The sequence below is a fragment of the Molothrus ater genome, chromosome 1 (assembly GCF_012460135.2).
Source record: "Molothrus ater isolate BHLD 08-10-18 breed brown headed cowbird chromosome 1, BPBGC_Mater_1.1, whole genome shotgun sequence".
NCBI lineage: Eukaryota > Metazoa > Chordata > Aves > Passeriformes > Icteridae > Molothrus > Molothrus ater.
The window spans coordinates 64,689,743-64,759,739 of record NC_050478.2 but is presented as its reverse complement, the minus strand read 5'-3'; the positions used below and the strand labels follow the sequence as shown (position 1 = coordinate 64,759,739).

The window sequence follows — 69,997 nt, the reverse complement described above, 5'->3', positions numbered from 1 at the left end:
GGTAATGAGTGGAATGTGTATGTGGAGAAGGCGAGAGGGAGGAGAAAAGGTGCAGAGAAAGATGTTTGCTTGTGCTGTGCCTTCATCCTGCTTTTATTTCTCATATCCTTTAGTACATAGGAAGTGTACCACTGCCTGTTTTCAGCTGCATATTTTGTGGTACAAGTAAATTTAAATTTGGCTAAAAGGGGAAGAAACTGACGAGGTTATACAAAACATACTGAAACCCCCATCTTTTGCCTTGCTTTTAACTATTTTAGAATCTTCTGGATTATTGGGTTATTATATGTAGGTATTTCAGAATTAAGGGTAAGGTATAGGGGACTTAAACAATCTCTAGAATTTTCTAGTGCTTTGGACAGTGGGAAAACTTCGTGGTCTGTTACAGTGAAGTGAAGATTACATCTAATCATAATCCTGTTAGCCATATATCCTTTTTATCTCCAATGTTTAAGCAGTGGCAAGTTGGAACTTAATTTTTTAAGTTCTGAATTAACAACATTAAAACATATGGTGGGGTGAACATATTTGAAAGTAATTAATATTGAGGATAAAGTCCTTCATCTTCTTCTCCCCTACACTTTTTTCAGCTGAAGGAGTGTAATAAATTGAACCTGTGCAGTTTTACTGTTCGAGAAAGACAGAAGACAGTTTGAACCATGGCAAGCCAGGTAAGATCATTTAGTCAGAAATACAGGCATGCAATGCCTAAATGGATTCCAGAACCATACTCAGAATTGCTAATAAATGTAAAGCTGACATAGCTAGCTTGCTCTGAGTTGGATGTTCTCTTAGTCCTAAGATTTCTTCTGGCAACTGTCCTCAGGACACTTCATTGTGTCAACTCAAGCAGGTTGGGGGGCATTACATTAAGCTTTGCAGTTTACATTGTTTGAGTGCAAGTTCTTCTGAAGGAGCTTGCACATAACACTCTCTGTATAAGATACATGTGGAGATGTTATAGAGGAAGAACATTAAAGCCTGCGTAAGTAAATGCTATGGAACATCATTCTTATTTTTCGAAGTCCCTGTTCTTCACAATCTTCATTGAGGGAGGCAACCGGTGTTAACAAGGCTGTTTCCCCATCTCTTTTGTGTAGTTGCCCCACTCACTTCCTTTTTGAGCTGTGTTTTTTGGGGTTTTAGTGTTTTTTTTTTCTTATTTTTCCTTATTTTTCTTTTTTTTTTTTTTTTTTTAATTCCCTGAGGGGCACTTTTTATGCCTCTTTCCTCCTTGCCTTGCATCTGGGTTTGAGTTTTCCCTCAGCCGATCTAGTGCCTGATCCTGGTCTGCTTTCTCCTTAAATTCCATTAATCGGCCTCTTGTTGTTGTTGTTCCTGGCCTGGGAGAGTAACTCACTGCTGGGTAGTGAGGAGAGGCATCTCACTGAAGAATTCCTAGGTGAGGAGAGATAGGGACAGTGGAGATTCCTTCTAGGCAAGAGTGACAATTTCCCTGCCTCTTCATCATGCGGATTGTGCTGCGGCAGGGTTTTTTGCATCCTGGAGCTCAAGCGGAACACGGTCCAGTCCTGAAGCTAATTAACATTTAGGATTGGCCAGCATCAAAAGGCTATCTGGTTTGTCCCTAATTCCCAGAGGAAGCTGTCAATCCTTTAGCCAGCTTGACAAGTCAGGGGAATATGGCTGTTCATACAATCCTTTGGCTCTGTTATTTTTGCCAGGCGTTTTCCCCAGAGGCTGCTTTCCCTCATGGGAGGCGGAGGGAGAAATGGGACCCCAGGCTTCTTTCAAGGGCAAGGTGAATATGGGGAAATCACCTGTGGTGATGGGGAGTGGGAGGGAGGAATGTAAATGAGGCTAAATACTATAAAGGTCATTTTTTTCTCCCTACAGGACTTGATGGCAAAAAAAAGAGAATGTCTCCAGGCCTACAGCTGGTGGAGAACACCCCAGAAGAAACGGAAGAAAAAGAACAAAATAAAACCAGGAAGAATTGAGTTTGTCCCTAGTAGTACTAACACAACCAGGTAAAGACCTTTAGAAAGGAGCAGCTCTGACCCTTTATCTGTTTAAATTGCTAATGACTAGTGAATGTCATCAATTAATTTTAAAGTCCTGAAATGGCACACCTGGTGCCTATATACTGAGTATTGTTTATGGAATTGTATTGCTATTTGAATAATGAAGATTTTTTTTTTCCTGGTTTGTCTCATAATCACTTGAGATGCGGTGTCAAAATAGTCTTAGGTCTTTTTGAATTCTGGCTGTAACTTAATATTTTTTTCTTGGTGTTTTTGGGTGTCCTGCCCTTCGGGCAACAAATAAGTTTCTAAAACCCACTTCTCAAATTTATCAAAGAATCTTTAGTCTTTATTGAAATGCTTGCAGAAGTGGTAGAATGGACTCAGAGAAATTAAGAACTTGCTGGAGTGGATGGCATTGCAGTTCTGTACAGTGCTTAGCAGAGTTTTGCAGTTAATACTCTCTTCATATTTTGTCTCCTTATTTGTTCAGTGATAACTACTTGCTTGTATGTTAGGGACTTTATACTGACTTGAACTGTTATTCTCAAACTTAATGGTGGTTCTCTTACCTTTTTAAAGACCAGACTATTCAATATTTGTTGGGGAGCTGACTCCAGAAGTAGATGATTTTCAGCTCTATGACTATTTCCTAAAGAGGTACCCTTCATGTATTGACTGCAAAATAGCAACAGACCTGCTGGGATATTCCAGGTAATGCCTGTGAAAATGTGTTAATGCTGTCAGTATGTTTGTTGCTATAAGTAATGTATAAGAACTTACATTTGAACTGGTTTTGTATTTTCTTCAGAGGCAGGAAGAGAGATTATTCTCTGGCATTATTTTTTAACAACCTAGATCCTTGGGGTTCTGAAACTTTGTGGTTAGTTATAGCTAACTAATGGGTTAAGATTCAATTTAGCCAAATGCATATCTGCATGAAAGCGGTTAGATGGTGGGAGAAAGGAGAGCTCTGCATGGGCATCTGTGCTTACTTACAGCAGTGTGTCCACCTAGTCAATGCAGTACTCAGGACAAAATAATTCCCTTTTTACATGTGGAAGAAAAGTGTAAGGCCTAGCAAATCTTAGGGGGTTGGGAGATGGAAATACTAGTATTAGTAAATAAATCTTAGTAGAAGTTAGACTGGCAAGGCAGAGAGTGAAGCAGGGATAAGTGAATTTGCTGTTCAGAAAACACTGGCTGTAATGGACTAATTCAAGAAACTTAAAAAGAAATCTGAGAGAGCAAATTTAGAAAGAAGGTTAGAGCTGTAGAGCATAGGAACGGGTTAATACTGATATATTGAATATACTGAACTGCTGTAAGTGCAGAAATACATAATCTGGTTACTTACACAGATAGCAGTTAACATACATTGTTTTGCTGGCTTTCAGCAAGTTGCATCTTAATGCTATCAACAAAGCTTTTTGCTTCTGGCCCAAGTTCTTAATTTTGTGAAAGCATCTTCTGTGCATGCGCACATGCCAGAGAGGTTGCTTAGGTAATACAAGCTATAGTAGCTACTATTTTCATGAAGACAGAAATTGAATTAATTGGCTTTGTAACTGTTATGAATACTAGAATTTGTTTTCTCCCTTTTGAAAATTGTAGAGGGTATGCCTTTGTCAGATTTGGTGAGCAAGGTGATCAGATGAGGGCACTGCAAGACTGCCAGAATGCACCAGGTCTGGGGGGAAAACGAATCCGGCTGAGCATAGGAATTTCTAAAAGGTAACAAATGAGTTGTGCATTGATAAAGTAATTCTGAATAATTGGATTCTTTTAGCTCTGCCTTTGTAAAGACTGTGGCCCTTGCTATAATGGCTGTACAGGATGCAAAATCAAAATCAAGAAGCATTATGTTTTGACTGCCTGGATCCATCAACCTCTTTGAGGATTGCTGGGGAAATCCAACTCTTAAGTCTAGCCAGATTGTATAACTTGGGCTTAGCTGCTCTTGTGACCAGCCTTAATGCTTATGGTAGTGAAGCTGAATGTATTTGTAAGTGTGTCACGTTTGGGCTTGAAGAAGGTAGAAGGGACAACAAGTGTTTATTTTTATGCTAGGAGGCTCTTCTGGGCCTTTCCCCTTGGCTTAGACAAGTTAGCACATTGTTAGTTTTAAAGTAGGCTGGCAGAGGAAGGAACTTTTCAGTGGGAAAACACAGAATATAGAGGGGAAGAAGCCAAAGGAGATGTTGCTTGAGCAGTTTGTTTAGAAGACTGCTCTTTGCTCCTCAAGTGATTAGGGCAGTAGGAAATTGAAAGTTGATTTGGTTTCAGAGGTTTTCTTCTCCTACCAGCTCAGTTCTCTCAGTCAGTTATTTAAGGCAATCCAGTTAGAGACTTGATACCAAATTTGATAAACTGTGATCCAGAATACAGACAAAAATAGAAGTGTCTATGAAACAATTTCAGTATATATTCATGAGGTTAGCTTGTGTGTTCTGTTAGAAGGCTAAAAATAACAGCTCCTGCTTCTCTTCCCTGGATAATTTTGCCAATGTTGCATCATTGCTTTGGAACAGAAATGCCCTTACCCAAGAGAGCACTGTCCAGATTTGCTTTCACTAACTTGCTCTGAAAATGAAGTCCCAAAAAGAGTTTTCTTCACTTCTGCTATCCAGAAGAATGTCAGCAGTATTTTTAGATGTTTCTTTCCTATAGAGATGGATGTAGGAGAGAAGTTGGAAGCAGAAGACGGAAGCAGGAGACATTATGAAACATCATTTATTTGCTACAGTAGTAAGACAATAAAATACCTATTTATTAGAATGTATGTGTAGCTTGATGGTAATGAAGCAGAAATGCAGTGTGAGTATTGACATACACACCTCTAATCTACACCTGTTTCTGAATGGCTGAGTACTATGCTCTCACAGCATCCAAAAATCCAGCCATCAGAGTAGTTTGTCATTAAGTTACTTACACTGGATATTGTTTCTGAGCTCCTTCAGTTTGTGGTCTTGGCAAAAAGCTCCAATCTGAATTTTCTGTAGCAAAGTGGAGATAAACAGACATTGGACACTGCAAGCATAGGAGGTCTCCTTGTATGTAATCAGCAAGGAAATGTCTAAGCATAGGGGATTTCTTGGAATGTGTAGCTGATTTGTCCCAATGTTTTTCATGTGGTGTATCTCTGGTTTAGAACAGACTATTCTTGTTTGTTGATACTTGTTATTAGTCAACTTGAAGTTGCCCCTGGGAAAAAATCTGCTCAGGAGAGGGAAAGCAGTGAAAACTAATCACCTGGCCCTTTGGTCTTCATAACTAATAAGTTTTGTAATTTTCCTGCTGCTTTGGCTTCACTCTGGATAATGGCAGTGCTGACTTCACCTGACAGCTAAGCTTTGGCAACTGTTCATGGACCAAAACTTGAGAAGGTGAAGGTAGACATGGTAAATTGACAGGCAGTGTCAGATGCTTCTCTGAAATAGATAATCTGACTTTACCTCTTGTTTCTGGAAATAACAAGATTTCATGTTAACAAAACAAAAGATGGAAGGACTAATTAATCATTTAAAGTGTCATTTAAAAAGCAGTGCTTGGTGAAGGTCTCTGATCTTAATGAATCTTTTTTTTAATCAGTAATTTGCTTAAACAATACCAAAAGTATCCAAACCGAATACAGATAAATGTAACTCAAGTTAATCCAGAGAAATAATTATGTTTGGCATTGCTGAAGGCGAGCATTTGCTCTCCTCATAAACATGAGGTGTATTGTGCTGTGACATAAGACTTCCTGAAACTTTCTCAGGAGAGTTTCCTCATAAATTTGGAAGTATGTGAAATTCTTAACTTCAGCATTGGGTTTACAGTTGTTCTCCAACTCTTAACTGTATATACACCTTCTCATGTTTCAGACTGAAAGCAGAATTCCAGCGGTACCAGTCATACAACTATAATGATTATTATCAAGATTATCAGAACTACTATTCACAGTGGAATTACGATCCTTATGCTGACTACAACTACAGCTCCTATACTCCCTATGATAGCATGCAAGCTGTTGGAGACTGTTCTTTAGGAGATGCTGTTATGGCTCCAGCTGTTTTTGAGGTAAAGATACTACATAGTTAATTAAAAAACCCCCACAATTAACAAGTCATATGGATTGTGTAAATCAGAGCAAAAAAGTCCTAAAACTGAAATCATGCTGTCAGATAAGTGTGAAGGTTATGGTCAACATGACCTTTTGGATTTAAGTGCTTGAGTGCATTTGTAGAATTAGATATTTATGCAGTAATATTTGTTTTTGTATGTCAAATAACAGTTCTAACTGCAAGTTTTTGCAGTGTTTCTCTCATCCTGTGTTTGTGATGTACTTTGCTTAAAGCAAAGAATAGTTGTAATGATCAACTGGCTGACCTAGATATCATCTTACAACTTCCAAAGTGCATTTCAAGTGGAACTCTACTATGGTTTTCTCAAAAAACCCAACCAAAGCATTAAAAAGCAACCAACACCCCACAAGAAACCCTCTCTCAACAAACACTACCTGCTCCTGCTTATTTTATAGCTGTGGGAGGAAGGGAATGTTTGGGAGCATAAAATTATTTTGGATTTGTGATGCTTTCTGAAACTGATTATGAATACTTTCTCTTTTTTTTAGGAAGCTTCAGCTATGACTGAAATCAATGATGACCTAATAACTGAAGGTAATGATACTGCTTGAATTTAGCCATACTTCTGCCCTTTAACAATACAGGCCAGTGACTCTTGGGTAAAGAATGGGTTATAGCTGAGATGAGGTAGGATTTTTAAAGCTAATAGTGTACACTAGGTCAAGTAGAATGGGACATTGTCAACAATGCTTTGCAGTAGGTTTCTTGTAACTTTGCCTTCATTCTCTGTCCAGAATGGTCTGTTGGAGAAGGTACTAGATCTTTGTATTGATTCTGTTAAGATTATTGTATGTTAAGCTCTTTAGTAGAGATATCTTGTAATGGTGTCCAAAAATTTTAGTTATCCCAAAATCTCTGCTTGATGTGGAAATACCAGTACAGTCCTAGCATTTGACTACACTAATTCGAAAAGAAGCTGGACTTCTTAGCTTTGTTAAAATTCTAGGTGAAAAAACATCTCACTAGGTGTATTATTAAGTTTGTTACATCGTTAAATTTACCCAAAGTACACTTTCTTAGGCATTTACTTCAGGTTTTTGTGTGCAAGCCTCCCAAGTTCTGACACTTGTACTTACCAGACTTTTATTTTTAGATCCACAGCTGTACTTGGATGTTGATGAAATGAACAGACAATTTATGGAGACAAGTGAAGAACTCTATGATGCCCTCATGAATTGTCACTGGCAACCTCTGGATACGGTCACTTCTGACATCCCCTCTGCTATTTAAGTGTCTTATATAGCATGACCGTTATGACCAAGGTGCTAAAATTACATTTCTTCTACATTACTCTAGATCATAAGTTTTAAAGCACAATGATAGGTTGGGGTTTTTTTTTGCTATGCTTTTGGCAGTTTCTGTAATCTTCTTTGTTTTGTTTTGTTCATCACTTGGAGCATCTTGAAATCATGTAAATATTCTAGAAATGTAAAGAGTTCAATGGGGTCTAAAGATAGACTTGCCTGTGTAAATAAAATTTTGTTTCTGCAAACTGGCCAGCAAGGGATTTTACTTATATATGCGAAACACTTTCTCCTTCTGGCTTGTGGAGCTTAGCTGGAGGCAGTAGGGATATTTCACTTGTCATTGGTATGGGCATCAGCACTAGCAAGATACTCCCAAGATGCCTAGGCAATCTTACAAGCTCTTAATCTTAACGTGCTGTCCAGTTTTAACATACAGAAGGGTAAACTCAGAGCTGCTGTTGCTGCAAACATTCCAAAGACTAAGGATGATACCTACTGATAATTTTATTTCTGCCCTTCTTGTTAGTCTTCTCATCTGATCTTTTACAGCAAAGAAACTGGTGTAATATAATACCTGTTCTTACATGTAAAAATCCTTGGAGAAAACCCTGTGGTTTAAAGAGGGAAGAAAAACCCATCAGGAATTAGACTACCCCAGTACCCTCTTCAACTAAGTTGCACCCTATCCTAAACATCTGTTATTTGTTCAGTCTTCATGCTCAGATGTTTTATAGTGATGAGGTCTATAACATTTTAGGATGACAGTTCTCAGTATTGAAGTCAAAAGAGGTTAGGGGAGATGGCAATGAAGAAAGTTCTGCTTTAAGACAGCAACTTCTGAGTGGCTTAAAGGGTATAAAGTATTTTCCAGTCATAGGGTCTTAAGTTCCTGTTACTACTTAATGTACACAATGAAATAAATTCAGACTGGAAACAAAAGAATACTTTTTGAAGAGAAAAAGGTATAAATTATCATATAGCTAATACATGTGAAAGCTACTAAAGCTACTGAAGGCATTTTGGTACTGATGTGTGTTTTGGGGGCAGTCTAAACCATAATTGCTAGGATGGCAGGTTTTTTTTTCTTTAATGACTTAATTACATTGACGTGGTGGTCATAACCTATATGCTGTTCTTAAATGTGAAACTAGTACTGCATTGCAGAGTGATGACTTGGCACAGCAGGTCCCTTCTACCTGCTCACCAGAATCTCCCTCTTTTCACAGTTTACTTTCAGGCGGGATTTTTTTTTTAAGTCCCACCCGTGAAATCCAGATGCACTAAACTAGAAAGGTCTTCTGGTGTGATATAGGAACTTCATTCTTCCTGAATTTTGTGCATTGCGTATGTAGAAAGAGAGAAAACAAAAGCTGTTAATTTAGGCAGGGAGATTACTATCACAGTCTTAGAATGTTTTCCTGCTTTGGAGAGAACTAGTTGCAAAATGGCTGAAAACTGGGATTTTGTACATGAATGTTTCCCTGGTGTGAGCTGGGCAGTCTTTGGAGAGTCACAGGAGGGAGATTATTATTGGGAATGTGACAGAAAGTGGAATAAATGAAGCAAAGAGAATCTGGATGGTGAAGGGAATTGTGTGTCCGTATAGAATTGTTTCACTGGATTGCAGAAGGAGGAAACTCAAAATAGTAGATGCAGGCCCCTTGAATTTGGATGTGGGGGTGTTAAACTTTAAAAACCATGCTGGATTTGATGTCACTTCAGTTGTAGCGCACAGTTGTGGTGCCTGAGCCTGGTAGTACAAGCCAGTTGCTAGGCAAAGGATTTTGTATCTAGCAAGCACAGTCATCACAAGCTGGAAGATTACAACCCAGGCAGAGACCTGGAAGCTTCCTGCTTTGAAGTGCATATCCTGCTTTGCATAGCATTACCTAACACCATACTTCACTTGCAGCAAGTAATTTCTGGGAACCTTTCATTGTGTTATCAGATCCTAAGGGTGCACGTTCGCTTGGTAGAAATACTATAGAATATCCACTGATTTTTTAGCTTTTGGGAGGTTGATCCATGTGTGAATTATGTAATAAGGAGCCCATGTAGTTGTGTGATTTCACTTTGATCAGCACTGTATCAGCACAGCACATAAACCTCAGTCTGTAGTCACTATATTTATGCAGATTTTCCATCTCAGCAAGGTCTCCACACTCTGCATTAGAGAGTCTTTTTGGACATGCACCACCTGTTCTAGGCTGTAAAGTACCCATATAGTGAAAATACTGTTTATGCAATGTAGTGGAGGAGGTTGTTTGGGCCATTAGTTGTGCAAACCTGAGAGATGTTGCGGAATATATTTTCTTTAGTCAGCACAGAAGAAAAGTGAGGTGAAGGGGGAGTCTGCTGGTTGCAGCCTGTGTGATACTCTTTTAAATAGCTCTCTTTGTTTTCTGTCTCCTGAGCCTTTCTAGTCTATACTGCTTACCAGTTAGGAGAGTGCATATGTGGGATCAAGATACTGTGTGCAGCACAATTCTTTACTGTAAATGCACACTGAAAAAGATTCTGTGTTGGTATAAGCACAAATTTGGGAAAAAATGAGTGCATCATATCTGCTGGCATTCATTGCTGAGACTTTTAATTGAGGAAACTTCCAGCACTGGTCCAACTACTGCCTGAATTAGCAAGCTTAAACAAAAACCTGAACATGTCCATCATACAGATGCCCTTTCTCAGTTCTACAAAGAGCTGATTGCAGTAGAAACATAAAAAAAAAAGTATTGGGAGCAATGTTTTCAACACCACACTATTTCACTTTGGTTGTGTTCTGTCTTTTTTACCCAGATGAAATGTTGTGGGGTTTTTTAAGTCTGATGAAGGGGGTTTTTTTGAAGAATCTTAGTATTGGTTTTATAAACTCTTCATTGTACCTAGCTGTGATAGATAGTGCCTTTACCTAAAACCCACTTATTTCTTGAAGAAGAGTAATGTTTTTGTTTTCCACTTCTCTGAACAGAAGAGCTTTAGTACTATGGTTTGAGGGGCTAATGATCCTGCAGTCAGTGAACAGGGAGAAAAAAACAGGCTAAAAACCAGTGAAGACTGAAAAGTGTTCAAAAAGGTTAAATGGTACTTAAGCCGTGAATGTTTCTTTTTGCAGGGATGCTCTTGGACCAACAGCTTCTTTCTAGTGCTACCTCAAAGTAACTTGCAGATATAACTCACAGGGAAGATTGATCAAATGGTGATGATCACTATCATTCTGCTGGAGATATATATATATATTTGCCTTTGTTTGTCTCATTTTTAATGACATCTATTTAACTTCAATGACTCATGTCAATAGATGTTGTTTGACTACATCCACAAGTATTTCTGAGTCATGAGTTTCTTTAAAGGTATGTCACCATATGGAAATTGTTCTAAGTAGGTAAAATAAGTAAATAAAGCAGCACTTGAATTTACAGAGCAAATGTCTAGTGTAGCTGCATTTGACATGTATGTGGAAGGGAAAATTGTGTTTACAGCTTACCTTAATACTCTTAGCATGCACGAAGAGGGAGGCTTGTTTTAAATTTGTTCTGCTCCTACCTGACCAGCACAGGAATGATTTTAGTCAGTTCCACACACAGGTACCATTTTAGAAGCCAGCATTGTCACCAATGAATGTATGTTACCAATGAGCAGTTTCCATCCCCTCTGTAAATCTAGCTCTTCCCATCATGGAAACACATTATGCTAGCCTTCCTTCCCCTCCTCTTAAGCTGAAAGCTAGCATGGTAATTAGTTCTTGGACAAAATGAATTGCAAATCCAGGCAAAAATACTATTTTTTGTTTTGATAATTATATTGATGTAGATCTTGACATGCCCATTGTAGAAGCAGACCATCATCCTAAAATTAGTCAGCAGCTGTAGCACACCAGCCGTTTACACAAAATGAGGTGGTTCTTGCAGGTGACTTCAAACAGGCATGTTCCAGGATAGGGATTGTCTGTCACTGCAAGTCATCTCCTGCATGTAAAATTGTATTCCCAGTTGTGGGGCAGGAGAGTAAGAGTGCAGTTTATGAGGAGAAATATCTTGATAGTAATTCCACTCTGTGGGGTATTGGGTAATGGTTATTTCCTGTAGATAATGAAAAGGGGACAAAGAATTGAGGAGTTAAGTCGTGTAAGAGAACTGGGAGGACCCTGACGAAGTTCAAAAAAACCCAGTATGAAGCAGAGATGAGGCAGCACGAAATTCCCCAATACCATTTCTTGTTACAGCTGTTCCTCTGCAGCTGCTGCCTGTTTACATTTCTGCATGCTTTCAGAATCACCCTTGCTTGAGCTCCTCATAATTCCCCCCATACCTCTCCTAGTTCCACACACCCTTTCTTCAGGTGTGTGCTGGGATAAATGCATAAATGCTTGCTTTGTTTTTTTTTTTTTTGTGGAAGGGGTGGTGTGGTACATCAGGGCTCTGTCCTGACTAACAGTTTTATTGACTTGCACATAGGGAAGATGCTTGCAATTTTCTGCACTGGTCAGCTCCATCCTTCCCACAGCAAGTTGATACTAAAAATAAACTGTGAAACCATTGATTTTTCTCAACTTTCAGTAAGATAAAACTCCACATTTTTATGTATTTTAACTTGGTAATAGGAATGCACTCTTCCTCATGTTTTGAGGAAGTAAAAGTCATGGTGAAGCTTTTTCCTCCTACCTCCTTTCCACATGCCACCACTAAGCGATGAAAAACCTGCACCTGCTGTTTCTCTTGCTTACACAAACCCACTTGCTAGTGGCAGCACTGCAGACTTCCCGGTGCCGTTTTTCCTGCCGCGTTCTCCATGCTGTTCCTCATCAGGGGCAAGGGAAAACATCCCCCTCGTGCTGTCCCTTTGGGGAGGTTCAGCGTGGATAACTTGTGGATAACACGCCGGGGGCAGAGTGTCAGGAGGACAGACGCAGGCTCTGCTCGGTGGTGTCAAGCAGTAGTAGGTCAAGAGGCAAGGGGCAGAAACGATGCACAGGAAATTCCACTAAATACGAGGAAAAAAAAACTACTGCGTGAATGACTGCAGACTGGAACACGGTGCCCACAGAGGTTGTGGGGTTTCCCTCACTGAAGAAAGTCACGAAGTGTCCGGATGCAATCCTGTGCCGTGTGCTCTGGGACGACACTGTTTGAGCGGAAAGGTTGGACCAGATGACTCACTATGGTCTCTTTCAACCTGAGTCATTCTGTGAACCGCCGCGGGAAGAGGGGAGACGGCGGTGGAATCACCTGCGGCGAGACCCCGGCACAGACCTCCGCTCTTAGCGCTCAAGGCGTCCCTAAGCTGCGCCCGGGGGCAGCCGTTTCCCCCGCCACATCCCTTTGCGGGTCGCGGCAGATCCCAGCGAGCGCTTTTCCCGCGCAGCCGAGCCGGCCCGGCCCGGCCCGGCCCCTCCCCTCCCGCTTCCCTCGGGGCGGGGGCGGTGCGCGTGCGCGGCCGGGCCCTCGGCCCGGCGCCGCTTGTGTGACGCGCCCGCGCGGTCTGGTGACGCGCGCGCGGTCCGGGGCGGCCGCCGTGTGGTTGGTCGGCAGGGCAGGGGGGTGCGGCGGCGGCGGCTCGGGCCGCGGGCGGGCGGGCGGACAGCGCGCGGGGCGCCGCCGCCGGGCGGGAGAGCGCGAGCGAGGAGCGGCGGGCGGAGGGATCGCGGAGGGAACGCAGGGAAGGGAGAGACGCGCGAGAGGGAAAGACGCCCGAGCGCGCGCGCGCGCGGGTAGGGGCGGGGCGGAGGCCGCGGAGGAGCCCCCCCGCGCGCGCACCAGAGGCCGCGCGCGGCGCGTGGCGAGCGGGAGCGGCGCGGGGGGAGAGAGGCCCGGCCGGGCGCGTCCCCGCGGGGACGGTGACAGCGACAGCGCTGCTGGGCCGCGGCGGAGCACAGCGGCCGCACCAGGAGGAGGAGGACGAGGCCGCCGGCGGCGGCGGGCCGGATCGCATCATGGCCTCGGGCGGCGGCGGCGGCGGCGGCGGCGGCAAGATCCGGACCCGACGGCACCACTTGGGAGCCGCGAAGCCGCCCTACGCGAGGGGCAAGCAGCAGGTGAGGTCGTGGGTCAGCCCCGTGAAGCCCTTCCCCTCCTACCCCGCTTGTCCCCCGGCGCTCCCCTCAGCGGCGGCAGGAGGCGCCCCGGAGGCCCGACCTCTTCCCTCCGCCACCCTCCCCCCCTCCGCTCTCCACGCAGTCCCACGTGCGCGGCTTCGGGCTGGGGTTTCCCGGTGGAGCGGCCTGTGGGGAGGGACGAGGGAAGGGTTTCCCGCCGGGGCTATGGGGATTGTGGGATTTCCGGGCGCTCACCCCGCTCCGGCGCCGCCGGGCTGCGGGGGGATTTCGCCTCCTCTTTGTCTCCCGCCTGTCCCCCGCTAGGCAGGAGCAAAGGCGGGAGGAGGAGGAGAGGGCGGCTAGGAAGGGGTAGGTGCGCATTCCCTCTCCTCGCGGTTGGAGCGGGCTGGCTCCCGCTCCGTGGGATGCTTGTTTTGTCTCCGCGCTGCCCGGTTAAATCGTGATTAAATTGACCTTAACTGGGTTATCAAGTTAGAGTTACTCGTCAGATTTAGGTGCATAGCTTCCAATATTTGCTTTTCTGACGAATTCCAGGTTCCAAATGAGTCTCTGAGGGTGCTTGGTAGTTAGGCATCTTCCATTGTGGTTCTTTTTTTTTTCCTTTTTTTTTCCTTTTTTTTTTTTTTTTTTTTTTAGTAGGATGCTGCCTGCGGAACCCTTAGGTTTCTTCACCCCTTCCTTATGCCTAAACGTGCTGTGTGCAAATATGAGCAAAATTAATTCATGAGGCATTTGTTCTTCTTTGTATTGTAGAACAGAATAGATAGATAACATTTAAAAAACAGTTTTTAAATTGCAGTACATAGATCCTATGTCATTTAGAGTGGCTGCAGGGAGTAGAAGCAACGATCCTTCCCAACTCCTGTTTGTCAGAGAATTTCAAGATGCCTGGAGACAGTGCTCTGGAAATGCCTTTCACGTGTATTTATGAATCTGAAATTGACTGTAAAACCAAAGCGTTTACATTATTAAATCGGTAATATAAGTCAGAACATTAAATACTGTATGTAAAATTGAGGATGTGTTATGCATAAATTGTTGCTCAATTAGTTTTTATTATTTGAGAAGTACTATACTTAATACTTTGTATAGCACACTGATCAGCAGTGTTGTCCTTGTAAAGCAGGCAGGGTGACGCTTCATCCAAAGAATCACTGCACTTCACTTGCAGAGCAAATGTTGAAAGCTCATACGTGAACAACAGAGTAATGTTGAAATTGCAATATCCTGCACGTGGTGATACTGTGTAGATAACCGATAAAACAGTTGAATTTAAAAGAATTAGGTTAGATGATTTTCTGATTATTCTATTGTCTCTTACCTCTGTGTGTTTTCTAGTAGGTTTATTTAAACAATGGGGCAAAGCAAACACGTGCTTGGGGGGATATCTGTGGGATTCTGCCCAGAGCATGGATGCTGCAAGTCAAATACATCAATCAAATTAACAAGTAATATATTGGGGAAGAAGTGGTAGTCAAACAGATAGGTGTCAGATACGTGCATTTATTGTAAGGAATGACTTTTTAACCCTATGTATCTTGCTAACCTGCATTACATAAAAAGATGAGCTCTGGGTAGATAGCTTACTTGAATTGGAATTAATTGATAAGTGTTCTTATTTTCAATATAACATCCACTCTGCAGAAAGTATTCTGTGGTTTGGTGTTGTCCCTCAGTAATGAGTTTGGGAAGACATGGAAGTGCTCAATGCAGTCTGGACATGATCTCCTGCTCCCCAAACTATTATCAATAAGGAAGCTCATAGAAATACTGTATTAAAACTGTTCTAAGTGCTTGGGGTCAAGACTGCAGTCCTGAAAATTCAGTCTCTTATCACCAAGTTCCAAAGGTTAGCACTGAATGCCATGTTGCTAATACCTTTAAAATTCTTAGGATATTTGGTTCTTTTCCACTTGTATGAAAGATGAGTAGCATGATGCCAGGCTTACAATAGTAAGCCTGTTGTGTGTTTTTCTGAAGTTGTTATGCTTTCTTGATGTTGTTATTTTGCCATAGTCTCCTAGGGAGCTTGGTCAGGTGGGAATTCTCCAGTCAGCCCAGCATGCTGCAGAGTCAGTCTTCCATTAAGTGCAGCAACAGCTTTAGAAGACATTTGGAAGAGGAGATGCTGCTGCTTTTCAAAGATGATTAGCTAAAGCATTTGTTCAAAATGTGGTAGACCCTGCTTCAGATTTTTTTTTTGCTTAGAGACATCAACCTACATCTTCCACTTTCTGGGCAAATATCCCAGTTGCCAAGCTGTGTGCTGTCTTTGAGTTCTTCTGACTGAAACTGTGTTATTCAGAACAAGAATGTGTGATTCGTTGAGCCAGGAAGAGGATGTATAAGATGTTACCTTCCAAGAGTGGAGACATACAGCCTCTGATCCATGGTTTCAGAAGTTGTTTTATATATTCTTGGAATAAACATGGAAAATGCAGAATTTCCTGCCCTTTTCTCCCCAGGTGCCTGATAGAGCCACATTTCATTACGTTGGTGTGTGTGTTTTTTTAACTGTAGAGTCTTTTTTTAAACCAGTCTCAAATAGGAGAGATGAACAGATGCTGCTTGGAGGATGTGACTTGCAGTTTGTATTTTCTCTTGGAAGATGGAGCTATGAGTAGATTTCCCCCACTAGTGAAGGAACTAAACCACAGTATTTTCTTTTCTGGGCTACCATGCTGCTTTATAAAAAGTGCACTGTCAGCAGCTGTATTATTAAACCAAGAAACAAAAAGTAGTAGCACCACGAGGTAAGGACAGTATCCACTCCCTTACCATGAAGATTTGAGGTGGGAGAGTCACATATCAGAATGAAAAGAGCCTTTTTGTATCTCTTTGGTGGGTGTTCTTGGAGTAGGATGGTGGAGTTCTTCCCATTGACTATGCTTTCCTTGGGGTAGAGTGTTGACAGCTCCACACTGAATGCATCGAGTTTAGGTTATGCTGTGCTCAGCACAGTGTTCACTTGTCCATCCCGTGCTGAAGTACCCTGCCTCCTCATGCACTTCTTAAGGAGCTTAGGCACTTGGGTTAAAATTACAGCTTCTCTGAGAACTAAGCTCATGCCAAGTGAGGGAGCTGTTGTGTCCGGCATCTCGGTTTCATCTTCCAGATGTGGCCCCAGTGTTTCTAAGTGCTAGTTTGTCCTGGTCATTTAGGTAGACCGATGATGGGAATTACTGATGCGGATGTGTTAAATGGGAGGGATGTTTGCATTGCTGGCTTATTAAACTGCTTCTAGAAGAGTATTTGTATGTTCCTATTGTTAATTTTATGTTTAATTTTGTGCTTTCGTGTGTGTGCTGGTTTAACTTGGAACAGTGCCATTCTCATCCAGGTAACAGATTTCAGAGATTTTAAGTGTGACTTAAAGGAGAAAATAATAAAATAACTTCTAGTGGTAATTTTTTTTTTGAGTATTAAGCATTCAGATGAAGGAGTCAGAGAACTTTGATTTTCCTGCACTTTTATTTAAACTCATACAGGCAGATTTAAGCATGAGAAAAAAACAGTTACCTGAAAAGTGTTTATAACCTTCCCATAAACTTCTATATTCACATTAAGCTTTAGGTTAGAGCTGTTTGATATGAGAGATAATGTCTGTACATTAAAACTTCTGCCAAGGAGCGATGTTCTCCCTTTTTCCTACATGTGTATGTGCCAGTGCATATTTATAATGTAGATGTCCAAATCCAAAGATGCTTTCCTTGACGAAACCAGCCTAAATCTGTGCATGTATTGTAGTTGGTCTTGTGCTGATGTAGTTAGGACATAACCTAACAAAGGGGACCAGAAGGCCACTGGAAGCCACTTTCATAGGCCTGGGTCATGAAAGCCCCTCTGGATTTGTGAGTTTCACCAAGTCACTTGAGACATCATAAAAGGTTCTTCCCAGAGGGACTAGGTACAGGACTGGGAACTGAAAACTGCATGCAGCAGTGTCTAAAGCATTGCATTGCTGCCTGCTGCTGTCTTGAAGGTAGGCCTTGCTTGGCAGTGACTGCAGGCCGTGGGCAGAAGGGATCTTACAAACCACCAGGTTTATTTTGTGAGGAAATTTTGAAACTTTGATGCTTAAGAGTTCTTAGAGTATCATATTGAGCAATGTAACCTAGGTTTCATAGGCCTTAAACAGGAAAAGGATAATTTAAAAAGAGTTTATTAAGAATGTCCATATGGACCTACACAAATACCATTTTATTAACTCCAGTCAACAGGATTGCACTTGAAGCACACTTAGTATGGTTGTATTTGTATGCAATTCTGCTTGATTTGGTTTAGTAGTAAGCTAGCACATTGAGCTAAAACAAATAGATTTGAAGAAATGTTTAATGTGTATTTAAAGATTTTTTTTAAAAGATGGGCTGATAGTCAACATCAGAAGTTTTGTCGTTGTCCCAGCAATATGATACTGTATTGGCAAAACAGGTACTTAAATTTGGCACTTGGCCTTCTACTGCTACTGTAAACAAAAATGTATCCTAATTGGGAAGAATTTATAACACTGAGATATTGACAGTTTTCTCTCATTTAGGCTAGCAGTACTATACACTTTACAAATTGTAGATGATGATTGCTATAGCATTTCATTAATATTCTAGGGTTTGTTTCAAAGTGTTGTTGTGACAGTCTTGGAGGCTGTGAAGTGTTGGGGACAAGCCGTATTAATGAGTGGTATCTTAGGAAAAGAAAAAAGCAGATGAAATAATTGAGTGTGTTAGCTGGGACACTGCAAATTGTCTTTGGTTGCTGGCAGCACATCACTTCCTCTGAGTTATTTATTCCTCCAGTCAGTAATTAGAACCAGTTCTTGCTCCCCTGCCATGGACAAACTGAGCTGCTGCTCAACAATGATTGATTCTAACAACTCGGCGGGACAGAGTTCAGAGTCTTTTGTGCGCCAAAAATGTTTGAGCAAAAGTATTGCAGGTTACTGCAGGTGGTGGGCTGCTGCCATAGCATTATGTACTGAATTCATAACACACTGGGATGACTGGCTCAGTGGTCATGGGGCAAACGGTGGATGTTGTTTACCTGGACTTTAGCAATGCCTGCAGCATGGTCTCCCATGTGATCCCTGATGTCCACTTGGTGAAATACGGACTTGTCAGGTGGACGGTAAAGTGATTGGAAAATTAGCAGGACCATTGACCTCAAAGGGTTGTGACCAGCAGTACAAAGATCCAGTGGCAGCCAATTGCTAATAGAGCTCTCAGAGGTTGATATTGAGGTTGTTCCATGTCTTTGTTAACAACCAAGGAATGCCATGGATCCTCAGCAGATAATACCAACCCTTGGGAACTTCAGCCGTGTTGCATAATGAAGAATGGGGCTGCCATTGAGGGAACTTGGCAGAAGTCGGCTGCCAAGAACCTTGTGAGTCTTAATAAAGGCAAATGTGAAGTCCTTCATCTGGGACAAAACAACCCCACCTACCTGCTGGACAGCAAGTTGAATGTGAGTCAGCAGCACACTCTTGAGGTAAAGAGGCCAGCTGCATACTGGGAGGTATTAGTAAGTGTGTGGGAAGGATGTTAAGGGAGTCGCTTTTTCCCCTGAATGCAGCACTTCTAGGACTGCATCTGGGCTGTTGTGTCTAGTTTTGTCCACTCCAGTTCAAAAAAAGACAAGGAAAACATACAGGAGTGAGTCTGGTTGGGAGACATCAAAATCATAATGGCTTGGAGAACTGGGTGTGTTCAGATTAAGAGCAGCAAATACCTAATAAGACTACAGAGAAAGCGTAGCAAGCTCTTCTAGGAGATTCATAGCAATACAAAGGGACAATGGACTCAAGATGCCAAAATGGAAATTCTGATTTCATAATAGGAAAAATCTTTTAACTGTGCGACTCGCCAGCATGTTGGAAGAACTGCCCAGAGATGTCTCAAAACCCAGGTGGACCTGCTGGTTTTGGCCATTGTCTGAGGAGGAGGTTGCAGTAGTAGGTGATCTCTGGGGTGCCATGCAGCCTCTGTGTGTGTGGTTCTGTCAGAGCTGCTGCAGCTGGACCACAGAGCACATGCAGGCATAGTTTCAGTGTAAATGTCACTGTTGCTCTAGGTTGGTAATCCTTTTGCTGGTCTATCCTCTAATTCTGTCTTTGGGGTTGTGCTGTCTCTTGAGGATAATGCCTCTGTCTCACTGTTGCAGTTTTTCCGGAGTAAATTGCGAGCTTGCCCTCAAAAAGAGAGTAACTAAAAGGCTTTGTTCTAGGGTTCCTATTTTGCTGACCGATTTTTAAAAATGTCTCCTGTCTTAGTGGCAGGTCATGTGATATACTTTTCCATTTTTTTTCTGCCATTAAATTGAAAAAATCTCGTGTTTTTTGCTTTTTAATATTCTGTGTAATCACTTTAGTATTTATTGTACTGCCCTTGGCTTGGTGCAACCCCAGTACCAATGCAAGCTGGGGCATGAGTAGATGGAGAGCAGCTCTGCCAAGGATTTGGGGTTGCTGATGCATGAGAGGCTGCCTATGAGTTGGCAATGTGTGCTTCCAGAAAGGCAAACATATCCTGGGCTGCATCCAAAGCAGTGTGGCCAGCAGGTTGAGGGAGAGGATTCTGTTCTTCCACTCCTCTCTGGTGAGGCCCCACCTGGAGTATTGCATCCAGCTCTGGGGTCCTCAGCCCAGGAAAGACATGGACCTGTTGGAGTGAGGACAGAGATGGGCGTCAAGAATTGTCAGGGGGCAGAAGAGCCTCTGCCATGAAGACAGGCTGGGAGAGTTAGTGCTCTTCAGCCTGGAGAAGAGAAGGTTCTGGGAAGACCTTATGAACACCTTTGAGAACCTAAAGAGGACTTAGACTCCTTTAACTGAAGGAGGAGGGTTGATTCACACTGGATGTAAGGAAGAATTTTTTAAGAAGAGAATGATGATAAATTGGAACAGGTTGCCTAGAGAGGTGTTTGAAGCTCCCTTCCTAGAAACATTCAAGGTCAGGTTAGATGGGGCTCTGAGCAACCTGATCTAGTTGAAGATGCGCCTGCTCATTGCAGGGAAGTTTGGACTAGATGACCTCTAAAGGTCCCTTCCAACCCAAAACATTCTATGAATCTATATGTGTTGCACTTAAGTGCAGGATTTTTGGATGGTTTTGGCTTGAGACTACTGTGGGTTTTTTCAACTGAAACATGAGTTCATCAACATCATTGCATTCCCATTTGCTGGGATGAAATGCTTGGGCTAACACAGATACACCAGCATGCATTGAGTCCTACACCTGTGAATAGCACATACACAATTTGCGAATACGTGAGGCAGTAGAAAACTTTGCTTCTCTTTGCTGAGACTATTTAATGTTTTCTTGATGGTTTTGCTCTTGGAAAAAGTTGTGTGAGAGTGTCTTGGGGAGCTGGCTGACTTTGCTTTTAGTTATGATTGTATTTTGAATCAAATGTTTTTGAAGTAGATATGTCACAAAACTCTTTCCCCTATTAGAGCTCAAGGCCTGGTGACTTCCAAGACTGAAGTAAACCAAGCAAAGAGCTAAACTGTTCAGTTGTCATTTTCTTTGAGACTGAATTACAGTGAGGCACTGAAATATTTATAGTAATGAGATATAAAATTGGTGAGACTGTAATACAGGTGCACTTGTAATTAAAATTATCCTAAGCAAAACAGATAAAAACAAGGTTTAAACTGATTTAAATCTAGCTGTGTTCAGGAATTGCTGTGGTGCAACCAGATGCGTATTAAATTTATCTATATCAGTGCATGTGTTCTAATGTCAGCCCTCAGTATTTGTTACTAAACTTACTTTACAGAGTTGTAGAATATATACATATTTTAGACAATTTTTTAGTGACCTTGAGTCACCAAAAAAATAATCTCTACATGCAATAGCAATTTTTTCATGTTGCTGGTAAAGGAAGTGTCTGAAGATACTGGTTATATGTTTAAAGTGAGGTGCTCTTGGTTCTGTCAGTTGCAGTGTGATGAAAAAATACAGCCAGAAAGATACTGCTGCCTCTCACAATGGAATATTACTGCCCTGCAGCAGAGTTGAGGCTACCTGGGCTTTCCAGTTTCAGAATATTACCTGAAAATGTCAAGGAATGTAACAATACCCCTCCCTGCTCCAGCTAAAGCAACTGTGTCCAAGGGTCATTTATTCCGTTTCTTTAAGCACCAATTCTTAATTCACCAAACGTTTTAGAATCTAGTCAGGAACTGTATGCACCAGGGTTAGATGTGTCCAATTTAAAGTAATTGCAGGTTATGCTGGTTAGATGAATTGTGAGGCATAACTTTTGTATGGTGCACATCTGTGGATGATACTTAAAAGGTAGGAAGGCTTTGAGTTTTGCTGAAGTACCAAATTATCACAGCAAATAACTAAATGCGATGATTTACTTACTTGATTTTAATTTACCTGTTAAAATTTGTGAATTAGATAACATACTGAGGGTGCAACCGGATTGGCTGTAGATTTTGCAGAATGACTGGTATGTGCTATTATCAGCTCAGTTTGTAGATCAACATGGACTGAAAAGATACTTCAGAGGGAGGATGTGAATATTTTGTGTTTTTTTACTAATACTGGTTTATCTTGAAAGATTTAATTCCAGTCTTCTGTTTTGATGACTGTGTTCTCCAAAAAGTCAGGAGTGAGATTTTGTAGCTTAGTTTTGTGAAATATGCTTCAAACCTTCAAGCCTTATCCTCAGTAGGAAGCACTGGACATAGGGATGGACACTGGCAAGCTCAGATGGCATTTAACTGCTGCTTCAGGAGTTGTTGCAGAATTTGGGCTGCCCGTTTTTGGGTTTAAATACATAGTGTGTCCTCACCACTATGTGCCATAGTGTGATGGTACCATGTTTTGTTTGTGAGTGCTTTCAGGCAAAATAACGTTGAATGTTTAGTTCTTTGCTGGGAGCCTTGTGCATTGTGGCAGGTAGCAAATTTGTAATGTGGGGTATGATGCATTGATAGCCTTTGTATGTATGCATGAACTCCTTGGCTATAAATGCAGGAAAGAGGAAGACTTTGCCATTACCAGTTATGTTTGGTGATGTTGAAATACATAATGAATTGCATCTTAATGTGTATAGAGTGCCTATAAATAAGATAAACAATTTTATGTGCAAATAATGTATTTAAATCGTAAATATAAAATGCATGTTATACTTTGCAAAATCTGATAACTTGTGTTAATGAACTTGTAAAGACCATCTGTTGCCATGGGAAATGTACTTCTGATCATTCTAGTTTTAAACATGTTCCTTGTGGTTATGTCAGAAATAAAAGTAATAAGTTTAGACTATATGGTTTCCTTAGAGGAAAGATATTCTGAGCAGCATTTCAATTAATATAATTCTAGATATTGCGTATGAAACTTACCTGGGGACACACTGTAGCAGCTGAGATGAGCAGTCCTCAATTAAAAAATACTAACTACTTGGAGTTCCTTCTTAAATTGGGAAAGAAAGAACTTTAAAACTGCTTTTAAAGTTGTAAGGGAAAATAGTGTGATGAATCTTCAATGTTTTGGTTTTGCTGCTGATAGATTTCCATTTCAAAGGGTAATACTGAATGTAATCTACAGCGCCCATTGCTGATTGCTGCTGCTGCTGAGAGTTAACTAGTGCCTGTGTAGTGCTTCTTAAAAGGAAGAAAGAAAGGTACCTTGTACTTTGTGGTGTGTTCTGTAATGTTGTCACTGTGTCAGCTGAAGTTGTGGACAAAACTTCAGGTAAAAACCATTCAGTGTCACAAGGATTTAACCTAGTGTGTTAGGCACTGATTTATCTCTCAGAGCGCATACTGGTGTTTTGCTCTCAGTTTTAAGTGATAATAATGTATACAGATGTGCATACAGTGCCAGAAAATACATTAATTTCCCTTGAACCTTTATTCTAAAGCTAACTAGACTAAGGAAAATAAGGCTCACCTAAGCAATAAGAAAGAAATACACATGCATCTGGTAATATAATCCTTTCTTCAAGACTTTCAGGAATAAAACTGAACTAGTCCACTTGCCTTAAATAAAATTGTTGTTTTTCAAATGTTACATAATTAATAACATTCCTGAAAAATATTGTTCATATTAAGTCATAAGTTTTATTGTCTTTTTTCTAAATGAAATATCAAACTCTGCTGTCCTACATCCAAATTGAAGCCACTCCCTGAATAGCAAAAGCAGAGTTAGTCTAATCCAGTCTAAGTCTGCTGCTACAAGAGACTATCATGTCATGTTTCCATTTCTATTCCTGCTGTTACATGAGCATCAATGCAGGCACATGGTAAGCTGTACCAGCAGCCTGATGCCCCCCTGAGGGGTAGTCCCTCACCATCATGGTCTATAGACAGATTTTTGGTTGGACCTATTTAATAGAGTCTTGCTACAGTTCATCATTTGGTTGCTTGTATGTGCTAGTGGCAGCACAAGGGAAGGGTGAGATGAAGAGGAGAACGGGACAGTGTCTTTAATGACAATATGGGCACAGGATGATTGAAAGAAAAGAGAAGTTTTATTTCATGTTCCTCTGGTTCTGACTGCCTGATCGTGCTTTCTCTCAGGCCAGTTCTGGTGCACTGAGCCAGTTTAACTCATTGGCCCAGCAGAGAAACATGTACTTTTTGCCAGATTAATGAATTCAGCTAGTATGGAGAGTAGCCTGTTATGTGCCAGAGCTGGCATGAGCTAACTGTGGGGGGGTGGAGGGAAAGAAAATTCCTTTTTGGTGTTTGGAATTGGTTAGATTGATCTGCTCTGTCTCAGTGAACTTCACTGATAACTTTCTTTTTGAGGACTTACTGATTCATATGTTCTGATAGCTTTAACTTTGAAATTGGAAGCAAGGAAGTCTCTGAGAGGCAAGAATTTGATGCTTTACAGAGGTGTGTGTACAGTGAAGTGGAAATCAGCTCATTTATCCAGTTGTGTATTTTGCATCTCTGACAAATTTCTCTAAGTGTATGACTGTTATATAATTTTTATACAATTTTTTCATACTTGAACCTTCTGGACTGAATAACTCAGTTACAAAATGGATGTTTTTGAGTAATGTGTCACTGCTGAGTGCTTCTGCCAGTACTTTCCTCACCCTATGCTATGTGAAAGACCCTTACAAGCTGGAACAACTGTCCTATTCTGTAAATATTTTTGGCCAAGAAATATATTTTTGGCCAGCTATTGCCTGCTTTTAAGTTTGGAATTCAAACTATGACCACAAACTACTTATTTTTCTTTCTTTCTTTATATAAATCCTTTGAAGAAATGGTCTTTTAAAGTAGTAAATTATGACACCTGTTTGGTAACTGATACTTCTGTCTGCATCTTTTGCTTAGTGTTGCAGCCAGCATGGGTTTATGAAGACAGATCCTGCTTGACCAATCTGATCTCCTGTGGTAGAGTTACCCACTTGGTGGATGTTGGATGTTATCTACCTAGAATTTATTGTAAAGCCTTTGACACCATTTCCCATGGCATTTTCCTGGCTTCCCATGATGTGAATGGGTGTGATCTTTGCTGAATAAAAAACTGTGTGGATGGCCAGGCCCAGAGTGTGGTAGTGAATGGGATTGCATCCAGCTGGTGACCAGGCACAAATGGTGTTTGCCAGGGCTCAATATTGGGGCCAGTCCTTTTTAACATCTTCATCACTGACCTGGACAAGGGGGATTGATTGCACCCCAAGCCAGTTTGCAAGATGACACCAAGCTGGGCAGGAGTGTTGATCAGCTGGAGGACAGGAAAGTTCTAGACAGGGTCTGGGAAGGCTTGGTAGGTGGGCTGAGGCCAGTTGTATGAGGTTCAGTAAGATGAAGTGCCAAGTCCTGAATTTGGGTCACAGTAACCCCCTGCTGGCTGGGGTAAAGGTGGCTGGAAAGCTGCATGGCGGAAAAGGACGTGGTGGTGCTGGTCAGCAGTGTCTGAAGAGCAGCCAGCTGTGCACAGCTGGCCAGGAAGGCCAGTGGCATCCTGGTATCTATCAGCAATAATGTGGTCAGGAGGATCAGGGCAGTGATTATCCCCCTGTACTCAGCACTGGTGAGGCCACACCTGGAATCCTGTGTTCAGATTTGGGCCACTCTCTGTGAGGAGCACACTGAGGGGCTAGAACCTGTCCAGAGAAGGGCAGTTGGAGCTGGCACTTGAGGATGTGGTTGAATGGTGAACATGATGGTAGTGCTGAATTAACAGTTGGACTTGATGATCCTAAAGGTGTTTTCCAACCTTAATGATTCCATGACCTTATGAGAAGAGGGCTTTGGACCCTCCAAGGAAGGATTTGAGTCTCCAACACAGGAGTAGGTTTTTGGAGGTGAGTAGGAGGGTTTGAATGCTGCAGTTGGATTTTCTTGGATTTTGTGCCCTCAAATGATGCTTCAATACCTTGAACTGAGGCTCTGCTCCCTAGAAATGGGGTTTTGGAGGCACAGAGGAAGGCTCTGAGCCCATTAGATAAAGGCTGAATCCTAAATAGGAGGCTTTGGAAGCTAAGGTTTGGGCCTGGAGATGTGCCTTTGTACTTTATAAAGACTTTGAATTCTACAAGTGAGGCTTTGGGCCTTCAAATCAGACGTGGAGCCTTCAAAATAATGCTCTGGGCCATTCAGATGAGTCTTGGGACCTAAGGAGCAGGGCTTGAAACTCACTAATGAGTGTTTGTGCCCAAACAAGGAGGGTTTGGACTCTTGGGTCCCAGTTGGGCACAATGATCTAAGAAGTCTTTTCCAGCTTTAATAGTTCAGTGATTCCATGATGTCAAGCCAGTATGCCTTGGAGTAGCTGTTACTGTAGTTACTGTTGCTATGATGTTTGTATACATAGACTTAGATCTAGCAGAGCTGCAGACACTTGAGATGATGCACAGATATTGAAAAACTGTTGTAAATACCTATTCGTAAGACACTGGGTCTTTCTGGTGGATTTTCATTTTGTTCAGCTTTCCTGCTGATATTTTTTGGGGTGAGTGTATTTGAGGTGATAGCAGTTGATACTGACAGCAGCTCAAACCTCTGAAATCAGTCAGTTAAGGAGTAAAACATTTTCACTGAATAAAACACAGCAGTCACACAGTTGGGACTGCCCCTCTGAATCTTTTGCCCTTCCATGATACTAAGTTTGGTACCTGTGTGGCCTGTAGAAATGAGAAGTTATGAACATTAGACTGAGTGCCAGTGCCATGTCCTCTGCTCGCAACCTGAGACTGGGAACTAGAACAGTTTTTGTGCAGTAGCATGTTCAGAGTAGCTGTACTGAATGAAGGTGTTCTGGAAGAGGCTGGTTCATATTTGTGGCGTGAGAAGATCAGGATCTGAGCAGTTGGCTGGAGAATAAGCCTGCTAGAGTTGTCTCTTGCTGTGTCTTCTGTACTTCATATCTGAAGATCTGTTGGCATCAATGAGATGTGTACTATCCTTGTCAGCTTTCTAGAAGGATTAATGATTCCTCTCTGAGGAGATGGGATGAACAAAGTGCAGAGCTGGTGACACAGTAGTAGAGGGGGTGTGCTCTGCTGCTGACAGGGTTGGCTTGTTTGCATGTGCCGAGAGAGGGAAAGGGTGTTCAAATGCATGTGCTGAAGTTGAAGTATAAGAAAACTGCAAGTTAGGGTAAGATTAAAATGCCACCTTTAAAGACAGTAAGGCATGCCATTTTGCTGAATTGTTCTGGCAGGAATAAGCAGTATGCATGTTCAAATGTGTAGTTGGTCAGTGGTACCTTAACTGCCTGACTTGATCAGGAATCCAACTACAGAGCTTTATTGATTGGCTTTTAGCTCTGATGGGCAGATAAGAGATGATGGAAGGAATTCTGGTGGGTTTTCTTTTGGTGTGTCATCTGTGTGTATTTGAATAGGCATACCTGGGGAATGTGGAATACTTTTAGGGGGGAGGTGTTTTTTTTAATGGAATCTGTTTTTGATGATGGCTCATTTATAATGCCTGCATAGTTCTATCACAGTGCCTTTAACATATTTTACTGACAGAAAATGTAGGTGCCTTTACATGTATTTTGCTTTCTCTTGCTTTGTCACTAAGCCAGAATTATTCTGGAGTATAAAACTATGCTCCTTGTCTACCACTGTGCCTAAGCTGGATGGAGCAGGCCATTAGTACTTGGTGCAGTACTGCTGTGCTGAGTTCCAGCTCATGGGCAGGTTTGGGAAGTTACCCTGTGTTATCCAGCTTGGAATGCTGACTATGTGGAGAATGGCAAGGCTGCCATTTGCATGAAAGGGTCAAACCAGTCTGGTGTCAGATATGGATGGTAAAACATCATCTTAGTTGATTACTAGTCTGGCTACATTCTCCAGTTACTCATTAGGATTACTAATGGTTGGGTGTTTACTCTTCTGGATGCCTGTGGCTTCTTCCATTTTGAGTCTCAGGTAGTTTTCAGTCCTGGGAGGATTTCCTCAGCAAGAGAATCATACTGGCACCTGTTTTATGTCCAGTAATGTCTCACTCTTTAATGGAGAGATTCTCTAGCAATACTGAATATAGTAATGCCTGTCTTTTTGGAAAGAGCAATTGCCTTGGATGCAGTTTGTGTCCTGAGCATTTGCTTATTTTGGCAAATTTTGGCTCTGAGTTCCTGATATGCTTTTATTCGTAGCAGCAAAATACTCACTCCCCTAAAGGGGGACAGTGTGTCACAAGTAAAGGTGAAAATAAGGGGCTGGGAGCAGAGGTACAGGCTGCCTCTTTGCTGGTGCCAGGCACTGAACTGCTTTTGAAGCTCTGGTGTTGAGGCTTAGTATTTATGTAGAATAGCAGCAACACTCTAAGCATGGCATATTAGTGTGCATCTTAGTGTGGTAATTGTGATAGATGCATTTATTATGCTGTATTCTATCTACTTTAAGCTGTCCCAGGCTAGTTATTCTGTCTTTGTGCAAGTAAAAGATTAAATTACAGATCATTATGAAACATGTCAAATTGTAAATTAAGATGACTTTCTTTCTGTGAATAGACTTTTGTTTTCTACCTTGCTTTTCTCCTCTTTGCCAGCCCCCCTCCTAACTCCAGATTCAAGGCTGTCCTGTAAGTTGGTGTTTGTGTTACTGTGTATGAAATATGTGAATGACAGATATGGACTTTTTCTTTCATGTGTGCTGAATTTTTAAAGAAAGTTGAATACAACAGGGTTCTTGTTTCAGAGTTGTTAACTAGACTAACTACGACATGTTCAAAGAATATTCTCCGTTTTCTACGCATGAATAATAATTTTTAGAAATTTTTGTTGCCTAAACCCAGAAAAATAATGTAGTACCTTGATGCATGTGTTAGCAACTGGCAATGAAGTTCAACAAAAATCTTTTTTACGCTCTTGTTGCTTTTCAGTTTCCAAAGTATTGAAATTGTGGAGGTAGTTTTGGTGCTTTCTTAAGCTTGTGGAGGTTAGCAGCAGGTTCTGTGGCTGCTGTCAGTGTAAGAGGGGCAGCTCCATGCTGCAAGCACTCTGCTGCACAGGGTTGAGATTTGACAAGAAGGCATGTTGAAATTTTGAGGATATGATGGGGAACAAGCGACTGCCTAAACCAAAATGTTAAATAAATATTTCTTACTAGAATGTAAGCATTACAAATAATTGGTAAATGTCAAAATGGAAATGGCTTTTATGTATTCAGTAACTGCCAAATATTAAGGTTTGTAGATACAAAATGAAAATTGGTCAAATGGAATCTGATCAACAGTCCTGTAGTGAGGAGTCTGCTGTTCAGCTGTAGCTGTTTCTTTGGAGATTCTTTCAGGATCCCTTCACTATTCAGAGCAGAATAGTGGGGTTTTGGTGAGCATTGTTCCTGCAGTTCAGCATTAGAAAAAGAAATATTTAAGTTCACTGATTTTAGTAGCTATTACTGCTTATCATTATTGCTGTAGATAATTGCTGAGCTTCTGGGTTTGATGGTTTTTCAAGTGAAGGCGTCCTCAAAACATGTGTACATCAGGAGTTATTTAGAAATTTAATTTCTTTATGACTTGTGACTCGACAAGCCTTTGGTGAACTTCAGCTGTAGTTTCAGAATGTGGAAGTTTTGCCAAGGTGACTGGGAAGTGCAGAAACTGATGGGTTAGTAGTAAATCAGTGTTAAGTGCATTTTTGTCATGCACGTTCCAGAAGTATAGGAATTCTTTATGAAGGATCCACCACCTTCTTATCTTACTCATCTGAATATTGCTATCTAATGTCTGTCTTTGAGGTCTGTGCAAGGTTGCATCCCAGATCATGCTGCTGACTGTGCTCATATATTTTTCTTTCAAGCTGGGGCTCCTTAGCAGAGTGACCGAATCAGTGAAAAACATTGTACCAGGATGGTTGCAGAAGTATTTCAATAAAAGGGAAGATAAATGTGTAGATATGAATGAATCTGCAAATGAGGAAGAGAATCCAGTAAACTATCACCATGATTATGCAAATGAAGATGCCATGGTAATTGATGGGAGAGTCACGCCTGAATCAGCAAGAATTAATTTAGAAGGTATGTGCAATATCATTTAGTATTCTGACCATCTGTATTTATTCACAGATTTTTGGTTTTGAATCTACATTTCTAGGGGAGGCTGGAAGGAGCGTTTGGACAGAAAAAAAGCAACAAAAAACCCTGCAACACCCAAACCAAAATGACCAACCTGCCGAAAACCCCAACTCAAAATAACCCCACGTATTGGAAAAACAAAGGAATAAACCTCAGTAACTCAGTTTTTAGAACTGCCTTAGCTTCAAAGTTTAAACATACTGGAAGTTCACTTAGAGCCCTTGAAAGTCATGAGTTAACTTCAGGTAGTCAAGTAGCCAAGTGTAAAATACTGCTAGCATTCATTTGCAAGTGTGTTGGGTTACATTTTCTTTTTAAAGGATCTGGGATGAAAGTTTATCTAATTGCTTAAGGTAGTAGAAACATTAATCTGTTTTGTTGTCCTCAAAACAAAAGACCAGATGCTAGAATGCCAGAGGAGAAGTCCTTCATGTGTCCTGATATTTTTTTCTTTTCTTTTGAGCTTCTTCAATCAATTTATTAAATTCCTTTGTTAGTTTAGTGGAGATCTGGGGAACTTCGTTTATGACACTATTATTTTTGAAATATTTTGTAACATTGTGTGGCATTGCTAGCTTGGGGTCTTTGGAAACTATTTGGATCCTTGGCGAAGAAGTTTACTACTCTTTTATCATGTTAAAATTTAGCTGTGCTTTATATCTATGCCTCTCACTATTTCTGTAGTACTCTATGAATTTGCATATGCTCTCATTTGAGTTTCTCTTAAATTAGCAGTTTTGGGAACTCAGTTTTTAATTAGGGGAGAAATGTTGTCTGAGCACAAGTATGGAACCATCTGTGTGGACAGTCAGCTGCTTGTTGTTGGCAGAATGAAAAGTAATGAGGAAATACCTTTCTCACCAATGTTATCTGATTGTAAATAAGGAGCTTTACAGCTCTCTGTGTAGCTGTAGCTTGAGCATAAGTTTGTATAAAGGAATAGAGAAGGTTTTCATGAATGAGTAACATGTGTTGGCTTTCCTGAAGAATTGTCTGAAAGGACCTTTCAGTGAGAACAGCTGCACAGCAAACTTTCTAGCTCCAAGAAATCAGGAGCAGATGGGACCCGCTAGAACCTTCAGAAGCTTCTGTTGCAGTTTGTGGACGTTGTAGTTAATTTTTCTAGCTATAGTTAATAATATTTTTTTTATTGTTACTGGTGTTTTTATTTTAGAAAGCCTGTTTCTTTGGCTCTGAGGTACCAATGTGCAAGAGCCTATGTTCCTTTGCTTGGCTGGCCTTTGGTCTGATAAAATTTCTTTCATCTCATACAAGACAGGCTTAAAAATCTACCAGTGCTTTGGAGAATTAATTACTAGCAGTGCAGTGCTTATGAAGATTGAAGTAGCTAGTTTAAGCTTCAGCAGAAATGTCAGGATGATAGTGTCTCAAAATTATGTTCATACCCAGAAATCGTGGGAGGGACTGTAGGCATATGGATATCAGGCAAGATGGTCATTAATTGCTATTCTGTTCATGTGGCAAGCTGGAGCTGTGAGACCACCTCTTGCAGGACACTGGCAGTGTTTACCGACCCTTTTAATGAGGAAAAAATGCCTGTCTTACAACTGAGGCCACGTTGCTTACTTGTCCTTTGTGCCAAAATCTCGAAAACGAATGGATAGGAGATAAATTGCCTATAGCATGACCTGATATGGTAGAATTTGGAAGGGAGGATGATGACACCACAACAAATAAACCCCTGAAAATCTTTGCAAATACATATTTTGATGTTACGTATTCAGACTGACACCATCTTTTTTACAAGAAAAAAAGATAAGTTTTGGACAACTCTGCAGTTTTTGTCATGTAATCGCAAATTTTGGAAAGCTTATTGTAAGCATTATCTGGAGGAGAAGGAATTTATAGATGTTTGATTTAGTGAAAGACACAGTTTAAGCGCTTGAGTGCAGGGTCAGATTTTGATGAAATTCAGAGAAATCCCATCCTTAAGTACTTGTTAATGCAACATTAATGCTTAGTATTGCAAGCAGTGTTGCTGTTGTAATCAGACAGATGAAACCCTATCTGGGTGAGGAAGTTAAATTCGGCTTCTCTATTTTTGTGCATAGAACTTGGCAATAAGCATGGCTGTTGATAGAAAACAGGTTTTGGCTTCTGTGAGCTTGTCTGTAGGGAAGCTGATTGGCTGTTGTTGTTTAGAACCATCCACGAGCAGGTCTGCATTGAACTTCTCGGATGTGTTGACAAGGCCCTCCCTTCACCGGAGCCATTTGAACTGCACCGTGTTGGATTCCACAGTCCCACACTGTCAGCCCTCCACATCTTCCACACTTGGCATCGGCAGTCCTGGGCTGTCCCTTGTAAAGGAAATAAAAGATTCTACCTCTCAGCATGATGATGATAACATCTCAACAACCAGTGGCTTCTCCTCTAGAGCATCTGATAAAGGTAGCTTCTGTGTTCTCTCTTTGGTTTGTTTGATAACATAAAGTACTATCTATTCTTTAATATTCCACATTGCCTTAGTAAATAAAGCAGGAGAATGTCAGCTCTCGATGTTAAATTTAATTTTTAGTATTTCAAAAGGATATAATCCCGTCACCTTTTAAATATAGCCATGCTTGGAAAACATTTATGAGTCCGTTATATTGTAAAGATTCAGTGCTGATAAATACAATTTTAGCTTGCTTATCTGTAAATCTTGAATGGGAATAATAGAAGATGAAGATGACTTTCTGTAGCTTGATAGCTGGGTTGGTTGCCTAGCAGGAGGATTGACTCAGAATATCTCTCAGCTGGCTAAATATGAGTAAATACGGTTGAAAAATAAAAACACAAGATATTCTTGAAATTTTTTTTTACCAGGAGTCAATAAAACAACTATTCTGATTGAACACGTTTGGGCTGCCTTTTTTTTTTTTTTGCTATTCTTGATAGAGGGCATAATTTGTCAATACTTCCTTTTTTTTTGCCAAACTCATTAGAATCTACACCTTTTTAAGTAAGAAAACCCCCAAGACGTTGTATTTATGTAGAATGTGACCTAGGTGTCTCACTGAGAAAAGGCAAAACAGCAGGTTTGCAAATTATTCTAGTTCCCCATCTAAATGGGGATAGAGGTGTGCTCAGCCAGTTCTCTTGAGACCACAGTTTGACAATTCAGAGTAGGTGTTGCCAGGGCATAGCAATATAACCTGAGTTTGTTAGAACTTTCTGCTATGTCTCCATAAGACATAGAGAAAATAGGTGATTAACTGTGTTAATTCAGCCTTTGGGTAATTTTTCAGGTTTAAGACCTGGTCAGTTCTGTCCTCTGCTGGTTTCCAACCCTCTACCAATATAAGAAAAACTTTGCATCATTAGAGATGCACCAGTGTTTATGCAGTTCCTTTATTTTATCATGAAAGAAGAAAAAATAAAATTGTGTTGTATTGGAAATGTGCTGTTAACTTGTGAATGCTTTTGAAATATTGTTATTGGGTCAATATTGAAAATACTGAAAGGTCATGTATTTGCAGTTCTGTGAACAGATTTTTAGGTTCAGAGTTGGTACTTGGGTTTCATACCATATGTGAAATTAATCTGTTTGAAGAGCTTTGAAGGTTAGAGTGCCAGAGAAATCAGTGTTAAGGGACCTTTTCATTTTGTGAGATGTTTTTGTAGAGAACTCTAGATTTGTGTGATGTTTAATACTAAATTTCTCTGTGTACACAAAGCATTTACATATGGCATTTGTCATTTTGGCAGATATCACAGTTTCAAAAAATACTTCAGCACCACTGCTCTGGTCCCCAGAGGCTGAAAGATCTCATTCCCTCTCACAACATCCTGCATCTAGCTCTAAAAAACCTGCATTCAATTTGTCTGCTTTTGGATCTCCCTCTCCTGTAAGTACTGCACAGTATTAATTTTAGTCAAGTTGAATGTGTAGCCATTTAACTAACCAGTTACCATAATACCTTTCTGTAGTCACTTGGAAACACTTCTGTCTTTAAGACAAGACAGCTCGGGGATTCTCCGTTTTACCCAGGAAAGACATCTTATGGTGGTGCAGCTGCAGCAGCAAGACAGACAAAAGTGCAGATTTCTGCTTACCAGGTATGAGAACAGTAGTGCAGTAGGAGGGAAAACGTAACTGAAATACGGAAAGGGGAGCTCAGCCAAAAAAGCTCTGAGCTGGGAACTTAACTTGAAAAATGTGGCAACAGTTCCTATCTTGCCCACTCAGCCTACAGTTTTTGTTTCAGTTCTTGTGTAACACTTTATGTAGAAATGCTTATCATAAAGCAGAGAACGACAGTAGCATTTTAGTTCCTGGGCAGTTTCTTTTATTAGGGGTTTCCTCTGTTATGTCTTCCAGAAATTTCCATGTTCTGCCATGGTCTGCCTCTGACTGTATTATGGTAAAATAACATGTAAATAATTACAATGATGGCACAACTTCTAAAACTTTGTTAATAGCAGCAAAAGTTACCTCCCTGATACTTGCCTGTAGATCTTACACAAGCACTCAAACTATGAACACATTGCGCATTTTTAAATATAGGAGTATTCAAAAGGCAAATTTGTTCCATCCTTTGCAGTTCTGTTACTGAGAGGGAGGCATGCAAGTCCTACATGCTATATCACGATAAACAAAAAGATGCTCTCTATTTTACTGTCATTCAGATGGCTCATGAGAAGAGCTGTTTGTCCCCAAGTGTTCTTTGTGGTCTAAAATCAACCAGCAAACTAAAAATCCTGACTGCTCTCAGTAGCTAGAGTTGACTCTAAAAGCAAGTCAGTAAAATCTGATTTGGTTCTAATTTGTTTAAATGAGAATGCCCTTTGTTAAAAAACTGAAAAGTCAAAAGGAACTTTAAGGAACTGAAGATAAGTTTGCTGGACCTATTTTGGCAGTCTGTTTCTACCATGGAAAAAGGGTACTAATTTCCTGATTCAGGGAAATCTTGAACCTTGTGGGTTTTCCTGACTTGGTGTTGAGTCAAACTTGAGAACATTTAAAATTTCTGTAAGCTAGAAGTCCTCTTTGGTCGGCTATTTTTATTTTTTTACAAAAAATCTGGCTTATGTCGAAAAGTGGAAGCAAATATTAGACTTTTAAAGGAGAGACAAGCTTGTTTTGTTGCTGCCTACAGCGAGTCTCACTTGCATGTTCTATGTGTTGTGTGGTCTGCTTCCTGTCTTCACGTAGTTGTGTGGGAAGCATGACATGGTTACATAAGAGGTGTAACATACTTTATTTCAAAAATGGTCACACTGGGGTTTTTTTAAATTATTTTCAGTCATGTGGTACAACATTGACTTTTTCATTGTATTATTTTAGATCAGTGACAGTTCAAATCAGATCTGATCTTTCTAAACAGAGTGAAAAGATCTGCAGTCAGCTGCAGTCTTAGAGGAAGGGGGAAAACAAGAGAAGTTGAACTAGAAATTCATGATGATGGTTGTATACTCTGGCTTAAGATGCCATGCTTATGCCATCATGAAACTCCGAGATCTGTTTTGCTTCTTAAAGTACTTTCTGCAGCACAAGCTTTTGCTTCATTTCTGTTTTCCTCATCACTGCTTCAGAGACCCTATGACCCCAGCATCTCCGTTTTATGACCTTTTACATTTAAGGATTTCTTTTGTTGCTTTATCCCATGTGCAAGATACGCAGGGCCCCACTTAAACTTCTGTAGAGTCAGTGGAGTATATTTTTCTTCTTCATGCCTAGAATGCTCAGTGAGTGTATTTTTCTCTGTCATTATGAGAGTATTGGTTGTATCACCAGTGTAGCCGTAGGGCATAAAATCCACACGTGTGGAACTCAGAATCCACTATTGTAACATTGGCAATGCTAATTTTTCAGCCACCAATAAAAAGACAAATGAAAGCTAAACAAGCAAACGTGCAGTCCTATGGTGTGACAAGTTCCACAGCACGGCGCATCTTGCAGACATTGGAGAAGATGTCAAGCCCTTTGGCGGTAAGGGGTGCTCCTTTTAACGTTTTACCGTGTGTTTGAAAAACACAGTGAATGTGCCAGTATAGGAAGATGTTACTTGATGTCATGTCCATTTTAATTTAGTGTACCTGTTTTTTCAACAGGATGCTAAAAGGATTCCATCTTCTGTTTCTAGTCCTCTGTCTTCTGTAAGTTGATCACAAACTCCCTCGTGTTTTTGTTGGATGGAACCCTCTTGTAGGGAAAAAAAATCCTCTAATTTTGGCTGTTTTTTCCCCTGTTAGCCTGGGGACAGGAGTGTGCTGAATATGACTAGCTTCCAATCCAGACAAAACCAGGTAAGAACCAGTAACATGTTAAGCTGTGATAGGTAACTTTTTCTGCTTTACAGGTCTTAAAAGAAATGTCACAAACCTCAATGACAGCACACACATGAATTCAGTGTGAGTTATAGCTGCCTTGGCTGTGTGGAAAATTCTAAAAATGTCTTTTCAATCCACACTGGATGAAGGACTGTGAAGATTACTCACTTCTTATCTTTTTGTGGTGTGCTGATAAATCAAGAACAATGTCTCTAGAACACACAAAGTGGTTTTATCTTGGCCTGCAACTTGGAGTTAAGTTGCATTATAACATTCTTGTTTCAGGAAAGCTTTCTCTTGCAGAAATAACAAGAAATACAAAAATATTGATTGATTGTTCAGATCTTGTGCAGATTTCCATGTTTATTTTAAGCAAAAAATAAATACTTCCATTTTTCATTACTGCTCAAGGCAAGGAGAAAATTGGACAGTCGTTAAATTTTGTTACTTCTGTAAATTTATGCTCCTAAATTCCTATTTGTAAGTAGCACAGAATTGTTTCTGTGGTAGATCATTATTTCCTTGGTTTTGTTTAAAAATTATATTTATTAAATTATGATACCACAAAGGGTCACTTTTAGCTCTGGCAACCAAAGGAACAAAAATGTTGTTTCTTTAATGCAGACTTTTAATCTGCTGTTTTAATGAGGAAGTGGACAGAATGTTTTTAAAAGTTTCTATGCCATTGGCTTGGTTAGAAGTATAATTAATTCTGCAGTCACTTAGGAGTTTTTAAATCTCAGAATTTTTGTACTGTCTTTGGCCACATGATGAATTGAAAGAATGTTGAAAAGTAGAGAATGTAAGTTTTTTACCACCTCTTAAATATTATCCCAGTAATTGAAAACAAAATTGAAACGGATTCTGCATTAAAATGCAGAACCACACCTGTGATGAGGCATTAAAAAGATCTGCCAGATTTGCAGCATAGACCCTGGCATTGGTCAGAAAGTGAGTGTTGCATACAGCTGTCACTGGGTAAAAATAGAGAAATTGTCTAGCTCATAATGCTAGATTTCATAAAATTTGGCAGGGAGAAAGGGTAGCCCTTGATGAAAAGAGAGGACAGGATTGTCTGTGCCCAGAATAGGGTTGTGCGTTTTCCTGCTAAAGCAAACAAATGGTTGACAGGACACTTCGACACTCAAGCAGAAGTTTTACAGGTGGTTTGTTTTTTTGGTTTTTTTTGGTTTTTTTTTTTGTTTGTTTGGGGTTTTTTTTGTTTGTTTGTTTTTGGTTTTTTTTTTTTTTTTTGTTTTTGTGGTATTTTTCTTATTTTGAGGATCTACACTAGACAGAATAATTCTTAATGGATTGAACATGTTACTGTGTTACTTTTTTTTCTTGTTGTGCATACCTGTTTTACTAGTTTGATACCCTTTTGCAGTAATGTCATCTGCCTGGCACGTGAAGATAAGGTGGCAGATGTAGTTTCCTGGATTTTTGTGTGGCTTTTGGTACTGTCTCTCTTGCATCCTTCTGGGCAAGTTTTCCAGCTCTAGGACGAGCTGGTTGAACAGCAGGATGCAAAAGGTTGCGGTGAATTTTGCTACATCTGTCTGGTGAGCAGTCACCAGGGGTGTTCCTCAGGATCAGTTCTAGGGCCAGTGCTGTTCAAATACCTCTCAGTGATCTGGAGGCAGGAATTGAATGCCCCCTTAGCAGGCTTGCTGATGGTATGAAACAGGGAGGTGCTCCGACTCTCTTGGGGGACAAGAGTCTTTGCTGAGAGGTAGAGTGGAGCATTGGGCAGTCATAGTGGGATGAAATGTAACAAATCCAAATGCCAGATCATCATCATTGAGACCTTGGGACTGAGTGCACCCTCAGCAGGTTTGCAGGTGACACCAAACTGAGCGGTGCAGTTGACACATCGGAGGGATGCCATCCCGAAGGACCAGGACAAGCTCTAGAAGAATTGGGCCCATGTGAAGGTCATGTGGTTCTGCACCTGGGTTGGGGCACAACCCTCTGTTGATACTAATTTAAATAGTAGGTACATCCTAAGTCTCACTTTTCTTATCACCAAGGCTACAGATTATTTGATATATCATGGAGCCTTTTTGGGTCTTCCTTCTTTCTCTATTCAGTTTTGCAGAATGTATACTGCTTTCTGTTTAGTAATTAGCCTTTGTGTGTAAAAAAGCTTTGGCAAGAAGAATCAGACCAGTACTTTTAAGAGCATCAAATGCAAATCTAAAACATTGGAGCATGCATTAATGAGACTTCTTTAAAAATATTTCACAATTTACTTTTTTAAGTGTAACTTCAAAGGAAGAAAATGTAGGAAAAGGAGAAACCCAGAACCTGGTTTAGCTTTGCTTAAGAGTTTCAATACTAAATTAATGGATTTAGTTAGTGAAAAAAATCACAGTGAGGGCAGAGGAGTGGAAAGGATGGGAGCATATTATTGTAACATGAGTTATTTTGCTGTTAGGAATATAGTTTATTTTGTCTGTGAAGTAACTGCCAAAGTTTGACACAGGATTCAGTCAGACTTTGACTATTCCTGTAGCTTTTTGGATTTTATAACTGGTTTTCTGATGATTTCCTTCTGCAAGCTAAATATTTTCAACACTTCCACAGTTTTCACTGGGTGCTGAGACTGGTGGGAGGTTTGCATTTCTGTAACTTTTATCATCAGTCAATGCTGTGGTAAGTCAGGTGGGTGCAAGGATAAATTGATTGCTGCTTCCCTTTCAAAGGTGGATTCGCAACATCCTCCTGTCCAGAAACTTGTGACACCAAAGCCAATCTCCCTGACAGGGAGTCGGATCACGTATTTTAAACCATCTCTGAAATCAGCTACTAATTCCAGAAAAATTCACCAAAGGGTAGATACAGACCATCAAGTAAGCAAATTTTCATGTCCTAATTTGCCTGCTTCTTGCAAAATTGGAATGTGTCTAACCAGTCTACTAAGGTGCTCTTTTTTGCCAGAGCACCAATAGTATTCTTGAGGTAAACGTTAAGAAAAGACAGAGGGAAGCATTGTGAAAGAGATATTGAGAGGTTTTATGAATGTAATTGTATCTTTGGCATACTAAGAGGCTGGTGCTTATTTTCAGAATGTGGTGGTGTGCTGTTGGGCCAGGGTTTTTGCAGTGAAAGAATATTAAAATACAGAAACACAGATTTCCTTTACATATGCTGCTGTTCAGAAAGCTGATGGAAGGTGCTGATGTTGTGTATAAAATGTTTCAGGTGAACTGTGGGCTCCAAGTGAGACTTCTAGCAATTACCAATTCAGATTGCTTTTTAAATTGCCTATTCTGATCACTTTGGTATTGATGGAGTCCTTGATAAACTTTCCTTAAAACAATACTGGAATCTCTTTCAGAAAAAAAATCATCCATGGTTTTGGTATCATTCTGAATGTAAAAATGACCAGGTATTAAATATATGGGCTGGAGATGAGGTGGATAATCAGGGTAGTTAGGGAACAAGCTTAAGCACATGAGGTACATTTAGTGAAATAAATAAAATAACCAAAACAGTACAAAATGTGTGTTTTGGTTGTCTTCTCTTTGTGTTTTGTTTATAAATATATTCAGATAAATCTTGAAATAAATAAAACTTATTTTGCAGGACATGATGGAGGAGAGTTTTCCTGCAGAAAAGCCTGTAAAATCATCTGAAAGGTATGACAAATATATTAATTTAAAACACTTGAAAGAAGAAAGCCCCCCTGCTTTGTCAGTACAGTCTGCACGCTTGCCTTCTTTTGGAGGAGCAGGAATTGTTCTCAGTAAAAGGGAATTGAAAAAGTGAAAAAATTGTATTATGAGAGAGTTTAACTACTTGTGCAATTTGGTGTTCATTAGGGGAGCAGTTGTTAGTGTAAGGTAATTAAATAATTACTTGGAGTCTGAAGGCTTTGTCACTCCGGAATTTCTTTCTGAAATTTTTTTTATAATCTGAAATATCTTACAGTTCAGGAGTAAATTAAATTTTTAGGGTTTTTTATGGTGTTGTTTTTGGTTGTTTGGGGTTTTGTCTGTTTTTGTTATTTATTTCTTTGTTTATTTATTTTGTTGTTATTTATTTATACAAGAAGCTAGAGGAAGATTGTTTTTTAATATTCCTTACATGACAAAGGCACTTGTCTGCTCTGTGAGTTTTCATGAAAAACAGAAGCTCTTTAGAGTCATCTGAAGACAAATGCCAGCTTGTTTCTGGAAAAAAAAAAAGGGAGAGTTAATAATTGTATTTCTTCTTGAGGAGATTGTCTTGCATTATGCTGCTTGCTCAGCATAGAATAACATGAGATATTATTGATGATTCTTTCTTCTGGGGAACTAATCTTTTGGCTGAATTAAGGCACTGTGTGCTCAGAAGATATCCTTTTTTTTTGAGGATTTCAACCTTTCAAATAACATTATTAGGGAATCTGTTAATGTGCTGGCTCTGTGTTCATCTTCCAAGCAATTCTTACATTGCCTTGGGCATTCTTTGGCTTGCAAAAAACCCCAAAGCCAATGCTTTGTTTTACAGTCTAGGAGTTTGACTTTACAGGAACCATCTTTGGTTTTGGCAGAGGTGCTAGCAGGTGTTAGGTTTTAATTGTGGGTATTCAAGCTGTTCTGGAGCAGTTCCTTTCTCCATGTAGAAGGGAGATCCAGGAAACTGATACTGCTTTTCATTTGTTTCACAAGTTTTACTGCTGTGTTTCTACTTTTGACTTACGACTAGATGGTTCTTTCATTTTAACTCTTTTGTAAAGCCAGTCTCTATTGATTGTCGTATTATGGAGTAGGAATACAAACTAATAAGGGCCAGAGTCTCTTCATGCAACTAACCTGCAGTACTTTGGTACATCTCTGTTCAGCCTAACAAAGGCTGTTTAGCTTTTAAACCAGTGTCAGAGTTGTAGATTAAACTGACTTGCTTGAAGACAGAACTGTCTTTGCCCCTTAGAAGCTGACAAGTGTTAACAGAAAAGAGGAATATGGACTATCATAGACATGTTATAATTGTCTGAATAAAGATTTATTTTGACATGAGATTTTATTTCATAATTCAAATTGATTGTCACTTTGGATTAGGGAAAAGTTTGAGCATATGGCCTTAAGGATCTGGTTTCCTCTCAGTGGTTGCAGTGCTGAGCAGATGTTTGCAACTATCTGAGAGATTTAGACAAATTCTTTTCCTCAGTTCTCTAGACACTTGACCTGGTATCTTCCAGTGTCATCCAATGTACTTTTGTAATGACTGACTGATTGGCTGCAGGATAAGCTATGGTAATTTTTTTCAGGGATACTTCATCATAATGCCATACTGCTTTTTATTGATATTATTCCTTAGTTCACTTCTGTTTTGGGATGTGGCTTTGGTTTGGTTTGGTTTGTTGTTGTTTGGGGGGGGAGGGGGGAGGTGCACATTTGTTTGTTTTGAGGTTTTTGTTTTGGTTTTTTTTGTTTCCCCTTCCCACTTGGATTAGGGAGTCTTTCTGGTTTAGATCTAGGCTTTTGTAGTGAACAGAGAAATGCATTTGTATGCCTTACAAAGGGATCTGTATTCATGTCTAAATAGACTTCTGGAATGCTGGCACACCCAAACACCTCTGTTGCTTCTGCTGATGGCCTCAGGAAAGCCAGAGCTGCTTATGAAGCTTCTGTCATATTTCCTTGCCACACAAGTTTAAGGCTCTCAATTCCATAAGAGCTGTTGGCAGCATTTCCTGTGCGCGCACACACGCCCGCCCCCTACCCGTATATTTTTAGTTATTCTTTTATGTCCCTTCAGAGATACATGCTCATCACAGAATCAGAGAACTGGCAGTCAAAATTTCCACTGTCTGGACTATTAAAAGCAAACATTAGAAAATAACAATCTAAATCAGTTCTTCTATTTCAGGTCTTCTGGCTTAGTCATCATTCATTTATGGATGTTGTGACTGTTTTTTATGTATGTTATTCTCACTGCTGCTCTTATTCATCTTTTGCTGTTTGGAACACCAGCTATTTACCAGCATTTAGGAACTTGTGGGATGGTTTTTTCTGATTCTAATTATCACATGACAGTTCTAGGATTAATAGTGGCTATAATAGCTTGAAACAATTACTTGATAAATTTTGGGGGTTTTCTCCTTTTTTTCTTTCTTTTTAATCCCCTTCCTCAACCTATGTATTTTTATTCCGTGCCAGCAATTTGAGCTATCCCAAACTCGACACTCCTGCATCCAACGGTCTGTCTTCAGGAGGAAGGATGGATAGTGCCTGTGGCAAGATGAGAAGGGAAAGGGAGCGATACTGTGCATCAAGACCTGGACAAAAACAACAACTGGTAAGGGTGTCTCAGGTTAATTGATCTCACTGTGATTACTGAGATAAGTAGCTTCATTGCCTCATAGTAATTTACAATAATGCCATTTCAGTTTTGTGGGTATTTGGCTGTAGGTTCAGAGCAGGCTCCAGTTTAGTTATCTGTATAAGTGCCTCAACTTTGGTTTTATATTTTTTAAATCTTCCATTGTCTTATCTTGGATATTCTTCACGCTATAAAGTTTCTTATTAGTTGTTGAATGAATAAATTTGGTAGAGATTTGTGGAGTGTTTAGAAAGGAATGAAGTGCCAAGTATTTAAAAAAAAAAAAAGATTTTTTATTTTGTTGGGTTTTTTAATATGTAGAAAGGTAAGTCATGTAGAAAGGTATGAGCCAAGAGCCTGAAGCAGAAGACAGTGTTTTGCATGTTTGCTAATGATCATTCACAATTTTTGGCACTTGCTCAAACTCATTGTGAAGGATTTTTTTCCCTTGTTTTAATGGGGAAACTCCATTTAATGCAATGATAGTCATTATTATCCCAAGGACTATTTTTTTGCCTGAGTGTTACATAAGTGGCCTACTACTAGATCTTAAATCTAAAGAGGTTAACTTGGTCTTCTGGCTGATGCACAATGAAGAAGTAGTAAATGCTGGAGAATGTAACAGAAATGGTCTCAATATCAAGGTGTGATAGACTCTTCAGATCAGATCTCTGAAATATATAATCTGTGGGGTACATTAAATGTCTGTAGAAGCAATGTGCATCTCTGCTTAGTCACTTCTGAATAGACATTGGTACTACTGTCCAAATCCTGAAGAGATTGGCTATTCCCATTTAACTCTAACCAATCTAATCTTGGTAATCAAAGGGTTTAAAAGACAAGGGTAAGAACAGAAGTTTTTAAGGTGCGCTGATTTCTGAATTTTAAATTTGCATCCTGATACATAATACTGACTAGATTTACCAGAGTATGATATCCTGTATGTTGCTCGTCACGGTTTCATTTTTGACTTTCTGTGCTTTGGTTTGGTTTGGGGGTTTTGGTACTCAAAGGAACACACATCCTTCTTAAAATATGATGTTTTTCCAAGTTCAAGTGACTTCAGAGACTTCGTCAGCTGTCCTACCTAATTTTGCAAGAGGAACACTTTCTTACTTGCCATGGAGTTGTGCTCTTAATTAAAGAGATAAGGGAATAATAGAATCCTAGAATGGTTATGTTTTTCTAGATCTGTATTAACTAAAGGACAAAACCAAAAATAAATCTTACCTGCACCCCTCTCTCTTCTGCTCAGGTAACAGTTTTGAGCTTAGTTTCAGTACTCTTACTGTACAGGTGGTGGATGTAGTATTGCATAGAAACTTGCCTGCCATAAATAAAAATGATGTGGCAGACTCATGTGGGAGGTTAGGATTCCTTTGGAAAACCTGCTTTGTCTATAGATCTCCCTGCTACATTTAACTTTGTTAAGAAACTAATGGGGGGACAGGGTAGGATGGTAGTAGGTCTTGTGAAAAAGAAAAATAAAATTTATAACTTTTAAAAGAAAGATTGAAATCGAAAACTTTTCTAAAGAAAGTGAAAAATTAGATTTTGCAGCTTCTTTAAAGAAAAAGTTAACAAAAATTAAACTTTGCACCTAGGAGATGGAGCAAGAAGAGCTCCCTGAAGTACCCCTGCCCATCAGTACTGCATCGCTGCCGACGTTCAACTTCAGTTTCCCTGCCAGTAGTGCTGTCTCCTCATCACCCAGCATTATTTCAAAAGCAGTGATGAACAAGGTAAATCTTTGCTGTATACTATGAATACTTTTTCAGGGTGGGTATACATCCACCTTGCTGAATGTTAACTTCTTCTGTGGTGCTCATGAAACTAACCAACCTGAGTTTATAATCTGTTGGATTAAACAGGGTTTTATTCAGATTGGGGGTGGGGAGGATGACATATTTTGATATGGCTTCTTCTATCTTATACACTCACTGGCAAGCTTTCTCTTATAACTCTTAGCTGTGGATCAGAAATATCAAACATCAGATTTCCCAACTTCACTGCAGAGTATCTGTTGGAGAGTGAAATCAGGTAGTTGCTGTTGTTTCACTGGGACATTTCTCTCTTAGATACAAACTTTAATTCTTTTGAAAATACAGGTACAACCAGCAAGTAATGTTGGCAGTCCTACATTTGTATTTTCATCTCCAATTGTGAAATCTACTGAGGTGGAAGTGCTACCTCCCTCGTCTGTAAGTAAATCACAACATTTTCTCAAGGTTTTAGTATAATACTGTGGAACAATAAAGCAGAATTGGCCCTGGTAAGGGGACAAACAAATGTATAGATTTCTGATTTGTTATTTTTTACCCAGCACCCACCAAAAGTTTGAAGACTGGATTTCAGATTATTTATTTGTATGTGAAACTTGATTAAACTTAAAATCTAAAAAAACCCTCTCTTTTTTTTATAGCAAATCAAGTTTACATTTAGTGTTCCTGTCGTAAAGTCGTCAGAGCTTTCCAGATCCACTGATACACCAGTGACATCCATCCTTAGTCCAGGTAACAAAAATTTTAGGGTTTCAAACAGACTGCTAATTCTTTTTTCTTTTTTGTATGTTAAATAGTTAAGCTGTCATTTCTAAGCTTGTTACAAATTCCAGGCAAAGTGTGTTTTCAGTGACAGGTCTGCTTTTAATCAGATTATAACTATAAACTCTTGTAAATAAGGTTAAATTTTAAAGATTCCTATTTAAGAAGAATGAAACATGGAAAGTCTTTTTTCTAGCAGATGTGAATGTATTCTAAGTGGATTTCTTTGTAAAGGGTGGGTTTTGTTTTATTTTTAAAGGTAGTGCCACTGTAAACAGCACCAGCAATAAGAAGGAAGAAGAAGAAGAATATGATGGGTTCTGCAAACCTGCTAAGTTCTTAAAGCAAGGAAGTGTGTTAGACATTCTAAAAAGCCCTGGTGAGATAATGAACTCTTTAAAAAAATATTTTCCAGAGAATACGCTTGCATATAGCTGCATTGATTTTTAAAAAGCTCAGCACAACAACAACCAAAAAAAACCCCAGACAATTTGTCACAGTTAAGGCAGTGTCAGCAGTAAAGACAGACTTAAATGCTACATCTGTTATGCTTCATGCCCCCTTCTGTTACGAGGGGCTTTCATTGCTGACGGGAAACCGAGCTCCTAACCGGATGTGTTGCTTCTCTATTACATATTAGGTTTTAATTCAAACTTAAGTATAAGAAGAATTAGTCAAAGAATCAGCGTTTTGTTTAAATAAATAAAATGTATGTAAATGGAAATTCCTCTCTTACCTTCACTGTCTCCAGAAATTAAGAATGGTAAAGATAATTTCATTCCTAAAGGTGTTTCAGAAGTTGCATATCTTTCTACCTAAAATATTGACAGTTATTATGGGTTCAGATGTAAATTTTAAGTAGCAGTTAAGTAGCAGTCTCACTTCAAAAAAAAAAGGTTTCCAAGTCATTGTGATTGTTTTCAACTGTTGAGTAAAAAGTGTAGATGACTAAAGTGTGTGTAGATGATGTTTTTTGTTTTAGGAAAAAGGACTTAATTGAACTTGATCTTTCCCATAAGCTTTGAGATCCAGCAGGACTTCTTATTACTAAATCTATGTACAACTTAAGGCAGTGCCTATTTTTATATTGCAAAGAGCTAAGTGAGAGAAAATACACTGTGTGTTTTGTTTAAGGAGAGACCTGTGGGTGAAGGGGCTTTAGTTTTCTTCAGCAGTTTAACAGAACCAGGTTCTAAATCCACACTGTTCAAACATTCCAATTCTAATATGAAGAAACAATCCCAATGCAACAATAATATAATAATAAAAAGAGAAACTCTTTATTTTAGCTTTACAGTTAAACTGTGCTGATATTTAAGATGTGTTGCTATAGCATTTTCGTTTAGTGTTTCCGTATTGGTGATTCTTGTTTTCTGAAAAGTTTGCACCTTTAAATAAAGAGTTAGCTTGTGCCCAGCGCATTTTGAACCAAGTTTATAGAAAAAAAATTGTGTGTCTGTCTTAATTTTTATTGCTTAATTATTACTCAGTATTTGTAGGGTAATACTGTGTGGATTGCTGCTCCAAGTACCAACTGCTGTACAACTACTAAGTAAATATGAGTCATCTACTATGGCATAAATAGCTTTAGAAATTTTATTTGACTGGACATGGTGTCTTAAAATGAAATTGGATTGTTTCCAGTCGGTGACGAATCATCAGCTTTCAGTAGTGTTTGTTTATCCTTGTATCTACCAGTCTAGTGGCAGATAGAAATGAGATGTGTATTTAAAACTTTCTTGGAAGTGAAGAGTTAAATCAAGCTTTAAATAAGCGTTCTGTTGTGTCCCAGCTCAGCATATGAAATTTCATCCCTTTAGATAAGTTTTCCATGGACTTCCTCTTGCAGTTAGTTGGAATGTATAGTTGTAACCATTGGCACTAGGTTTAGATTTGTGCTGTCTGCTATTATAAGTAACTTCCATGTAGCCAGGGTACAGCTTCATTAGTAAGAGCTCTCCTTTTTCTTTTTTTTAAACTAGGCTTTATGTCTGGGAAATCACCCTCCTGTTCATCGGCACAGCCTGTGACAAGCACAGTGGTCTATACCAGGCCTGCAATAAGTAGTTTTTCTGCAGCTAAAGACACCTCTAAACAAGCATCCTCGTTTTGGCAGTCTGACACACATGACCAGTGTCTGCAGAACAAAACCACAGATGGCAAATGTGTGACATGTGAAGCTGCTAAAGTGTCCACTGCTGAAAGTACGAAGCAGACGGTCAGTGTGAGTCCGTGTGTCTCCTCCAAGACAGCAGTCCCCACAGTGGGGACACTGGGCTTTGAAGACAAATTTAAACAGGCACCCAACATGTGGGATTGTGATACCTGTCTGGTCCAGAACAAACCTGAAGCTACAAAATGTATAGCATGTGAGACACCAAAGCCTGGGACAGGAGTGATGCCTGCTCTGACAATGCCAATGGTCACAGACAACTCAGTCACAGTGACATCCACCTCCAGCAGCACTGGCACAACAGTCACTCTGGGGTTTGGAGACAAATTTAAACCTCCAAAAGGCTCTTGGAACTGTTCAGTGTGCCTTCTACAAAATAAGGCAGAAGACAGCAAATGTGTATCTTGTCAGTCTGAGAAACCAGGTTTGTTCTTTTTTCTCTGTTGTTTCAGTCTTAGTCTATGTGTATTTTTAAAAGAATAAAATATGTTGCATATAAAAAATACTTTGAGCAGCATGGCGGTATGCCAGACAGGATGGATTAGCGGCTCTCTGCAGGAGTGGTTGCAGGCACTTTGGAGGTCTCAGCCCAGATTCCAGCCTGTCACATGAGTTGAACTGATTGTGAAATGTGTTAGTGCAGAGCTGAACTGAAGCAAATATACCCTGCTCTACTGAAGCAAATATACCCTGCTAGTGAGGAAAGATGACTAAAATGGATGCTTTGATTAGCTTAAAACCATTTGACTCATTTTCTTCGGGGAAAAATGTGAACTCCTTGAAAGGAGCTATAAACTACTGGATTTGTTGGAGTTTTGTTTTCCTCTTTCAAAAAATAGGTAGAAGCAGTATTTGCACAACATGGCTTAAAATGTCTCCAGTCAGCATTTGTGTGGAATTGAGCAGAGGTATGAAGCCAGATTCCAAATCAGTGTAGTCTTTATCTAGTTGTCTTGTGCTAAACCAGAACCATATGTTCAAATTTGCACAGTTACATTATGTTTGTCAAGGGGATGAGTGAAGCCGGTAAAATGGGAGGACATAAATTTGCTGGATGTGCTGTGGAAAAGAAGAGCCATTCCTGTCTAGGAAACGTCACTGCTTTGAGCTTGAGAAATTACCTTGTGTCTCTCCCTTGAATTTCACCCTCAGTGGTTCATTGTAGGTGAAGAGTGCAATTATGTGATGCTTTTGTGCCTTTGGGATGTCTGCTTCACTCCTGACACTTGTGGAGCTGAAGTTTGCTCTTGGGGTGCAGCATCAAGTGTCATCTTTTCCTTTACAGGGGAGAAAAGTCAGAGGGCAAGTGTTGGATTTCACACCTCAGCAGCAGTAGGTTTCTGCTGCTGTTGAAGGCAGTGTAGCTTGTGTGGTGAACACAGAGTTGTGGGTTTGGAAGCTTTCAGTTCCTCTTTTAGTTTTGTTACTATATAGTTTGGATGTGTCCTGTCCTTGTGACTTGCTGATGAATCATTGTAGTAAATTCTCACCCTTGCATCATTTGACAGTGATCATTAACTCGAGTGATGCTAAGTTTGACTACTGGTAACTGGTGTCACCAGGAATTCTTTTAGTAGTTCTAGTTCAATACAGCACCTGTAATTTACATCTGAAATTGGCTGTGTTGCTGCATTTTATGAACTGCAGTTGCTGTTTAAATGTCACTGGTTCAATTCGTTCTTGAATTCAGGTATAGATTATAAAGAAGAATCCAGGTGTTTCTATTGTTTACATTCTCAGATTGTGTTTGACTCAAATCAACTTGTAGCTTGAGGTTTTTTTACTGTTACACTTGTGTGCTTTGCAATTTAGCGAGCATTTCTTAAAAGATTTGTGTATTATTTAAGCAGGATGATTAACTATTTTTCTTCTTTTTCAGGGAGTTCAGTGCCTGTGACCAGTAGCAGTGTTTCTGCTTCTTCTGGAGGTTTTCTGGATTTAGACAAATTCAAGATGCCTGAAGGAAGTTGGGAATGTGAGACCTGCTTGGTCCAAAACAAAGCAGAAGCCACAAAATGCATAGCCTGTGGAAGTGTGAAGCCAGGCACCAAAGCAGAGCTCAAAGGTAATACTTATTAATAACAAGGATGTGCATTCTGCAACCTTTTTTTTTTTTTTTTTAAGTATAGTGATTTTTCCTTTGAGTATGGCAAAACTGTCCATTTGTTGTTTAGCAATATTGCTTAAATAAGACGATGTGCATGTTTCCACACCCATTTTCCAGATAAGGATTGGGTTTTTTAGAGGAAAGCTTGTGTCAGTGACACACTTGTTTGTTTCAAGCCCTTATGTGTGTTGTTCATTTGGAGTTTAGACAAAGACCACGGTCTTTCAAAGAGCTCAGCTGTGTGCCTTTCCAAGCCAGGTGCTGCACAGAAGAGCACCATGACAAAAAGATACAGAGAGGAAGTGTAGAGAGGAAGTGTGGAGTTTCCTTACTGGTCTGCGTGTGTGTGGGGTGTTTTGTTGAACAGTTTTGACTCTGGGAAAGCTCAAGACTAGAATCCCATCCATGTAGCTAAAGCCTGCATGTATTACATCATATATTGCAAATTTTACACTGTTGCTTATTTCTGCAGGTTTTGGTACTGCTACTGTGTCTACAAATGCTGCAATGCCATCATTTACATTTGGTGTCCCATCATCGTCCTCTGAATCCTCTCAAACATTAAGTAGCACAGGAAATTTTAAATTTGGAGAACAAAGTAGCTTTAAGTTCGGCATTGCATCTGAATCTGCATCGTCCAACACTGTGACTGGAGGATTTAAATTTCCTACTGGTTCAGGAAACTTCAAATTTGGAGTTTCTTCCTCAGACTCTAAATCAGAAGACAGCAAAAATGAAAGTAAAAGTAACAGTTTTACCTTTGGACTTCCATCTACAAGCAGTCAGGCTCCTTCAACATTTCAGTTTGGAACGACGAGTCTGGGACAGCAGGAAAAGAAAGAGGAACCAGTTTTGGGAGGTTTTGGTTTTGCTACAAGTTCTACTTCTTCCATAGCTACTAATGAGAATAAAACTGGAGTCAGTGGCTTCACTTTTGGAACTGTGGCAGAAAAGGATGCAGCGTCACCTGCTTTGCCATTTAAGAAGTCAGATGAGAAAAAGGATGAAACTGCTTCAACGAAGGGAGGCTTTTCTTTTGGCAGTGTGGAGTCTGCACCTGCCTCACAGTTTGTTTTGGGAAGGGCAGAAGAGAAGCAGGATTCTGTCACTTCTGCTGGTCCATTAGCATTTGGAAAGAAAGCTGACAATGAAGAGTTAAAGCCACAGCCTATATTTTCATCTGGGACAGCTGAGAATACCAAAGAGGAGAACACAGCAAAACCTGTATTCAATTTTAGTTTTGGTAAACCATCAGAAAAGGAAAGTGAGCAAGCAAAGGCACCTTTTGCCTTTGGGGCACCAGCCAGTACTTCCGGTAAACAGAACATCTTTTGCCTTCACTTCTCTGCTCTATCAAATAATCCCTCTGAGGCTGTACTGGACAACATCTGTGGGATTGATATACTACCTGCAGCCTGTCTTTAGTCCTAGTTGTTGATGTGTAGGCAATATGTAGCAATTTCTTTGTAGATTTCAGTGAGTTTTAATACTATGTTGAGACAAAAAAAAAATTGCCACACCTTAAGGAACCTGTATCACTGCTTGTTTAAGCACAGAAGTTGTACTGTCTCAATAGTAGCAGCTTAGTTGGTGATAAAATCTGTAATATGGTGCAGTATAGAGGCCTCATACTAGTGTTGTTTTTTATAGTGAAAGGGAAGAAGAGAGGCAATATCTTCTTTCTGTCTACTTGCAGCTGTGCTGCAGTTTCTCTACTGCTATAAAGGTGCAAAAATCGCTTCTTAGATAATCGCACAGTTTTGTATCCTTTAATTTGTTGAAAGTTTGCAGTGGAGGATTAAAGTTTTTCAGTGATGGTTGCTGTGTGAAAAGTTCTCTGTTGTTAAACGCCATTTGTGTGACTTAGTGGTAACTGTGTTTCTTCCTTTCAGATCAAGGAGCATCCTTCAGCTTCTTGAGCTCCAGTTCCTCCAGCACAGTGGTACCCACCACTTCAGCCAACAGCAGCAGCGTGTTTGGCAGCACCCTCTCTTCCTCAAACCCTCAGCCAGTTCCCACTCCCTTTGTGTTTGGACAACCCAGCAACACTGTGACCAGCTCTGTTTTTGGCAATCCTGCAGAATCTGCAACATCTCAGTCATTTGGCTTCTCTCAAGAAAACAAACCAGCAACCACATCTTCCAGCACTGGCTCGACTCTCACTCCGTTTCTCTTTCGTTCAGGAGAGAGCAGTACCAATGCAGCAAATTCAGGATTTACTTTTGGAGCTACAACTACATCAAATTCAACAGGTATGTTTTAAATAGCTGCTCTTCTCATTTTCTCCTTTTTGCCATTATGTAGTAGACTAAGAAGATGCTGTTCCATTAATATTTTTCTTTGGAAAATGTGCAGGCTCAATGCATAGAAGTAGAGAAAAATACTGAGGATTTATATTCAGCAATGTTAATTTTCCTTCAGTGTGGGAAATACAGTTTAGGAATGAATTGGCACCACAGTAGTTTTATTGTAAAGGACAAACCTTTACTGGATTTCAGTTTGTACAGGAGCTTTTCACCATGGGAATGATAATTTCTTTCTTGAGTCACTGTTAGTCCGGTGTTTACAGTTAGAAGTCAATGAATTACAACTTTCCTGCTTTTGCGCTTCTATACCTAAAACTCTGAATTCCTGGAAATAATGTCAAGCTTTGCCAAGTCCTTCCCTCACAAGTATCTATAAATGAAGTACCTCAATATGCTGCTTAAGGGTTGGTTTTTACTAAGGCCATGGCCAGTGCATGTTAATTTTCTAGCAATTCAGAGAAGACAGCAGTAAGAAATACAGAGTTTCTTCATGTTTTATATTTGCTACTCCACTGCCTGAATTGCATGAACAAATGCATGACTAAATACACCAAATTATCTGTATTCCTATGAGCCATGCAGGATGTTGGAAATAAGATTGAATCTGTCAGGAAAAGACTTAATCTAGTTTGATCCTGATGGCTTAACTTTGTCAGTCACAAAAGTTTAATTTGCACACTTTTTTGTGGATCAGAAACAGAGAAAACAGTCCTAAATTACAACAACCGGCAGATCAATTTGAACTGCTTACATTCAGTGTAATTTTGTTAGTAAGTGACACCATATTTCAAACATCTTCACAAATTCAGAAACCTGCGTTTTAGCATGTATCTCATCTTGGAAAGAAAGTCAGCTTCTCCGAGTTATGGCACAACTAGAGGGTATTTCCTGTTGCATGAGCATTAGTAATGCTGTTTAAAATGCCCCTTTGGCATAGCAGGTCTGCCATGTACTTTCAGAGTCACTGTTCAGGCTCATTTCATTATTTCTGCTGGCCATGTAGCTCAACTGCTGGGCTGCTTCTCTCTTGATGATTGGTAGAGAATTACTCTGCTAAACCAAGTTTTTGAGATTTCTGCAAGGTTGATTTGGCCTCCAGAAGTTGATAAACACTTAAACAGGAGAGAGGTGAAGCTGCTGAAAGAAAAAGATACATGTTCTCCTAGTCCTAATAAATCAGGACCTGTATTTTACAGGTTGGAAAAATCCAGTTTGAATGAATATTCCATGCGTATGGTAGAAACAGCTTTTAGTAAATGCAGATTAAAACACACTGTTTGTAGGAATCTATCTGCGCAACATGAAAAGGCAGCCAGCGTGTTTGAGATTTAATTTTATCTGACTCTCATAAACACTATATTTCTGATGTTGCTTAAAAGAAAAGATGCAATTCCTGTTGTAGCTGAGGTAGTGTCGGATATACTCACACGATTAGTTTGAAATTAGGATGAGTATTCAGCCAGCAGACCTGAGGCTTGAGAACCTTTTGTTTCTGGATTCATTCTGGAGGGTGGGAGGGAAGGGGCCCATTCTGACATCCCTCTCTGTCCCCAAGGGTCATCGTCTTCGTTTCTGTTTGGCTCTGGGCCTGCAGCGCCTGCTGCTGGCCCGGCCTTTGGCGCCACTCAGTTACCAGCATTCGGGCCAAGCCCAGGCTCCGGGCAGCAAAGCGCTCCAAGTTTTGGGTCGCTGTCCACACCGTTGTTTTCTGCTGGCTCTCAGCCCGCTCCCTCTGCCTTCGGCTCGGTGACAAGCAGCACTCAGCCCTCCGTGTTCGGACAGCAGGCAGCCCAGCAGCCAGCCTTTGGCTCCGGTACCCCCAGTGCTGGTGAGTGCTCACCATCCTCTCCCGTTTAGGAATATATATATTTTATTTTATTTTTCATGAGTTATATGGAGAAAGATGACTTCAGCCTTGTGTGTGTATTTAAATATAGCAATTGCCGTCCATAAAAATAACGGGTATAGGGTTGTCATTTATGTCCCAGTCCTGACTGTGGAGACACAATGTGCCATGGGTATCCAGCTTCACAGGAAGCCTTTTCTGCAAGAGACTTAGCAGACATGGAGGTTGCAACTCTACAACTAAATTTTGAGCTTTATTTTCTTTAGAAATCTAATGATTAAAAGGAACTGTTGAAAATCACAGAGTAATCATTGCTAAGATTGTGTAATACAAAAGAGCAGACACAGTGCAAAATGGTTATTTTTTTATTTGAGAATTGAATCAGTCATTTTATTGCATAAAATACAGTCAGAATTCTTTGGGGTTTTTTTTAAGCATTTATGGGTTAAGACTGTATTAAGATCTTTTTACTAATGAAGTATAAAATGCCATGGGAAAGGGGCAGAGAATGAACCTTGTAACTTAAGAAAGACCTGTTCCATACTAGTAATAATGAAAAAACAAAACCAGTGCCAGAATGTCTATTTGATATCACATCAAATACTGAAAGGGAAAAGCGTCCTTTTTTCCTCTCAGAAGTTTTGCAAAATAACCTCCATTAAAAGTAGCTGACATTTTTGTACTGATCAGTAGATTAGTACAAGCAGATTAGTGCACAACACATTACTCAGTTGATCTTTCATTAATCAGATAGCATTTTAAAGGTAAAGTTCTCTCTGGATTTTCTGTATTACTTCTTAGTTTACTCTGATAATTGGAATGTTTGGAGTTTTTTCAGATCAAGGTACTCCTGGCACATTAAAGGAAAGGAAGTCCCCAGATCCATTGCATGAACACAGGAAAGTTTACCTGAATATAAATTTACAATTTAAGACTTGATTAATAAACTTCAGTATGCACAGGTATAAATCTAATAGTGGCATGGAAGCTAGCAAACAAGTAATTATCAGTGTGCCAGCAGTATTTACTTTAAAAATTCTTCAGTCTGTGTGAATGGATGGATGGGCAGAGTCCAATGCGAGGAAGTTTAATAAGTTCAAGTGCCGAGTCCTGCATTTTGGCCACAATAACCCCCTGCAGTGTCATAGGCTAGGGATGGTGTGGCTGGACAGTGCCCAGGCAGAAAGGGACCTGGGGGTGCTGGTGACAGCCGGCTGAACATGAGCCAGCAGTGTGCCTTGGTGGCCAAGGGCATCCTGGCCTGTATCAGGAATAGTGTGGCCAGCAGGAGCAGGGAGGTCATTCTTGCCCTGTACTTGGCACTGGTGAGGCCACACCTTGAGTGCTGTGTCCAGTTCTGGCCCCTCAGTTTGGGAAGGACATTGAGACACTGGAGCACGTCCAGAGGAGGGCAACGAGGCTGGTGAGGAGCTTGGAACACAGACCCTGTGAGGAACGACTGAGGGAGCTGGGGGTGTTTAGCCTGCAGAAAAGGAGACTCAGGGGTGACCTTGTCACTCTCTACAACTCCCTGAAAGGTGGCTGTAGTCAGGTGGGGGTTGGTCTCTTTCTCCAGGCAGCAACTGACAGAACCAGAGGACACAGCCTCAAGATGCGTCACAGGAAAATATAGGTTGGATATTAGAAGAAGCTTTTTACAGAGAGATAGAGACTGGAATGGTCTGCCCACTGGAATGGTGGAGTCACCATCCCTGGATGTGTTTTAAAAAGAGACTGGATGTGGCACCTGCTGCCATGGTTTAGTTGAGGTGTTAGGGCATGGGTTGGACCCAAAGGTCTTGAAGGTCTCTTCAAACCTAGTGATTCTGTGAATTCTGTGAATTCAATAAACTGTTCCTGTAGTAATCTGATGCTTCTGGTGGACCCCCCTCCAACTTTGTCATCTTGAGCAACCTGTAAAAAGAATAATCTTTAAAGATAATGGGGAGGAACATGAGAATTTTACTGAAAAGCATGAACTCATATTTCAGCTTTCTTACTTCCTTCTGCTTCCACCCCATCTTCCCAGGTTCTGTATTCCAGTTTGGAAGTAATACTACTAATTTCAGCTTTCCAAATAACCCAGGAGTATTCACTTTTGGTGCAAATCCTCCTGCATCAGCAGCTCCTGCACCACCTTCTGGCACTTCAGGATTTTCGTTCAACCAGCCTCCAACATTTACAGTGGGGTAAGAGACCATATCAGAATTTCCCTTGAGCTTCGGGTAATATCAGTGGACAGTGTTCAGCCTCTGCTGCTGTTAAATCATGAGGTGTTCAGATGAACCTTGGAGTTTGAAACTAAATTTGGCATCCTTCCTTTTATTAGCCTGACTGGCTAACTAAGCACCGCTATCTGTAAAGGAGCCTAGCTGTCAGGAATGTCACACATCAACACATGTGAGATTCTCTTGTTCTTGAAAGGTAGAACCTGTATCCAGCCATTATGCTGCTGCTTACCTTCTGAATAAGAGAGATTAAATTGGTTTCTGGAACTCTCTTCCTTCTGTTCGTCATTTGCTGCTTGTTGCCAGCTGGTAACTAGTGAGACAAGACTATGAAACAGTTGTTCTGGAATATCTGCTCAGTGCTGCTACTGAATTTTCAGCTACACTGTCCTAAACTCTGAACTACTAATTTCTTTTAATAGGACTAATGGGAAAAATGTTTTCTCTGCCTCTGGATCTTCAGTTGCTGGTCGGAAGATAAAGACTGCAATTAGACGTAGAAAGTAAACTCCTGATCGGTAAAGCATCACAAACATTGGAAGCAGCTACTATCCTGAATTGTTCAGCTTCTACCCTGACTGAATTGTTCAGCTACTATCCTGAAATGTTCAGCTACTACCCTGAATTGTTCAGTTACTGGGATTGTACCTCACACTGGCTTGTTGGAAGTCAGATCTGCCTAAAGGAATATAAAACTTAGCTTTCCTGTCCTTCCCTCCCCTCTCCCCGTTATTTTTTTGGTAGCAAGTAAAGTTGGCAACAAGGCTGTTCTCAAGCAAAAGTCTCAAGTTACTTCTTTCACTGACTCGGCATGGTCTGGCTGTAGCCCTGAGTAGAGCCTGCACAGTGAATGGCTTGTCGATACCTCTTCATCCGCACCACTACGTGCGCTCATCCGCGTTTACTGACGCCTCGAAATTGTAATTATATCAGCGAGGGATGCTGTATAGAGTAGAGAATGTTGATAACGAATGATTTCTATGCTGAGTTTGTGCTGGTGTATGTGTGAAGTGAGTGAGTTTGGGTGTATTGTGCACTAAAATTTTCTGATAGGGGAAGACTGATTAAAGGATGATCCATGCTAAGGACTTGTTAGATCTGTAGTTCTTCATTTAATAATTATATGCTATTTCTATATTTTCATTCTTACAGCCCTTTATCACCTGTCTCGCCTTGTTATTTTATTATGAGATGTGTAAATACGATTTTGTTTCTCTATGTACTTTTTTGGCATAACAAATCTGTGAAATTGAAATTTTAATTTTGTGTGTTACAGCCATTTTTGTTTAGTATTGTCTCAGATTTTATGTAAATCCCATTATTCAAAGTTGCCTAAATCCATTTAGAAAATCTTTAAAATTGGGAATTCTTAAAGTAAGTTTATTGGCTTTTCTGATCCATTTTTGTTTGGACCAAAAACCAGTATTGTACAAAGTATTAAGTATATATTTTTATATTTACTGAAATGGACTGTGGTGACTTTGGATAATAAGGAAAAGTTTAATATTAAAGCCATGTTTATTACAGTATAATTAACATGTTAAACCATGGGATAAATGCCATCAATAAAAACTGCGAAATATTACCTGGCAATTTTAACTCTCTGTAAAGGCATCCCCAGCTGTAACTGTATGAGGTGGTTCCCTCAACCTGAGCAATGTCTTGTGCTTTCTTCAAGCTCTGCTTTTTCCCATTGATTTTAGAGGATCTTAAATTTAGAAGTCTCCTGTTAGGAAGGAGAATTTTATTGTGGGTTGAAGCTTGGAGCAGCTTAGCAATGTGTCAGCTGACTGCAGTTAATTTTTTTGTAGTGCTATTAAAGAAACCCAACCCAATGCTTATAAACATTCACCACTGTTCTAAGTGAAGACTGGAAATGAGTAATAGGGGGTGGGCGCTTCTGTAGCAGTTACAGGAACTTCTTGGAGAACAGACATTATTCTAGTAAAATCAGAGGAAATGCTTGTTCATCTGGGGACCCACAGCTGAATTTGTACCAAGTCACAGCAGTCTATCTCTGACTCAGATATTAATTCTCCCCTCAGCTAGAAGGGCAGAGACTGCATCACTGTCAGTGGTGTAAATGTCTTCAGAGGCACTGCTGGGGCCCTGGCTGGCACTTCTGTCATGCATCCCAGCACTGCTCCTGCTCCTGCAGGTGCTGCTGGTGTGAGATGCCTTTCAAGCACAAGCTGGACATGACAAGAGAGCAAAGGCCTACTGCTCTTTTCAGGGCCCCAGTCACTGTTTCTGAAACAGAAAATGCTCAGCAACTTGACTTTCAAACCACACACACAGTCTCACTGCTATTCAGGCAGTCAGATCATGCCACTGTAGCCATGAAAGGATTGTATGCAATTACCTGTTTACAGCTGTCTACATGTGAAAAATGCCACAGATTTCCACTTTGTCCCCCTTAGCCCTAAATCACCTGCCAAGCACTTGTCTTTCAAGCAGAAACAAGCCACATCTGGGACGAAGCTTGCATAAGAGACAGACTAAAAGCCAGCCAACAGCACAATGTATACCTATTTCCACGGACAGGCTCTGTGTTCTTGCATTGTAACTGTTTTCTTTACCTGCTGGAAAAGGTGGTATTTTTCTGCAGGGTAAGAGATACCTTCCCTTATACCTGAATTGGAGTAATAAAGTTTTAGCCAACAGTGTCGCTTTTCCCTTCCTCCCCCATCCCCCTCCTTTTGAATCCTAGTTTTTAGGTCACTGCTAGACTAAAGGAAATAAAAGTTCTTGTTGTGAATAGGCAAAAATTACCTTAGAAAGGACGTTTAAGTTGGTTCTGATAGCTTTAGCTTTCATCAGGCTGATTGCCATGCACAGCCTCAGTGCTTAAGTCTGTGTAAGAATGGAGCACAAGCCCTGTCAGGAGCAGCTAAGGGAATTGGGGGTGTTTAGCCTCGAGAAAAGGGGGCTCAGGGGTGACCTTATTCTCTACAATTGCCTGAAAGGAAGCCGGGGGCGGGGCAAGGTTGGTCTCTCATCCCAGGTAAGAAGTGGTGGGACAAGGAATGGCTTCAAGTTGGTGTCACAAGGTCTAAACTGGATGTTAGGGGAAAAAAATTAATGGAAAGAGCTGTCAAGCATTGGAAGAGGCTGTCCATATAAGTAGTAGGATCACCATCTCTGGGAGTATTCAAAAAATGTGATTAGGCAAGGGCTCTAAAACAGTGTTCTAGCCAAGACAACTTTTTTTTCCTTTACTTCACAAATAAATACTTAAAAGTAGTTACCTAAAATGTTAAGTGACCTCATTCTGGAGATGGATGGCAAAACATCATTCTGCAACTATAAGCATGGGATCTAGTCCTGAATAATCATTCCCAATGAAAACTGAAATGCGTGCACAATACAGTCAGACACAGAAGAACACAATTTGTCCAACAAAAATATTGCAGCATATGAACATGTTACTGATTAAGATATTACACCTGGAGATAAGAGCCATAGCCAAGCTCTCAAACATTTCTCCTGTCAACCAAGCCATTGGGCAAAGTTGAAGGCAGGGCAAGAACTGCAGTCACTGAGAGTGGCATGTTAAGCCTAAGAGAGGAACATACAAAAACTGATTAAAGAGTTCCAGACTCGGAGTTCAGTAAAACATTAATACTGCTTACGTTAATTTCCTGAGATGCTAATAACAGGAGAATAAATGAATCATCGAAGCGATATATCATGCAAAATATTAGGTTTCTTTATTCAGTATTTAAGTTATTCTGAATATACAAACAATTAGCCAGAATGATAAAGTGAAAATAACCAGTATTTGTACTACTGCAGATTTACACCCATAACACATTTCAGTTAATGCTTTCTGCATGCTTCTGAAACACATTCACTTCTGTTCTGCATTATATGCAAGAAATGGACAAGTGCTTTCACTCCAAACAGAAGCAAAAAAGTTACCTTTCATTAGCATGGTCTGTATTGTTGATGGCTCCAGAATTATTTACACACACCAGATCACTAACACTGCAGTGTAACATACCCTTCCCGGAGGAAAAAGCAGCTATTGTTTCACTTCTTCATTAGCTTGGACAAGTGAAGTAAGTGACAGTGCTTGAGACAATCATGCAAAAAACCTTTTCACATCAATGTTGTGAGAAAATACTTAAAAGGTGAAGAAATACCATCTGTGAAGCAATAATAAAAGACGCTGATAACCACTGCTGATCTCTCTAAATACATGGCAATTTAATTAACATCATTTGCCTTGCTGTCTAATACTGCAGGTTTCTTCCTCCATATCCTTTGATAGGCAACTGCCTGGAGAAGAACTTCATTTTCTAGTTATCTGCCAACATTCAAAATTGTAGGAGCAACATTTCTTTTAAGGTGGCATATTCCTAGGGATCTGCTTTCCACAGACTGACGAACAGAACAGCTTTTTGCAGTTAAAGCAGGCAGGTTTTGTCTCATCAGTTAGAGGTTAATACTCCTGGATTTAATACGTATTTTCTCTCCCAAACTTCTTTGGTGTCCATGAAAACTCCAATATTTCAAAGGTAGTTGCTGGCATCATAGAGGAACCATACATTTTCTTCAGCTTCTGAATCAGTTCCTATTTAATTAGGGCAAAAGATTCCAACAGACACCTCAATTTCAGTTCTGGGGTAGGTCTTTTATTCACTGGGGTTTGGAGGGGATGTTTAGAACCAGTCCGGAAATCTCATTTTTTGGTATCATCTGACTCCATTTCTTCTGACCACAATAGTTCCTGCTACAATATCATAGGCGGTTCTGTTATGCTGGAAAAACAGCAGTGTAATGAATGCAGGAAAGAATGATGCAATAGAAAAATTCTTGATCAAAGCTCGTACTGTGGACCTGAAATCAGAATAGAACATTCAGTGCCTTACTTTCACTTTTCTGCTTACATTAGTAGTTAATTTCAAAGTTTAGTGCCCAAGTTTTGCACAGCACAAAAGTCAAGCTCCAGAGGAGATTTAATCACTTCTCCAGGAGCAGTTTTTACCCTGAATAGGTAATATTCTCCAGGAATATTTTTACCCTGAAAAATATTCCATGTGACTGAATAATTACCATTTTATTCTTAGATCACAGGATCTGACAATAGCTGTTGCAGTCTAATTATTGCAAAGGTCAACAACAAAGCAACAGTGAACTTCCTTCCAAATCCCACGCTCTCGACACTGTTAACCTGAAAGCAGCGAGACCGAGCCAGGAGCACTTACGTTGTCATGCTGACATTAGAGGATGGAATGACTAACACACGGCTGGGTGCAATAAGGACCGAAGTTTCACACGTCACAACTCGCAGTCCAAGCAAGAATTTCCCTGGGGTTGCTCCACCTGCTCCCCAAATACAGATTATCTGTAAAAGAAAGGTTATTTTAAGTCCACACATCACCATGTTGTTGACAGGTCTCCCAAACTTGGTTATCCTCAACTATGTGAATGTCATAAGCTTCAACATAATCCAAAATAGCGTTAAGAGGATTTACTTTATTGGCTAACGATAACATTATTTTTTAAAACCATTTCTTCAACAACTCACAACTATTAATTATAGGGGTTAATGCTTATGAGTAGTTACCTCATAAAAGCAGACTAATAACCTGTAGATGAGAGCTACTATCATCATTTTCTGCAAATCTTCCATGGACGTATCTTCATCTATTTCTTCTATGATGTAATGCATGGCAAATTTAGAGATGTCCCTGTACAAAATAAAACTGAACTTTAAAACCATCCTTCTCCCAATACCAGTGTTACCCCTTTAATACCAGAATTCACTCTCTCCATTCTGGTATTATAAGACAACAAAAGCTCCTTGCCCTCTCTGATACTAAACAAGTCATTAAAATTCAGAACACTCAGTTTCATTCTGAGTTACTGCCTAGTTTGTTTTGTCTTTTTCATTAAGAAAAGACCATTCTTTATTACCACTTTTGCACAATGGTGTCCCTGGGTAGTGAGCTGCAGAATTGTTCTGAAAATTCTCACACTTCTTGGGAGGTAAACAGATTTTGCACATAATCATCTAACTTGATACAAATGGAAGGCATCCAAGTCTCCAAGTATCTTCTTACACTACACTCAAGGAAAAAGAAAAGGGCACTCTTTACGAATGCAAGGGAGAAGCTGGCAGTCTCCCTAAGAAATCAGGGGAGCCCTATATCCTCCTCTGCATGATCAGGGTTTTCATCAGGGTTCCTCATTCTCATTCTTTACGGCTCACCATACTTGTCTGGAGGCACCTTGGTATGCAATAGGAGGATTCAAACATAAAGCAATTGAAACCTTAAGGTTTTAGGCCTAACAGAGCTATGCAAAGCATCCATTTGGAGTTAATGGCATATTTTCGTAAGATAAACTCCACAGATGTAACATTCTTATCTGATACCTGGAATGGATATACTTGCAACACACTAAGGCAAGAATTTCTCACTCACGCATCTAATTAAGGCTCACATAGAACTGTGCAGTCCTACTTTGAAACAGTCCATCTAATATTTGTGCTACCTGCCCTCCTTTTTATTCACACTTGAGGACAGAAAAAACCCTCAAACAACCCAGGAATTAAAAAACCAATGTAGCACAACCTACATTTCCTTTCAATGCAGCTTTGGCCTGAAGTGTCTTTCTTGAGCATGTTTTCCATGACAATTCACCCTAACCCCAAGCACACTGTGTCTCTTAAGCAGAAAACCTCTCAGAACATTTCTCTGAAGTTCCCTGTAAGCAACTGTCTCACAAAACTATTAATATTGAAAATGCTGTAAATTACTCTTTCATCACTTTACAGCAGCAGTATACATATAGTTGTTCCCCATCTTTCCACTACTTCACTTTGTATCATTCTCCACTACTAAAGGCAAAGTAGAAACACAAACTGTCAGGTTACAGGTGATGGGATCTGGCCACTAAACAGAAATAAACGTTTGGCATTTTAATTGCTGCTTATCTGAACAAAACCCAGCAATCATTTACATTGACGTATTTATTGTTTTGGATTTGACCCTCTTCCACACCCCTTTCTAGCTGCAGGTGAAGGTGTCTGGAAGATGTTATCTGTATGCCTGTTATTAATTTACAGTCAGGCAACGTTTGGATGGTTCTTGAGCAGAAAGCCTGGGTTCCAAAATGTGTTTGTACAGTAGTGGAATTATCGACTGCACCCAAGATCTCATCTCTTAATCAGACTGGAATATTGAGTACACCAACCCAAAGCAGAAAAAGAGAGTTAAGGAGTAACATATCTACAGTTAAAGAAGCAGTTAAAAAAGGAAGTGTTTGAGGTAAACTACTACATCTGTGTACAAAAATGTGAAATGACGAATCTTTCAGTCTAGTGTATGGTTGACACACACTTTGATTACTTGCACTTTTTAAGAAACCAATTTACGTCCAGTGAAGCCTGCAGTGTGGCAGTATTCCTAGCAACCAGGATGTATTTTCAAAGTATATACATATCTGATCTGCTTGATCAGATTTTATTGTTTTTGTGGGGTTAGCATTGCTTAGGTCAGAAATCTAAAGTACAGCACCACAGAAGATGCTATACATTAACATGAAAGATGCTAAAATTAACTTAATCCCAGCCAGATCTAGTACATTTTGAACACTGTTTAAAAGTTTGTCAACGTTTTTTCTTCAAAAATTCAAAAGAACTTTTTTGTAATCTTGCTATTCCCCCCCCTCCATAAATGTGCAAGTCTAATCTTTCCTTAGTAGTTAGTGACTTTGAGATCCTACAGACCAGTACAAATTCTGTGTTTCCATAGCTGACCCAAAATCAGGATGTATTTACAATGAAGTTAGCCTAATGGTGCTGTTCCTCAACTTCTGTCATTTATTTAATGATATCATATGCAAAAACATACCATAAATACAACCTGACACCTCAAAGAGCATGAAAAGCTTAAAGCTGTATGTAACAAAGCTTTAAATTGTTCAACTTACTTTATTCCACTGAGGTGCATAATACTTAAAATGATGGTTGCCTTTATAAAGAACAGAATAAAAAAATCCACCATCTCTGCTATGAACCTGTGTGCCAGTGAAGGGATAAGGAACTCCCGACCTGCAACAGAAATAGTTCACATTACCCAGATTTTACTGCACTAACACAAAGTTAACAATAATGTCTAAAGCAAAATCCACATTAACCTCTCTACAAGAACATAATCTAGAGCTCTGCTCACATGTTTTTTGAGAAAATTTATAAAGATGTATGCATAAAAACTAATCTGAATTGTTTAAGTTGAATTTGAAGAAGCTTCTTGAAGAACTGTAACTGTTTCAGAACCGAGCCTCTCATAATTAGGATCACAGGCAAAATCATACCCTGCTAAAGAACTGAAGTACAGAAGATCAGTTTTTGTGTTCTTTTGTTTAGAATAATCTCATAGAGAACAGATTTGTGTAAATCTGAGAGGTCAGATTAAAAAGAAAATCAGACCTACCACAACTTTTTTATCCCTCAGCACCAAGGCTTCTGTGTATACCAAGTACCAGTTCTCAGAGTAAAACACTATTTTATCTCCACTCAAATACAAACAGGAATGGATGAAAATACTTGACATAAACATTTCTACACGTTACTTTTAATAAAACACAGCATACTGCTCTACCTCCAGCCAGAAAACATAACATATTCTCCTATTTAACTGGCCACATGCAAATGGCCACAAAGTAAGGAGCCACAAGCTTTTGTTACCCAGGTGATTTAAGCAAAGAAAATATTAGAGAGTGTCTTAGAAAGTTTCCAAGAAATAGTGTTGCAAAATAATTTCATCTGGACCCAGCTACTCCTCTATTTTCCAAAGGACATGACTCTCACATGTAGCATGCAATGACTCACATCAATACTTCACTTAGAAATGCCCTTCTACTACCAGATGGAACCTGTGGAAACAGGGACTGGTTTTGTTACTGTTTCTGAGAATACTTATCCCCACACACAGTAAGGACAAAAGAGGAAATAAAATCACCCTACTCTCTAGTCTCAAAAATCATCATCAAATTTCATTGAGAATAAGCCTCCCCCGTTCAGCTGCTGAGACTGATGCTGCCAGCCATGGACCCAATGAGCTGTGAGAGCCAAGCCAAAAGCCCAGAGTACTTTTAAACGGGGTAAGAAGAATCTGGCAGAGATTAGGTAAGAGCCAGCTCTTATTTAAGATACCTAGGTTTATAGAACTCTGTTTCACACCTGCTGCACTCATCATCTGCATCAATAGCATCAAGCAGCCTGGTTTGAGGCAGCAGGGTGGCCACAAAGATGGACATGCTGCTGGCCAAAACTGGGCCACCGAGGGAGGCTGGGAATGCCTCTGTGATGGCATATTTAAGAAGAAAATCGAAACAAACTAATGGCTTTTGCTTCTTAGAGAAAAGGAGGAGGTGGGAATATGTGAGGGAAACAACATAGTGACAAGGTCAGTGGAGAAGGAGGGCAGGAGGTGCTCCAGGTGCCAGAGCTGAGATTCCTCTGCAGGCTGTGGTGAGACCATTGTGAAGCAGCCGTGCCCCTGCAGCCCATGGGGATCCACAGGGCATGCTGAGATCCACCCACAGCCCGTGGGGGAGCTGCCCATGCCAGAGCAGGTGGATGCCTGGAGGAGGCTGTGGTCCAGTGGGAGACCCAGTGGAGAGAAGGAGTCCCTGCTTCCAGGCTGGAGCAGCCTGTCCTGGGAGGACTGCATCCCATGGAAATAGCCCCATGTCACAGCAGTTTTGGGAGGGCTGTCTGCCTGTGGGAGGGACTCATGTTTGCAGCAGGTGTGGTAGGGCTGCTGCTCATGAGAGTGGACCCACGCTGGGGAAGCTCACAGAGAGCTGTCTCCTGTGGGAGGGACCCCCCAGTCTCATGGGGGAAGGACTCCTCTTCTGGAGCAGTGGAAGAAAATCTTGGTGATGAACTGGCCAAAACCCCATGCCCTTTTTCCCTGCACTGTCGGTGGGAATGAGGGAGGGGCTGCGGGTGAAATGGTATTTTACAGGCTTATTTTACAGGCTTATTTTACTTCTCATTATCCTCCTCTGATTCTGTTAGAAATAAAATGCACTTTGCAACTAAAGTTGAGCCTGTTTTTCCCTTGAAATAGTTCTCCTTGTCCTTACCTCACTCAAGAAGCCTTCCTTAGCTTTTTTTTTTCTTTTTTCCCCTCCTTTACCCAGCTGTGGCAGAGGAGGGTGAGCAAGTGACTATCTTGGTACCTGGTGTTGGGCCAGTGTCAAACCGTGACATGTATAATACTAAAATGGATTCCACTGGCATTTTCAAAGCCTATCCAAGTTCTCTAATTCTAATTAGAGATTCTTCAACTAAGGCATGAGGGAACATAGCCAGTCTCCCAGTCCTGGCTTGAGTACACAGTGCCAAGTGAAAGCTTTCATCTGCTCTGTCAAAAGCAGCACATTTGTTGGAGTTGGTAGCAGAGACTGATTTATTCACCATTGAATACATTAAATTAAATGACTGCCTAAAGAAGAAGCTACATGGGGCTAGGAAAATAAGTATTCAAATTATGTTTAACTCCATCATATTAAGAAACCTTGGCAACCCTTAGATTCTGGCAGATTTACATTGCAGCAATTCAAGCTGTTCGTGATATCAGAAATCCACTCTTTTGCCAAGGGTTACTATTTATTCAGCAAGGACAGCCAAATTCAACATCCATCCAGCTCAATGTCTAGGATATTACATCCACATGGCGCTTAAGAGGAGTTTGCACCAGTCAGCCACAGGGCAGCTGGGGCCTGGATGCACCTTTTGCCCTACTGTTCCCAGTGGATCAGCAGTAATCTCCTGCAGTAAGGTAGGGAGGGACCAGGCAAGGAAGAGTCTTAAATCATGGACACTGTCCACAAAGAGCCTGCCACTGCCCAGGGTGCTGTTAAATTTTGCTGCTGTCACACACACCTGCAGGCAGACTGAAGAGGCAGTTAACAATCCCACTTTTTGACATTCCAGTTTGAAATCTTCAACATTAACATAAGCTGTCACTTATTTCAGCTTACATAAGCACACGGGCTGTAAACTGCTCTGGCACAGGGACAGATACACGACCTGCCCTGCCTCGCCTCACTACTGTGTGGGCAATAATCTACAGCAGGGAAGAAGGAGCCATAATCACTTTAGCTGTTCCAGATATATCCATCTGCAATCTGAAGCCAAAGCATCAGCCCAGCAGCCTTTGTTTATAACTGTATTGTATTGCTGCATCACATACCTACTCCCTTCAAGAAGGCCAAGTGTATTGCAATAGTATGCAATATTCAGAATAACCATGTTCAGCAGCATGAAATGTTATTCATGCCCCAAATAACCTTTAACATATGGAATTAGCTCCCGAAAAAACAGGTAAAATTCCAAGAATCATTTCAGCCTAGCCTTTGTCCAACCCTCCCTTTAATGACTGGTAACATCAGTTCATAACCGGACTATAACAGAATCAGGGCATAATTGCAGAAAATACTATTCTGTGTCCTAACCATGTTTAAAAAAAACATCTGCTTAAAAACATAAGAAAGAAACAAGCTCAGAGGCTAGGCTCCCTTCCCTTCAAAATAAGGAATAAAGGAACGAAAAACATCTTCCACACACATACGGCCACTAAGCTTATTTATAATGTCACAGATCAGCAATGTCGTACTTTGTCCTGCAGAAAGAAACGAGCTCTGGCTTTTTTCCAAAGTCCATCAGAAGTGCTCTCCTCCAGTTTCCTACATTGCTCACAGTAGTATGAACATTCAAGGAATGTGACCTAGGCACTCCTCAACTTGTGAGGAGTTGTTGCTGCTCCAGGTCTTACCTCTCATGTAATCAGAGTGAGTTTACTTTATTCCTGAAAAATATAAACAGAAGGCTTGCTGCTGCACTGCCTTCAGCGTTTACAGCTGCAACAGACGTTTGTTTATCTCGGGTCCCACTGCCTAAGCTTGTTTAACGTCAGCATGTTTTCACTTCTCTGCTTCGATTCCACGAAATTACTTTATTTGAGCACCAAGAGCTCACTAAAACAGGCAAAGTTAGTTTAGATTACATAATCCAAACGGGTTACTTATAAAGCCAGATGCATCACAAGCCTGTGACCACAAGAATAAGTTCCAGGGGAAAAAAATCAACTCCTTCGTATGCAAGAAAACATCTTTACAAGCTCTGAAGCTGTAAGTCAATGCAAGCCAACCGCCCCAAACCTGCTAATGCATCAGGCTCTGGATTTAGAACCTCGGTATTAGGGCTGTCACCCTGTATCCAAACTTGTTTATGGACCAAGTTTCGGACTTACGGCCTCGGTATTAGGGCTGTCACCCTGTGTCACAAGGCACAGCCACATGCCCGGGGCCGCAGCCAACGGAAGCGCAGCGACTCCCAACGTCGCACATCCCCGGCTTCCCTCCAGATCCCGCTGCCCGGAGCTACGGCTCTCCCCAGGCTCCCCTTCCTCCCCAGGCCCAGCCCCGGCCCCACTCACCCGCCGGCCGCCCCGTGTCCCTAGAGGCGCCGCTGCCGCTGCTGCTGGCGGCGCTGCCGGAGGCCGCCCTGGGCACGGGGGACACCGCGCCCGCCGCTCCCGGCCAGGCTGGGGTGGCAGCCGCGGGGGCGCGGGGCCCCGTCCCGGCGGAGGCCGTGTGTGCCGGCGGCGGAGCGAAGAGGTAGAAGGGGCTGTAGTAGGCAGCAGCGGCGGGCGGGGGCGGCTGCGCGGCGGCGGCGGCGGCGAGGAAGGCGGGCGGGCAGCCTTGCCAGCCCAGGTACCCGCAGTACGAGTCCCACAGCCACTGGTGTACGCGCCGCGCGTACTCCGCCGCGCTCAGGGGCTTCGTCCCGCCGCCCTCCGGAGGGGAGCACGGCGGTGGTGAGGACGCGGTGTTGGTGTTGGCGTTGGCTGCTTCATCTCCGGCGGGGCTGCCGCCCTCCGCCATCGCCGCTGCCCCGGCGCCAGCCCGGCCGCGCTCCGCCACCTCCTCCATCGCGGCGGGCACTGAGCGTTCACCGCGCGTGCGCTGGGGACGCGCCTCGCCTCTCCCACTTATCGCGGCGGAGGGGGGGGGGAAGAGCCTGACGAGGAGAGCACCGCGCCAGCGGATAAACAGGCTTCTCCCCGGCCCCTGCCACGAGATGGTATCGTCGAGGGCTGAGGCAGAGGCGCTGCCCCTGACGTGCGAACGAAGCGGCCTGCGGAGCTCGTCGCGGTGCGCGAGTTCTACGGTTTTATTTTCCTGTATTAATGTTGTGGGTTTTTTTTTCTCCTCTATCTCCCCCTTTTCATTTTTTCCCCTATATATATCATATTTGTCTTCTGAAAAAAACGAAACAATCGAAACCAACCAAACAAAACCACCCAAGCAAAAACAAACAAAACCAAAAACAACAAACAACTCCCCCCCCCGCCCCCCCCCCCCCAAAAAAAAACCAACCCCACAATCCACAGAGTCAATTTAGGTTGGAAAAGACCTCTGTAATCGAGTCCAACTTATGACTGAACATCACTGTGTCAACTAGACCAGGGCACCGAGTGCCACCTCCAGGCTTTCCTTGAACACCTCCAGGCACGATGACTCTACCACCTCCCTGGGCGGCCCAATCCAATGTCTAATCACTCCTTCTGCGAAGAAATTCTTCCTAATGTCCAACCTGAAACTCTCCGGAGAAGAGGCCGACCCCCGTTTGGCTACAGGCTCCTTTCAGGGAGTTACCGAGAGCGGTAAGGTCACCCCTGAGCCTCTCCACGCTAAACACCCTCAGCTCCCTCAGCCGCTCCTCACAGCACTTGCTCCCTTCAAATGCTGGACGAAGAACCGGCAGCAAGTTTAAACACACTTCTTCTAACTAACTTTTAGTCTTTAAGGTTTCTGTGTTCTGTTAAGCATCTCAACCAGACCAAGAGTTCTGTCTGACAGAGATGCTAACACAGCTCAATACTGAATTAACCAGTAATACATACTGTGAACCTGAAATGTTTCCCATGTTGAAGACAGCACAAGCCACAGCTAAACAAAACCAGAAGTTGCTCTTTCTGGTGAACTATTTTCCCATTTAACCTCACCTAATTTTAAAAAATGGAAGTAATTTATAAAATCATAGAATGGCCTTGTTTGGAATGGACCTTAAAGATCCCTGCCCCATGGGATCTAGCCCACTAGCTTCCACTAGCCCAGGTGGCTCCAAACCCCATCCAACCTGGCCTTGAACACTTCCAGGGATGGGGTATCCACAGCTTCTCTGGGCAACCTGTTCCACTGCCTCACCACCCTCACAGTAAAGAATTTTTCCCGTGTATCCAACAGAAATTTCCACTCTTTCAGTTC

General features: G+C 40.9%; 3 protein-coding genes across 10 annotated transcripts in view; 2 read left to right on the top strand and 1 right to left on the bottom strand.

The window, feature by feature from the left end:
- Positions 1 to 10,784, top strand: part of LOC118695333 (tRNA selenocysteine 1-associated protein 1-like) — a 13,260-nt gene extending 2,476 nt beyond the window's left edge. For 3 of the 6 annotated variants that reach the window (XM_036396837.2, XM_036396853.2, XM_036396844.2), the window contains exons 3-10: positions 591 to 671; positions 1,686 to 1,762; positions 1,858 to 1,991; positions 2,568 to 2,699; positions 3,600 to 3,719; positions 5,852 to 6,047; positions 6,601 to 6,646; positions 7,206 to 10,784. In XM_036396837.2, the coding sequence (XP_036252730.1) occupies positions 1,733 to 1,762; positions 1,858 to 1,991; positions 2,568 to 2,699; positions 3,600 to 3,719; positions 5,852 to 6,047; positions 6,601 to 6,646; positions 7,206 to 7,342 (795 nt within the window). In that variant the 5' untranslated portion in view covers positions 591 to 671; positions 1,686 to 1,732 and the 3' untranslated portion in view covers positions 7,343 to 10,784. The remainder of the gene's footprint in view (positions 1 to 590; positions 672 to 1,685; positions 1,763 to 1,857; positions 1,992 to 2,567; positions 2,700 to 3,599; positions 3,720 to 5,851; positions 6,048 to 6,600; positions 6,647 to 7,205) is intronic. The other 3 variants (XM_036396861.2, XM_036396884.2, XM_036396871.2) reach the window with 3 other exon arrangements.
- A 2,199-nt stretch (positions 10,785 to 12,983) lies between these two features.
- Positions 12,984 to 57,287, top strand: NUP153 (nucleoporin 153). Of its 3 annotated transcripts, none has more exons than XM_036396964.2 (22): positions 12,984 to 13,390; positions 29,641 to 29,857; positions 32,078 to 32,326; positions 33,626 to 33,765; positions 33,848 to 33,976; positions 35,733 to 35,849; positions 35,972 to 36,016; positions 36,113 to 36,166; positions 38,896 to 39,042; positions 39,779 to 39,831; positions 42,337 to 42,475; positions 44,107 to 44,241; positions 44,608 to 44,700; positions 44,922 to 45,012; positions 45,302 to 45,421; positions 47,025 to 47,639; positions 49,095 to 49,280; positions 49,795 to 50,637; positions 51,215 to 51,574; positions 53,184 to 53,456; positions 55,504 to 55,663; positions 56,125 to 57,287. In XM_036396964.2, the coding sequence occupies exons 1-22, from the start codon at positions 13,289 to 13,291 to the stop codon at positions 56,207 to 56,209; spliced, it is 4,353 nt and encodes a 1,450-aa protein (XP_036252857.1). In that variant the 5' UTR covers positions 12,984 to 13,288; the 3' UTR covers positions 56,210 to 57,287. The 3 variants fall into 3 exon arrangements, with proteins under 3 accessions (XP_036252857.1, XP_036252849.1, XP_054373125.1); XM_036396956.2 differs by having other exon boundaries at positions 12,985 to 13,390; positions 44,104 to 44,241; XM_054517150.1 differs by lacking the exon at positions 38,896 to 39,042 and having other exon boundaries at positions 12,985 to 13,390; positions 44,104 to 44,241.
- Positions 57,288 to 59,388: 2,101 nt separating this feature from the next.
- Positions 59,389 to 68,666, bottom strand: FAM8A1 (family with sequence similarity 8 member A1). The gene is made up of 5 exons (XM_036396977.1): positions 68,164 to 68,666; positions 63,644 to 63,764; positions 61,275 to 61,398; positions 60,913 to 61,052; positions 59,389 to 60,544 (listed from the first exon to the last, which is right to left on the bottom strand). Exons 1-5 carry the CDS (start codon positions 68,657 to 68,659, stop codon positions 60,400 to 60,402), a joined length of 1,026 nt encoding a protein of 341 aa, XP_036252870.1. The 5' UTR covers positions 68,660 to 68,666; the 3' UTR covers positions 59,389 to 60,399.
- Positions 68,667 to 69,997: the final 1,331 nt, after the last annotated feature.

Bases quoted from the DNA above. Each gene is read 5' to 3' on its own strand.
- NUP153 (XM_036396956.2), top strand. From the start codon at position 13,289: ATGGCCTCGGGCGGCGGCGGCGGCGGCGGCGGCGGCAAGATCCGGACC. The intron at 39,043-39,778 runs GTAAGCAAATTT...CTTATTTTGCAG, and splicing joins GGGTAGATACAGACCATCAA to GACATGATGGAGGAGAGTTT. The intron at 51,575-53,183 runs GTATGTTTTAAA...TCTGTCCCCAAG, and splicing joins AACTACATCAAATTCAACAG to GGTCATCGTCTTCGTTTCTG.
- FAM8A1 (XM_036396977.1), bottom strand. From the start codon at position 68,659: ATGGAGGAGGTGGCGGAGCGCGGCCGGGCTGGCGCCGGGGCAGCGGCG. The intron at 63,765-68,163 runs GTGAGTGGGGCC...TTTCTGTTGCAG, and splicing joins GGACACGGGGCGGCCGGCGG to GTCGGGAGTTCCTTATCCCT. The intron at 61,053-61,274 runs GTAACTACTCAT...TTTCTTTTACAG, and splicing joins TATTAGTCTGCTTTTATGAG to ATAATCTGTATTTGGGGAGC.